A 72,089-nucleotide genomic window follows, 5' to 3' on the forward strand; every position below is an offset into this window, starting at 1 on the left:
GGCTTGGGTCTCTATCCTGAAAGCAGCCGGGTATCATAGATTTTGGTCTTTATCCTAAGAGAGATGACGTGTTATAAGGTTTGTGTCTTTATTATAACAGGAGGGAGGATCATAGTATTGGGGTCTGTACCATAAAAACAGTAGAGAATAATAAAGTTTAAGTCCCTATCCTAAGAGCAATGGGGCTTCATAGGGTTTTGGTCTTTATCTCAAGAGCAATAGGAAATCATTAAGGATTTCTATTAGTAGAATACATTATCCTATCTGTCACTCTGGGTGATATATGGACAAAATTGGAGGGATAAGAAGATGCTTGATGTGGTGAAAACGATGAGAAAAACACATGGTATTGGTTTAGTCTAGGTGATATGGTCCAGATGAAATGGTGATGGTGGTGTTATGGTATGGATGGACATGGTTAACTTAGAAGCAGATATAGGTAAGAGATATTTAGAAAGTAAAATCAACAGAGATTGGTAATAAACATGTAATGGCAGGTGAAAGTGTAGGGAGATAAAGTATCATGTATTAGTCTTAGATTTCTGGTGTAAATAATTCAACAGAAAGTGGGATCATTGCCAGAAGTAGTGAACACCCCAAGAGAAGGAAAGAGGTTTGGAAAAGAAAATCATGAATTCCTTTTTGGACACAGTGAATTGAGAGGCCTTTAAGACATCCAGATGAAATGTCAAATAGCAATTTTTGATAGGGTTAGTGTCAGTGGGGAGTTCTAGGTTGAAAAAAACCAGATTTCCGAGAACTGATTTCAACATCTTACTGGTTCTCTCATTAAACTGATGAGTTAAATGACATTTGACATATGTTTATTTGATATTTCCATGAGAACTGTGATTTTACCTGTTTGAATGTTACATGTTAATGGGTTTAGAGGTATATAATCTGCCAAAATGTCCAGTTCATCAACTTAGAGCCAGGTAAACTGTGGGGCTGAAGAAATGGACCTGAATTGCTTAAGCCCATGAACAATTTTCCTGTCTCCCAGAGAGGGTATCAAATGGCAATAGATATTTAACCTTGTTCACTCTGTTTCTTTAACTGTGTTTCCTACTAACTTTATGTTTTGTTTTGTTGCTGGGTAAGACATAGCTGATGGCTTATTTTCCACTGGAGGAAGCAATTAAGAATTTGCCTTTATGATCTGCCAGTTCGATGATCGCTGTAGGTCTACTGTCTGTTGAATAAAAGAAGACATAATCTGGCTTATTATTCTCATTGCCTATTTTGTTTTACTTGTGAGCTCAAATCAATTAAGAATTTTATGCACTTGGGAAACTGAACTTCTCTTTGAGATCTCAGCCATCAAACTTTTGCATCTTTGTGTGTATTATTGACTTGTGGTGAAGTGGTAGGTGTCATACTGTGAGCTCTCTAACACGTTTGTGGCTCTGTAATTGTGAAAGATCTTGACCTCAGTTAGTGGATATAAATGTTCCTATCTCTTTAAATTAAAGAGGCACTATTCTGATTTGCTTTTTAAAGATAAATACACATATAAATCCAATTTTTCCAAATTCAAAAAAATAGAAAAATAAACTAACATTTTAAATACACTAGATTAAAATTTATCATCTTTAATAGTGTATTGTATACTTAAAATTTGCTAAGAGGATAGATATTAAGAGTTTTCACCACAAACACACAAAGATAACCATGATATGTGACAGATACATTCACTAAGTTGTTTGTGTTTATCACATCACAATGCATGCTTGTCTCAACATCAAGTTGTACATTAAATATTTGGTTTGTGTAAAAGTAATTGCTGTTTTGCATCAACCCAATACACACATTTTTTGCATGTTAATTATAAACCAATAAAGTTAGAAAACATTAAAATGTTTTTATAAAATTTTTAGTTCAGAAGCATGTTTAAATTCCAAGTGTATCTAATTCCATTATTAGGCAAATTATATAAATAATTTCATTTATTAAAAAGTCTATGTTTTTTCTGCTATAGCCACACTAAATATAATTTGACCTACAATTCACTTTATTTTGGTTGCTTTTCTCATGATGATAAGAGTCAAACTGCAATTTCTGGGTTTATACTGGTCTATCGATCATAAAAACGAACATTATTTCTGAACAATGCTTAAAATATGAAAAATTGCATTAAATTATTATTATGATAAACCTTTTCTATCAATAGTAATTATGTGTTGTAGCGTGACAGCTTTAACTTAGTTTCTAACTTCTTTAGGTTACTTAAGATCTTGACTAATGTTAAATACCCTTAAAATTGGAGGATTCTTAGAAAACAAAATAATTTCTAATGAATGTATAACAGTTGAGTCCTTGACTGCTAAATATAAATTTAAGTTTACATACTTGTGCTTATTATTTTTATATGCTGTCCAGAAGACTATCTGTTGGGCTACATCCATATCAATAAGTATATTTATTTTTGCCATGGCAAGCAGATGTAGAGGATGGATGACATGGCCACCAGGTATGTTTCCTGAGACCTTTGGTAATACAGCAAACACCATATAACATCAGTTCTTAATTATTCCCCCATTAACCCAGTTTTTTCTGTGAAATAAGCTTAATCAAATGGGCGATCGAGACTCTACTAAGGATAATAGAGTCAGGGAAACACAAGTGCATATATTTTTGTCTTTCAAGGAAAAGAATTAGTTTTGTCTTTTAGGAAAGTGACAGATCTTTCCAGAATATGAAAGAGCATAGTGGAAAACAAAACTTAGAAATTGAATTTTGTCTTTGTTAATAACATATGAATCTAAAACAAAACTAAAATGTTTTGTATTTTGACAAATTTCACTCGGTTTCTGATGTGCTTGTTACCTTGGATTATTGATGTGTGACTTGCCTACAATGTAAAAAGTCATTTTTTAATCTTTTGTGTAATCAAAATTCTGATAATAGGTAATAGAGATTCTGTATCCCACTTGAATAATTTTCTGTGTTTACTTTAATATATCTTTGATTACTAAAAATAAAACATTTTCTTGCTTTGGAAAGAGCTAAGAATATAACTGTGAAAACTTCTAAGTTTACTTTAAAATATTTTGATGTTATTTTGATGAATTAACCAACCATTGTTTTTTAGGTATTCATGATCTTATCCTAAACAAATGCCCAAATCTCCACTAACAATTATTTAGATTTTGGCTGTCTAAGATTATATCCTAAATTAATAAAAACAAATAAAGTGTCTACATCTCTTGAGATTTCATAAAAATGTCTTCTGTCACGTTATGAAAAGAGCAATGCTACAAATAATTATGTTTTGTGAGGTGGCCTATATTTCTTAAATTACCTCAACACTATGGTGAGAGCTGCATAGCAAGCATTATTCAATTCGGAAAGATCCTCAGGCATTGCTAGATAAAATTTAAATAGAAAAATATAATTGTATTAGTCTCTTTGGCTGCCATAATAGAATAGTACTGTCTGGGAGGCTTGAGGAACAGAAACCTATTTTCTTACAGTTCTAGGGGCTGGAAATCCAAGACCATGGTGCTGGCAAGGTGGGTTTCTGTTGAGGTCTCTCTCCTTGATTTTCAGACGGCCGCCTTCTCACTGTGTCCTCACATTGCCTTTTCTTTTTTTGTGGGGGGGAAGGGGTGTAAAATATTTTTATTTCCTTCTTTTTTATTTATTTATTTATTTATTTATTTTATACTTGAAGTTCTAGGGTACATGTGCACAATGTGCAGGTTTGTTACATATGTATACATGTGACATGTTGGTGTGCTGCACCCATTAACTCGTCATTTACATTAGGTATATCTCCTAATGCTATCCCTCCCCCCTCCCCCCACCCCATGACAGGCCCCGATGTGTGATGTTCCTCACCATGTGTCCAAGTGTTCTCATTGTTCAGTTCCCACCTATGAGTGAGAATATGCAGTGTTTGGTTTTCTGTTCTTGCGATCGTTTGCTCAGAATGATGGTTTCCAACTTCATCCATGTCCCTACAAAGGACATGAACTCATCCTTTTTTATGGCTGCATAGTATTCCATGGTGTATATCACATTGCCTTTTCTTGTTTAATAAATGAAATTGTGTCCTTGAAGTTCATGCATTGAATTCCTAACCATGAATAGGGCTCTATTTGGAGACAAGGGCTTTGTGGAGGTAATGAAGTTTGAATGAGATAGATAATTCCTCTCTTCTCCATTCTGATATCATTGGTTATTACAATAAATTGGCCAAAGCCATTCCGTCTTCGTCATCTACAGGTAGTTTCTCTTTACTCTCTTGTTGGATACTGATGTAAGATTTGTGTGTCTTCAGTAAAAGTGGGCTCTTAGAGCCTTGTGGAAATGTTTGTACCAGCAACTTTAACTTTTTATACTTCCAGAATTGTCTCTTGTGTACAAGCTACTGAGCTGATGTTACTTAACCAACTCTCAGATGGCAACCATCCACTTAGTCAGGCTTTCCAGGACACTTTATGATCCAGAAAGAGACCTTCCTCCTTTTCATCTTTTTCTTTTTTCTTTTTTCTTTTTTTTTTGAGATGGAGTCACTCTATTGCTCAGGCTGGAGTACAGTGGTGTGATCTTGGCTCACTGAAGCCTCTGCCTCCTGGGTTCAAGCAATTCTCCTGTTTCAGCCTCCCCAGTAGCTGGGACTATAAGCACCTACCACCATGCCTGGCTAATGTTTGTATTTTTAGTAGAGACGGGCTTTCACCATATTGGTCAGGCTAGTTTTGAACTCCCGAACTTAGGTGATCTGCCTGCCTCAGCCTCTCAGAGTGCTGGGATTACAGGCGTGAGCCACTGTACCCAGCCTAGACCTTCCTCTTAAAAGCAGGGTTCCTGAGAACAGGAACTAATTACATAGGTAAGAGGAAAATGCAAGTATTGTAGAATACCATAAACGTAGTTTTTAGTTTGAACAGATAAATATCAAAGTGCTTTCTTCTTAAGATTTGAAGCAAATCTTAACCTCAATTTCATAAACTCTGCTCTTCATGATGAAATGAAACATTTAAGAAATGTATCTGATTCTCACTGACTCCCCAGAAGTCAACAGGTTTACTAAATTTCCTAATGTTTTATGAAACTGCTGTATAGATAGTTGAATAGGTACACTGGGTATCTGTCTTGCTTTTTATTAGGATATAATTGGGCAATTTGATTCTACACTCAAGACCTTACTTGGTATCATATTTGAAAATAATTGTCATTTAATCAGGTCTGACAAGCCCACTTTTAAAAAACAAGTTTGACATTCTGTGTGGAGTAAAACTCAAAGCCTCCCCAGGTAAAGCCCCCAAGCACCTGGCTCAGAAGGTCTCAGGATCAAAGGCAGTGACAAAGGTCTCTTCTTGGTACCTGATGTGCCTCAGCCAATTTAAAGGATTCACCTGAATGTAGGAAATGCAGGTGAAATCCGTTGGAGAAAGTTTCTTGTGGTCAGTGTCCTGGTCTTAGAACATGTTATGGTTTGGCTCTGTGTCCCCACTCAAATCTCATCTCGAATTGTAATCCCCATGTGTCGGGAAAGGGGCCTGGTGGGAGGTGATTGAATCATGTAGGCAGACTTCTCCCTTGTTATTCTTGTGATAGTGAGTTCTCAAGAGATCCGGTTGTTTGAAAATGTGTGGCACTTGCCCCTTTGTTCACTCGCTCTGTCTCCTGCTCCACCATGGTAAGATGTGCTTGCTTCCCCTTGGCCTTCCCACATGATTGTAAGTTTCCTGAGACCCCCCAAGTCATGCTTCCTGTTAAGCCCGAAGAACTGTGAGTCAATTAAACCTCTATTCTTCATAAATTACCCAGTCTCAGGTAGTTCTTTATAGCAGTGTGAAAACGAACTAATACAGAGTAGCAAATAATAAGGATTTTTAGAAGACCAATCTAAGATTCCTTGTGAAAACTCCTAGTCATAAGTTTACTCTCCAGCCGTAGTAGTTGCTTAATAATTCATTGATTTAGAACTACAGAATAAACTCAAAGATGCCCATATGGCTAATTTAAATTCTTCTGCACCTATGTAAATATCAGGTCAAACCTTATGGGCATCCTTGGCCTGTTTGAGATTAAGAATTTTCTTTCAAGATTACTTTTATTTCTAGTGGAGAAACTGTCAGGAAATGGGCAAAAGAAATTACTAGGTGTCCTTTCAGTGAAATGCTGGAAATTATTTTAGCAGGAGATCTGGGTGATTATCTGATTTGATAGGAACGTACATTTTGGGTTATTTATTATGTTATTTTACAATTCTGTAGAGTTAGAGCTTAAATTGTAAAAAATAAAATAAAATAAATTAAAAAAAAACACACAGTAATACCAATGTTTCCTTCCACAGGCATGCAAATAATTACTGTTATTTGAAAGTAAATGGAGGCACAATTTAAAAAAAAAAAGTGTTTATTTGAGCAAGCGATTCATGAATTGGGCACCTCCAAAGTAGAACTGGTTCAGGAGCTTCACTGAGGAAAGAGAAAGAGGAGGTTTTTATAGAACAACACAGAAGTAAATCAGAGAAAGCATTTGGTTGGTTTCAGTTATACAGCTGCCTTATTTGATCTATCCCATTGGAAAGTCCCCAGTTATAGGATTATAAGTGAGTAGACTGCTTCTGACCGGTTAAGCTTAAGTTGTGTTTTGAATACAGGCATTTACAAGAAATAGCTCAAGCTGAGCTTCACCTATGTTTGCAAATCAAGTAAAGTCGAGGTCACTTATGAGGCCTGACTAGTGTTGTCTGCTCAGGGGTTCTTCAGGCCTGGTCTCCTCTTTTTAGCACATTTCATAGCAATATAAATGCAGCCTGTGCCCTGGAGAATGCACATATCTGTATATCAAATTCTCATTTAAACCAGTTGCAACATTTTACTTCTCTCGTTAATATACCTCCAAGGAGACAAAGCAGGAAGAGTCAGAAGCGTGGAAGGAAAACAAGCAGGTTGTGGTATTAAAGTCTCCAAAGTGAGGGGTGCTTCAAGAACGATACAGGATTCACTGCTTAACTAGTTCTTGTGCTCATGAAAAGGAAAGTAGGATGAGGAGAGAAAATCACCAAGAGAACTGTTCAGGGAAGTGACGGGGCAGCGGAGAGTAGTGTCATTTGAGGAGAGACCAAAGAAAATGCTAACAACCAGTATGGACAGCAGTGGAGTAATAAAAATTGTACTTCATCTTTTTCCCCTGTTCTTGGCACAGAGCTACCAAAACCCTTGGGACTGGCAGAAACGGAAGTGCCTTCCGTAATTTATAACAAGCCCCTTTCTACTACACCTGTGTTTATGCCAGTGAGGTAACCTAGGGTGGGGCCCTTACACAGCTTCACGATAGGGCTGGTCACCCCAAAGACAAAATGATGATTAGGGGCTGGAAATCTTCAGCTATAACCCCCAACCCCCAGGGAAAGGAGAGTGTTAGAGATTGGGTTATAAAAACTCGTGAGCAAAGAGATTCAAGGAGCTTCCAAGCTGGCAAACACACAGATGTGCCAGGAGGGTGGTGCGCCCAGAGAAGGTGTGGACGCTCTCAGTCATTACCTCACCCCATACCCAGCCCGTCCTGTGCATCACTTCCATCTCACTGGTCCTGAATTGTCCTTTATCATAAACCAAAAATCAGTAAGTGTAGTGTTCTCCTGAGTTCTGAGTTGTTCTAAAAAGTTGTCACATTTGGAGGGGTGGGAATGGTGGGAATCCTGTGTTTGTAGTGGGCCTGGCAGGAGACCAGGAAGACTGGCACTCTTTTTGTGGCTGGCATGTAATATGGGGGCAATCTTGTGGCACTGGGCCCTGATCCCATGGGGTTTTCTCTAACTCTGGTTAGTTAGAATCGAATTGAACTGTTGTCCACACAGATAGTGTCAGAGTATTGGTTGGTGTTCGGAAAAAAAAAAAAAAAGAAAAAAATACAAGAGCTTTTTGAGAAGTCTGGTTTTCACAAAGAGACAATGATATGGAAAGAGTGGAATCAGGATACACATATAAACCAATGACATCTTGTGTTTTCTATCGTTTTTAAAAGACTTTTATGGGTATTCTTTACTAGATCCTCATAAGAGTCCTGTAAGGCAGGGGGAGATGGCATTCCTATTCCCATATTCCAGCAGAGAGCTGTCCCAGGAAGCCAATAGAGTTGTTCAAGCCCACATAACTATTTGGCAGTCGATCGGGAACATTAACCCTAATCTCCAGTTGATTTGAATGTTCTCTTTTGGCTCTAAAAGCATAAGACCTGAAAGCTCTCAATTTAAATTCAAAAATCAATTTAAAATATAGAATCAGAGAGATCCGCCTCAGCAGCTAGGGCTGTGTTTGAAAGAGAAATAGTGGAATCTCCTTTTTATGACACTGAGATCATCACCAAGTCCATATAAAATGACTCATTAGCTCCAGCGTGCACTGGTCTCAGCAGACCTCCCAGGGGGATCTCTGCCCAGGGCCTCTGCAAAGGGACATGGACAAAGTTGTCTGAAAGAGAGGAGAGGGTTGGAAGGGCAGGTCACCTGGACACACTGGCCCGGGGGAAGGACCACAGAATAAAAGAAAGCTCAGGGGATTCTAGTAATTGTATTTAAAAATGAAAAGGACTTGAAAAAGAGTATATTTGGTTTCTGTTGTTCTAGTGGGCAAAACATGGATCAATTGATTCAAATCAATATCAAAAAATATTTTCTGACAACCACAGATGTGCATTAAAGAAATGGACTACCTAAGAGTTATTGAGGTCTTCATCCTGAGGATGCCTGTCAAGGTGACTTTAGTTGATAAAGTACAAGAAATATCACAGCAGCTACTTCTGCATCTCTCGGGAATGGATATTAAAATCATTCCTAACTTTGGCAGCTCTGATTTTTAAAAAAGTTATTTGGGACTTTAAGCATTGAAAACTAAGAAGTTTGGTGAATCATTCAACTTTGAATTCAGTAAACCAAATCCAGAAATATACCTCAGGAAGGTAAGGCACAGTTACGCTAAACAACTTCCATTTCTTGGTGAATGACAAAGGTACTTGCTGCAGTGAGTTTGATGGTTTGTGCTACAATACAAGGTGGAACAGATTATGACACGTTTTGTTCTGCTTTCACACAGGTAGTTTTGCGGTGCTTCAGTTTGCACAGGTTTGGCTGTGTTTGTGGGCGTGAGCTGGAGTTTCAGTGGGGAAGGCAAGAGAGACAGAGGCAGCGGCCCAAGGCCTGTTTGACTTCAATAAACTTACTAAAATAGAAAAATATAATAGTCCTCTGGGATAGTGGCAAGCTAATGCTTTATTCAAACATTGCCAATGCAATGCTTTGTAAAGTGATTTCAATTTTTTAAAATCATACTTTAAGAAGTTTGAAGATAAGCTAATGATTGATTAAAATGCGAATGAAATTAAACTAAAAGAAAAAACTTTCAGGTACAGAGAAATAGGGCTGTTGTCTTCCACCAGGGATTGCAGATTCAAGGCCCCAGAAACCAGGCAGGGCCCATATCAGAAAATAATAAGAGTTATACCCACTAAATTGCTTTATAGACTCATCATTGCCAACATGTTTTTAAACATTTCGATGTAGCTTCAAGTATATTATTTGATTAATAAACAGTTCAAACTGAATATGGATTCAGAAAATGGCATTATATAAATTCTTTTATCATTGTGTCCCAATAATCTCAGATTTAAATATGAATATACAGTATTTAAGTTTAAAATGCACTGTGTAGTAAGACAACCTTTCTCAAGAAATTAGAGATCAGTAGGTATGAAAATAATAAAATCAAATTTGTAAAAAATTACAAAGTACTTAATTAGTGTTGATACTAAAAAAATGAACTAACTACATGTTTATTACTAAAAGTTAAGTCGATAATGGCAGAGAAATCACATCCTTCTATTATTTTTATGTGCTGTTTTCCTGTCACCACTCAGGGTTTATCCATTTTTAACATGTTTATGGTCATTTAAAAAAAAATACTTTGCAAGTCAATTGTCTAAAGCTAATACCTGTCAAAGAGAATTGTGAATAACAAAATTATCTAAGAGAAAAGGGCTAACCTGACTGATTATTAACATAGTTTCTCAGTTCACTGGCAACATTGAAGACCAACATTTCATGCAATTGTCAGGAGTTAGGCTCTCCCCTTTACTATCATTGAGTCACACTTGAAAGCTTAGCCAAATAAAATGATATTTATGAAAAACTGTTTGGGAGATATAAAATTTACCCAGTCCTAGCTGTTTCCACATGATTCTTGGATGAAATCAGATCATCAGAGAGCTACATACCTGGACATCATTCAATGTCCTTCCACTTTCCTTTTTCCAAAAAGCATTTTGCTAAGTTTGAGTTTGTAATGATGTCATTGCTTTGTCTGGAAGGATATTTTAAGAAATAGTTACAAGAAGATGTTTCTAAAGATGATATTCATTATGTCCCACAGTGTTCTCCTTAGGAGAGTAGATTTGAAAATTATTTTCTGTAGTATTTATAGCAGGACTCTTTCACCTCCTATTAAATGGCTTGCTTTCCACCCAGGGACTCTGATTTTGGTCACTGCATTTTCCAGTCTGCACTGCTAAATGTTTGGAGTTGAACTGGAAGCTCCTTGTTTGGAAGGACAGTGATGTCACAGACAAACTTTGTGGATTGAATTTGCTCCTGGATTCTTTTTTTTTTTGTTTTTAATTCATTTTCACTTGCCTCATTTTTGTACTTCTTAAAGCATATTTTATCTTACTTTGTAAACTGTAACGCAAACTGTTTTTTTTAGGAAAAGGCTAAATTAAAAGGCAGAAATACATCAAAGTAAGAATATGAAGGAGGACGAAAATTGTAAAGCCTAAATATGTGTGGTTTTGTTCTGCATTTTGGAATAGTGCTGTTTTTCCTGTGCTTGTTTTCTCTGTGAGTACTTTCCAATCAATCACAACTTCAGTCACACCTAAGACTGCATTTGTGAAGCACTGGCAATTTACCTGATTTAATTGCATCAATGGAAACAGTCAATCTTGATAATTCAGCCTCCTAATTTAACTTCGTCTACATTGATGAAATTAACTGACACATTGCCAAATTCATCCCCTCCTTTTTCTTCCTTTGTTTTAGGAAATTCAAAAGAAAAGAGAAGGAAAGAACAGAGAGATAGAGAGGAAAAACTTAGCTTTTCTCTTTAGGCTACAGATATCACTGAAGCACTTGGCAAATAGGACGCAGAGAATCTGTAAGTTTACCGGCGTTTTTGCTACGGATTGTGGACACAGGCCACCTAGTTGAATTGTCACCATAATATGGCACAGTAGAAAAGAGTATAGACTCTGGGAACAAAACTCAGAGGGTCCCATTCCCATCTCTGTGTGTGTTCCATTAACTGTTCACAACTATTTGCTCTAAAGTGAAGAACACGTATAAAGTCATATAACATGGATACCATTAATCCAGTTTGAAGGGAGGTAAAACGCATGTTGAGGTAGGCATGTGGGGTTGTTTGAGACAGACAAAGACACAGAAAGCTGATATGCCATGAGATGTGGCACAAATTGATTTATCACTATCAAGAAGGTTACTGTCAAATATTGTAAAATTTTTTTAAAAAGACAAAAATAAGCAAATTCAAAAATAACTGAGCATCTCATTCAGTGCAGGAGAACCTTTCAGGTTAACTGTTTTCATCTTTTTTAAAGTGGTTACAATTCCATAAATTGTAGATAACTGATTGCAGTTTAAATGGCACTTGCTCATAGAAATGCAAATGAATTCTGTCCCCGAAAATAACTACTAATTCCTGGACAACGACCCCAACCTCCATGGAAAAAGCCAGTTTTTCATCATTTTGTAAATTCATTTCAACATTCCTGATTTACCTACGTATGTGTTTATTTTGAATTTTGAATTCTACCTTGAGTTGGGTGTAGCATCATACTAATTTCTTCATTAAAGAGTTAAATAAAATATTTGACATGCATTCATTTGAAATTCATATGAGCATCATGATATTACCTTTTTAAAATAGTTACTCTTTAGTATCAATACATTTTGTTTTCAATAATGCTTCTCTTCATAATTCTTAAATATGTTTTAGGGATATGTAATGGCATTACAGCAGAAATTCATTTCAACCATCACTTTGTAAGTAACTATGTTTTCTATGTAAGAGCATCTAGTTGTGAAGAGTCAACGGATTTCATGACAGATGTATGTTATAAACTTATATCTTAAAACATAGCACTCAATGCTTCAATGGAATGTTGAATGGGCCTTTTTGTCAATCCTATTTTATAGTCAGTGGCATTAAAGAAATTTTAAGGACTGAAGTCACGATGATTAGTGGCACATAAGTGCTCAAGAGAAGGCTTAAGGGAGAGTACACCTGGGCCGGAGAGCATGGACATATGAACTCAGAGCTTCAGTGAAACAATTAATGTTTTCTTTAAAGGTGTTAGAGTGCACGGTCGGACACGGTGGCTCACGCCTGTAATCCCAGCACTTTGGGAGACTGAGACGGGTGGATCACGAAGTCAGGAGATCGAGACCATCCTGGCTAACATGGTGAAACCCCGTCTCTATTAAAAATACAAAAAATTAGCCTGGTGTTATGGCAGGCGCCTGTAGTCCCAGCTACTCGGGAGGCTGAGGCAGGAGAATGCCCTGAACCCGGGAGACAGAGCTTGCAGTGAGCCGAGATCGTGCCACTGCACTCCAGCCTGGGCGACAGTGTGAGACTCTGTCTCAAAAAAAAAAAAAAAAAAAGTGTTAGAGTGCAAAAACCAGACTTCAGAAAAGATATATAAATTGACATTCTGACCAAAAATGGACTTTATTTACCTTCTTGCCAATACTGGCTATAGCCCATTTTCTGAATCATTATGAAGTTGTAAGGTGAAACATGTATCATTGCTCATCGTAGCCTTCTTTTGGTTACCAGGGATGGCCATAATTTCATATGTTTTGATTATTTGTACATATTCTGTATTTTCTCTTCATATCTTTGTTCATTTTAAAAATCAAGACTTAACTCTGTGTTATTCCTTGAGTACCTATCAAAAATCTAAGGCTTTATAACAGTGCGTATATATATTGCCCTCACATCAACAGTCTCTTGGTGATATTATTAGTTCTCTGTTGTAACTGCTGGAGATAGAGCACAGCTAATTTTCATTAAAAGAGTTTGGCAATCTCAATTGATTAGCTCCACATCTTCTTTTTAATAAATCCAAACTCTTTATTCCTCCTATCATCAAACTTGTCAAATAACCATCCTTCATTTCTTCACTTGCATTGATGCCCCAGCCCCTGCCATCTGATTTTTGTTAGCGCACCACTAAAATTTCTCTCGGGAAAAAGCCTTTCATGACCTTTCAAATACAACAGCTATTTTTCTGTTCTTACGTTTAAACTCTACATGTTCAGATTCCATTGCCACAACTTTCCCTGGGTCCCTCGTTACATCTTCTAAAAGTCATTTTCTCCCTTGGTTCCATCTTCAGACCACAACTCTTCTTATGTTACTGCGGCAGGCTGGGGCTTGGCATAGAATATTCAGCACAACGTCACTGCTTTTTAACCAATGAGGAATATTTAATGAAGGTACTGTCTACAAAGGGACTGACAGGGTTTAGGGGAATCAACTGAGGATGGCTCAGAACTATAGAGCTAGCCTCATCATCCCTTGACCTGTAGCAGCTAAGCAGACTCTAGAAGCAGCTGTGTGAAGAGGTGCACCTGCTGCAGCTGTGGCCTTTGACTGAGAATGGCCCTCAACCTGCGGTCACCTCTTGACCCAGCAGAAAGGAAGCTGGGAAAAAAAAAAACCAAAAACCTGTTTTCACCTTCCTAGGTCTCTGATTTTTCTCTCTATGCCTCCTCTAGATGGTGCTTACCAAAAACCTGAGGATGGAAGAGTCTACTGGTGCAGTCCACCGGGCTCAGAGTGCTCTGGTGCCCAGTCTACATGAAAGCGCAGATCTGAAGGGAAAATAGAAGACGAGAAGAGGAACAACCTGTACTCACTAGATGTTCTCATTCATCCTTATTCTCATCCACCCAACGACAACCCACGCAATGATGATATTGACACTAATTGTAGGCCAGCAGTTTCCAAAGCTGGGAGTTTCTTATAATTGCCTGGGGAGTCTTTTTATATGAAAAAAAAAAAAAAATCAGGCACACATCCCCATAAATTTGAACTTAATCAATCTGCAGTTGGACCTGATATTTAGTCATTTTAAACAGTAAGTTTCCTAATGTGCAGTCAGAATTGAGAACCAATTTTAGATCACATATCTGCATTACATTTCAAACTCGCATATGCTATTGCCTACTAAAAATCTCCACCTACATTTCCCATATGCATTTCAAGCTATATATGTACAAAATAAATGTTTTACTTTTCTCAAATGCATTTCCCCTGATATTCTTACATTTTAATCTTAGCCAGTGACAGTCCTATCCAGCTAGGTTCTCAAGATCAAAGCCGAAGATTCACAATGCTCTAACCATTGTTTGCTGTTCTCCGCATCCACTAAATTCTTTCTTAACTCTTTCAGCTGTATTTCCCTCTTTTTTGGATAAATGAACTCCTACTCTGCCATTAAAATGCATCTGTCATTTTGAAACTTTCACAACTACTCTTTTCGTAACGACTCATAGGACATCTTCAAACTTTTATTTCAAGGTATTTCATACACAAGCAATACTTTTAAAAGTGTAACTAAATATCTCATTTACCCCACAGTAAGTTACAAAACAAATTTCAGCAGGTTAAAAATCACTGGCATTTAAAAAACTGACATTAATGCCTATTGATATTAATGTTGAAATAAGGAAAATTGCTAAGTTTGAATTTATAAAAGTACTAAAAACTACTACTTTTACCTACTTTGTAGTATGTCATAATGTGATTATACATACATCTTTTGTTATAGGTAAAAACACTTCTGCTGCTATACTTTTTGAAATGTCACTCTTCTACACTGTGAGACAAGGAAAGAGAAGGGAAAAGGCTGCTGTGGGAGCAAAGGAGCTGGGGAAGGGTCCATGGGCTCCCCGTCTCCCAGTGAGTCCACCCCACACCCTTCACAGTTCACAATTACGCACTGGCCTGTGGGACATTAGCTCTTTCCTTTGCTTTCATTGCCACTATGAAAAAGAAAATGAAAATATAAACACCATTATAAAAAATGTATCAAGCCCCTTATGCATGTTCTACACACTGGTTTTCTGAAACAGGTGGGAGAGAGCATGGCATCCTTCCTCTTTCACACTGAAATCCTGGCCAGTTTCCCAGATCTCCAGTATAGGACTAGAAGCCTTACATATATGTAGCATTTTTTGAAACTAATACTTCAAAGACACAAATTTCATGTATATTTATAAATATATTTATATATAATGTTATCGATAATGCATTATAATATAATTAAATATGTTAACATGTAAACAATATTAATGGAAGGTTGTTCAGTGGGTGTAGAGTCTCAGTTTTGCAAGATAAAAATGTTCTAGAGATGTGTTCCACAGCAATATAAATATAGTGAACACGACTGAACTGTATACTTAAAAGTACTTAAGATAATAAATTTTATATTATGTATTTTATCATAATTAAAAATTAATTATCTAAATAATAAATTTTGAACACAAGACATATTAGCATACATTTTTTCAAAACATTTCTAAACCTGTTAATTATCAAATTCATTGCTCCAAGCATTTCTGTGTTTATCTTATATGTTTTGTTGTGTATATTCTAATATATTGTGTTATACTATGTTTTTATGTGTCTCTCTGTGTTCTCTCTTTTAGGACCTCACATCGATTTGTTGTGTCAGTAACTGTTTCTTGATTTTAGTAATCCCAACACTTAGTGCAGAGCATGCTATGAAACTGACCCTCAAAAAATTCCTGGATTAAATGAAGAAATGAATGAATGAATCTGGTTAAAAATATCAATCAATCTACCTTACAGACTTCTAGAAACACAGTTCCTAAAATAACTATGTGAGGTAATGCATATGTTAATTAACTCAATTTAGCCATTCCACAATGTATGTACCTTTTAAAACATCATGTTGTGCAAGATAAATACATGCAATTTTATTTGTCAATTAAAAACAAATAAAACAAATAAGTTGGCAAAAAGAAGAAGCATAGCTCTTAACTGTAGGTTAATTTGACACAGTATCATTGTGATTTCAGCCATTATAAAGGTGTTATTAATAAAAATTACTATCCACAAACCCCAGGTGGGCCTAAAAAGACTGTTCGGTAATTAACAGATGTTCCCACAATGTCCTGTTGTTTATGAAGGTAACTGTTTCTACAATTAAATACTGAACACACATTCCAGGCATTATTCCAGGTGATTTTACACATACTCTACTTGCTAATCGCTAATCTATTTTTTTCTTTTTTTTTTTTTCTTTTTTTTCTTTTTTTTAGATGGAGTCTCGCTCTGTCACTCAGGCTGGAGTGCAGTAGCATGATCTTGGCTCACTGCAACCTCAGCCTCCCAGGTTCAAGTCGTTCTCCTACCTCAGCCTCCCACGTAGCTGGGATTATAGGCGCACGCCACCATGCCTGGCTAATTTTTTTTGTATTTTTTTTGGTAGAGACGGGGTTTTATCATCTTGCCCAGGCTGGTTTCAAACTCCTGATCTTGTGATCCACCTGCAATTGCTCCCCAAAGTGCTGGTATTAAAGGTGTGAGCCACCATGCTCGGCCGCTAATCTTTGTGTCAATCCTTAGAGGTAAGCATTCTCTTCCTCACTTTTCAATTGAGGAAATGTAGGCACAGAAAAGAAAAGTAACGTCCAAAGTCATACAATCAAGTGTGTCCTTGAAATTTTCATGTAAACATACAGAAAGTGCATAGTCACCTTGATGAATTTTTCAAAGTAAACCCATCAGTATAGCTAGAATTAGATCAGGAATTAAAACATCTTCGTTACCTAGAAACTTCCCTCCTGCACCAGCCTGGGTACACTAACCACTAAAGGTAACCACTGTCTTTTCTCACTGTAGAATAGTTTTGCTTGTATTTGAAATTTGAATAAAAGTTCTTATAGAGAATGTAATCATATACAGTCTGGCTTTATCCACTCAAGGAGTTTGGAGCTTCATCCATGTTGCTGGGTGTAGCAATAATCTACTCATTTCAATTGTGGTCTAGAATTCCATTCTATGGGTATAACAATATTCAGCAATTCTACTGTTGATTGACATTTGGGCTTTTCCCGTTTGGAGCTATTCCAAATAATGCCACCATTAACATTTTGTACAAATCTAGGGTACACATATTTACAAATTTCTGCTAGAATGAAATCATAGGTCGTAAGAGATCTTGGAATTTAGTTCATTCATTTTTACTCAATTTCAGGGCTCTTTGACAATTCTGTAGCATATCATTATGTTTTACTAAATCCATTTAGTCATTTTGCCATTCAACCATTTATTTATTGTATATATGTGTATGTGTATATATATGAATGTACATGTGTATATATACATGTGTATACATGTATGTGTCCATACACACATATATATGTGTATGTACATACATGTATGTGTGTGCAAGTGTATGTATACACATGGTTGGGGGAAGAAAGAGAGAAGAGATAAATAATAAAGTTTGTTATGCACCAGGCACTCACACTGTGCAGGTCCTGGTGATAGGATGAAAACCATCTGGAGCTTTTTCTTATCTTCATGGAATTATAATCCAATAGTTTCATTCACTGCAGTTAACCTAGAGGAAAAAAATAAAAACAGATTAATATTTCTAAATTTCCTATGTACATTCACAGAGCCAACTGAACTAGCGTCAATGAAGTGAAATAACCAACAAAATTGGTCACATTATAATGCCTTGCATTCATATAAGTTGGACTGTTTATTCTATTTACTCCTTGTTACTACACCCAAGGTTAGTGTTCATGTCAGCAAGGCTCCCAGGGGTAAATAATCTCTCAAAACCGAGAATCTGAGTACTGCAGATTGCCAATGATTCCGTTTTCCTTTAATATCTATGGAGGCCGCAAAACATACGTGGTAGAAAACCGATGCTGGCCAGAAGACTCACTATGACCGGATTTGATCACGGTTCTGGTCACAGCCATTGTGCACCGTCTTTCATTATCGGCTGGAACTTTCTGTAGCTGTTTCCAGTGTAAAAAGGGACTGATCCACATGAACACTAAGAGCTTTTCAAGCTCATGTACTTCACATTTTGGTTTATAGCTGGCAGTTCTGGCATTATTTGAATTGTGGTGCAAAAAAATCCACTTTTAGGAAAACTATTTACAATACCCTAATATAGTCCTTTAAGAGAACATGCAATTGGGTTTATTTTACAATACGCTGCATGATATATTTAAAGTGCAATAAATTCTAGTCGTTTTCTTTAGTGGGTAAAAATCTGTATTTACCTTTTAGTTCATCTATTTAATATAGACAGTAAAGGTCTAGTGAACCATTTTCTAGGTTTTCTTACTAATCTGCTTCATTATTTTGTCATCATTTAGTAAAAATCCCTCAACAAATGCTATAAACATTAAATGAACAAGGAAGACCAACCAAAAATTATAATATTAGCTATGGCATACACATATACACACACTCACAAACAGTGTATCTAATTCTGTATCTTCAGCTCTCATAAAACAGGATTTTTCCTGCATATTTTTTATTCCATCTTCACTCAATTAAAAAGCACATTTCTGAAGCATTTAGTGTGAGTTGCTATTTATGCCCGTCAATAATTCACATCATCTGCAAAAAATATGTTTGTATCCTTTCTACCCCCACCAGAGATGAAAGGAAGGAACTGATGTGCTAAAATGGCTTCATGTGCCCAAATCATGCAAATTCTCTAAGCCATTTCCTAAGATTTGCAGATGTGTAAATTGCATCTTTTTTTTAAAGAGTAGGTATACAACGGTATGAATCTCAAATCAGTTTTTGTTCCACCTCATAGTTCTTCAAATGATGAGAACTGATTTATTATTGAGGCATTGTCAAAACTCTGAATGGAGTATAATCTTCCTTTTTAATCTTTCATGAGGCAACTGGGTAAAAAAAAATTACAGATGCAAACGATGTGTGTCAGTGTACATATGCACACACACTTACATAATATCAGCATGTATGTCACACTAATGGGGATTAGATCTCATGGTGCACCAGAGTGACTTGAGAAAAACCTCCGAATGGTGACATTAAAAAGGAAAAGGACTGCATTTAATAAAATCTGGACAACATGGCAAAATGTACACAGTGTCTGACACATAGAAAACCCTCAATAAAGTGTTTGTCTACTCCCATAAAATAGTGGGATCATTTTCTCTCTGAGCTTGCAGCTATAGAATAAAGATGGGATGTTTCAAGTGGTTAGATTCTTTGTGCCTATTTTATTGTATTCATTTTTATACAGAGTTAGTATAACCACTTTACCCATTTGAGAGGAAATTGCCTTTCCAAGACACCAGAGATGCATTTAAGTCTATGGAAGAAACGTTATTCCAACTGATGTCCTCAAGTCTTGGAAACAAACTGTTAACTTTTTCTTTTCAGTGAGTTTATGATAGTCTTTTAAAATAACATTAGTGTTTCCACTAATGTGGGAATATGTATGTATATATACATTATATATAATATATTACATAGTATATATAAATTATATGTTATAAATTATATATTATATATGTTATAATATATAAAGTTTTTATATAATTATATACAATATAATTATAAGTATATATTAATTATATGTAATATATAATTTATAATATATAATTTTATACAACTATACATAATATATAATATATTCATTTATATGAATTTCTTTATAAATAAAGAATATGGTTTATTCTTTATTTATAAATAAATATAAATATAAATAAATATATAATATATAATATATAATATAATAAATATATAGTATATAATATAATAAATATATAATATATAATATAATATATAATATATATAAATATAAATATAAAGAAATGGTTGTAATAAATGTGCAGGTGGATATAGATAAACTCTGACTTCCCAGTGGCCACCCTGGCTGATGCAAAAGACCATAAATCCTTTGTATTTGTAAAGGAAGAATCAAAGTGCACTGGAATTTATTTGAACCCTTTTCAGATTTTCTGAGTAGTTCTTTTATTCTTCTCCCAAATAGTCATTTACACTGTTTAGCAACTTTCTGAAGCATGAATAAAACTCGCAAAGTTAATAAGAAGCACTGCAATTCTCTATCTGTAACTTGAAACAAGATTTGGGTTGAACCTATGACAGGGCACACTGAATGGCTTATATTTGGTGGGTCTTCTCTGCATTGTTTTCTGAAGGGTTTCCTAAGTTTCTCCAGGTGTGCCCCTGGCAGGGATTAGGAAGCAGGAGCAATGGACAGGCAACAGACACAGCTGAGGTGCACTGAACCTTCTCCAGATGACTTCCCTCCTCTCCTCTGAGACACAGTGCAATAACACCTTATGGATAGAAAGTCTCTGAGGCAACATCATGGAGGCTGAGTCCTCAGCACTGGGGAAACCTGGGAAGAATGATGGAGAGAGAAGAGCAAGGAAAGAGAAAGGAGAAGGAAGGAACTGGAGAGTCCAAAGAAACGCTGAGGCTCTCCCTGTAACTTTTTGGCAATGGTTCTTGGGCAGCTCTCATTCCTAGAATTTGAACTGTAAAAACTTTGGCATTAGGTGTAGAATGTAATTATCTCTTATGGAATGTACATCAGAATATCAGTAATAAACTGAGTAATTTTAAAATCACTCATTTTCTGCTTATTTCTGCTGCTATCTTGATATGGTTTGGCTGTGTCCCCACCCAAATCTCATCTTGAACTCTAACTCCCCCAGTTCCCACGTTTTGTGGAAGGAACCTGGTAAGAGGTAACTGAATCATGGGGTGGGTCTTTCCTGTGCTGTTCTTATGATAGTGACTATGTCTCATGAGATCTGATGGTTTTAACAAACAGGAGTTTCCCTGCACAAGTTCTCTCTCTTTGCCTGCTGCCATCCATGTAAGACGTGACTTACTCATCCTTGCCTTCCACCATGATTGTGAGGCCTCCCCAGTCACGTGGAACTGTGAGTCTCTTAAACCTCTTTCTTTTTGTAAATTGCCCAGTCTCGGGTGTGGCTTTATTAGCACCATGAAAACAGACTAATACATATCTACACCATTCCTCAGTATCTATCTCATAGCAGAGACTCAAAATATTTTTCTTTGAAAGATGTGAGTTTGAATTGAAAATCTAATATCCTTCCTAATAGTACCACCCATGTTGATCTAATTTGTGCTTTGATTAAAACTATCAATAATATTCCAATGACACACAATTTAGCTCTAAGAATACAGTAGTCCTCCCTTATCTGCACTTTCACTTTCTGTAGTTTCAATTACCTGTGGCACACTGTCTTTTCAAAATATTAAATGAAAAATTCTATAAATAAACAATTCCTAAGTTTTAAATTGTGTGCTGCTCTGAGTAACATGATGAAATCTCTGCTGTCCCATTCAATTCTTCCCTTGACGTGAATCATCCCTTTTCCAGCGTCTCCATGCTGCAGACACAACCTGCTTATTAGGTCAATAGTAGGCCACCCTGCAACATGATGTCTTTCTCATTCACCTCACTGCATCACATTACATAGGCATAGTATCTTCTCACATCATCAAAAAAGGGTGAGTACAGTACAATAAGATATTTTGAAAGAAAGACCCCATCAGACAACTTTTATTACAGTATATAGTTATAATTATTCTATTTTATTGTTAGCTATTATAGTTTATCTCTAACTACGCCTAATTTATAAATTAAACTTTATCACACATGTGTATGTATATGATGAAAACATAGTATGTGTAGGGCTTGGTACTATTCATGGTTTCAGGCATCTACTGGGAGCCTTAGAATGCATCCCACTAGGATAAGGGGGAACATATTCCCATGAGGGCAAGGGGGAGCATATTCCCACCAGGGCAAGGAGGATACTGTGTTGTGAACATCAACTATTGCAGGAAAGAAGAGAAAGCTTTAATACGTTGTTGCTTTCAAATTCAGCAGGAATTTGACAAACATTTTTTCTCCTAAATATAGCTGTTTAAGTTTTGGTCTTGAAAATGAAATCTTTCTTTGCCAAAAATGCCAAAAATGCCAACTATCTCATTTATTCATTTTAAAAAATCCATCTTTCTCTATAGCATGTCACATGCTTCTGACCTAACATGGAAATGTGGAGAAATCCCTTCCTGGAATTTCTCCTCAAAAGTGCAAACTTGCCTGCTCCTTCCCTTTTAGCCGTGGCATTCTTGGTTTCCAATTTATTCTCTCCTTCAACTGCCCTATATTTACTCTTTCCCCAATTTATTCTCTCCATCAATTGTTCCTAGAGGGTGAATGGTCTCTGAGCACCAAACCATGGCCCTGCTCTCAGCCATCACCGCTCTGGGCCATGGCTGAACACTGACTTCTTCATAGAAACAGTCTAGGATCCTATGGAAGCCAAAGAAGATCTTCTTGAATTCCCAAGTTAATCTCATTCGTTTTAACTTCCCTTTACTGCCTTCATTGAGTCTTACTATTTCCAGATATGAGAGCCCCTAGAGTAGAGTATAGTTTATCTGTGCTGGTTCACTCAATGAGTGCACCTGTGGTTTTATTATATGGTGGGTGTTTCTATCCTATTTGGTTATCTGTCTACATGATAGTCTGCATGGATGACGATTGTCACTTTGAATTCAACGTGTTCAAAATTGGATTCATTATCTTTCTCTAAAAGCTGGTTTCCTTTAAAATAATTCATTTCTATCTGAGGTATGCCATCATCACAGATTTTGCAATAAACCTTGGAAACACAATTTCTCATCCTCTTTTTTTCATAATCTCATTCTAAAGTTTCAATGCTTTTCCTTCTAAAAATGATCATGTTGAGCCATTTCTCTTTATTTCCATGTCACCACTTCATCACTAATTGCCATTGTTACAGGATTCCACATCTATATTATTTTCACAATTCTCACGGAGTGGTCATTTCGCCTCACAAAGCCCACCAGTCTTTTCCCAAACTTTGCCAATGCCTCCTATATTCACTGCCTCAAATCCAAATCTTTACTTACCTAAATCAAGCCTGCTCTCAGTTGAGGTTGTTTTGTTCTTTGTGGTTAAAATGTTTGAATCTGAAATAAACACAGTAGTTTCTTGATTACATTGTATATCTTCATATGTTTTTTAAAAACTCTCAATGCCAGTTTACTTAAAATTAATGAATAGTGATTTCAGTGTGGTAGCTAAGTAAATGTTGTTCTTGTAAAAGTCAAGAAGGAAATAATGGTTATATAGTGTTTTCATTTATACACAGCTTTTCTATTTTCTTGGAATTTCTCATTGAAATTTTTAGTATCATAGGACTTCTTTTTATTGTTTCTCTAAATTTTGTCTATATATTTTTCTATATCTCATACTATACCTTTTCTTAGTTTATCCCTCTGTTTGACTATAGCACATCCTGAAGTAATTTTCTAAAAAAATATGGGCATAAGGTAAATTTTCAGAATTATTTTTGTATTATAAAATATCATAATTTGAAGCTCATACTTGATTGATGTTATGATGATAGATTGAAAATAAGTTCTCTGTAGAATTTTTGAGGCATTCCTCCATTGTCTTCTAACATCCAGTGTTTCTGACACAATTTCTAATAATTTTATATTAAAATACTGATTTACAATAGTTTCTAAGATAATACAAAGTATTCCTGTATATCTTTCCCCCCACTTTTCCTAAAGTTTCCATCTTACATAATGATGTTTTATTTGCTACAACTAAGAAATTAACATTGGTACAACAATAATAACTAAAATAGACTTTATTTGTATTTCTTTAGTTGTTCAACTAATGTCTTGCTTTCTGTTCTAGAACTTTGAGTAGCATACCCTATTTCATCTAACTTTCATGTTTCCTCAGACCCCTCTAATCTGTGACAGTTCCTTAGTCTTACTTTGTTTCTCATGACTTTGGCTTTTTTGTTTTTGTTTTTGTTTTTTGAGATTGAGTTTTGCTCTGTCTCCCAGGCTGGAGTACAGTGGCAAGATCTTTGCTCACTGCAAACTCCACCTCCTGGGTTCAAGCAATTCTTCTGCCTCAGCCTCCAAGTAGCTGGGATTACAGGCCCACACCACCACACCTGGCTAATTTTGGTATTTTTTTAGTACAGTTGGGTTTTCTCCATGTTGGCCAGGCTGGTCTCAAACTCCTGACCTCAAATGAACCCCCCATCTCGGCCTCCCAAAGTGCTGGAATTAAAGGTGGGAGCCAGGGTGCCCAGCCAACTTTGACATTTTTAAAGAGCCTGAACAGGTAGGTTGTAAAATACATCTCAATTTTTCTTTGGCTGAGGCTTGCTCATGATGAAACTTGGGTTATGTATGTGTGGGAGCAATGCCATAAAAGTGAAGTGTCCTTGTCATCTAAGAAGAACATCCATGGACCCCTGACTCTTATCTCTTGTACGTGACCAGATTTTTCTGTTGGTATTTTCTGTGGTTCCAAGGGATGTTTAAAAACATGAATTGTCCCATTCATTGCATTAGGTTTCCACTGAACCTCTTTTGATGTGCCTGTTTGTATATTCAAGCTCTGAAAATTTCTCATTTATTTGTTTTTTGATATGTCCTACTTTCCTTAATCTTTGTCCTCCTTTAATCTTATTTACACCAGCATTTATTAGCCTTTTGTTTACACGGTATCATGAGTTATTTTCTTTTTATGAGTATATTGCTCTTGAAGATGATTTACTAAAACACTGGTTCTTACGGTCTTTTCTCAAAGTTTAAAAGGTGAAACTCATAATTTTTTTTTTTTAATTTCTGATCTCCACACATTCAAAACTAAAATGCGGGCAGGCATAATTTTGGCTTCTACTTCTTCTACTTTTAATAATTAACACAATTATTTTGAACTATTCTGGCCTCTGAACACTTCAAAGCAGTGACCCATAATGTACGGCATTCTTCATCTCGTCTGACTCGCAGCTGACCAGGCGGGCATGCTGGTTGTATGGCTTGACTCTCTGTCCACGATCCTGAAGGGATGGAAGCCAATCGTTTGGTCATTCTGACACCAGACACTGTATGCAAAGCTGACTGTGTTTTCTCTGGTGAATTGGGAAGAGGGACTACACTTGAAATTGACGAGATGAGTTTCAGTTACCAGCTGTTCCACTTGGGTCCTTTCCATTCCTGTAAGTCTCCCGGACACTGGCATGAGGTCATGTTTCCTTTATCTTCAGTAACACTTTTCATAATCAAGTTCTAGGCCACTAGATAAAGGCTACTCTTACGATTTCTATTTCCTTATTAAAGTAGGTTATACACAGAAAACATACATTGGAGCCTGCCTTCCTGATTTTCCTGCAGTGGTTTACTTACTCTGATTTCCCTGTTCGATATGGAGTTGCTTCAAAAACACATGTTCAACTGAAATTCTAGAATCCCTTTTAAAAATCGGGGTTGGGTGCAGTGGCTCATGCTTATAATTCCAGCACTTTGGGAGACCGAGGTGGGCAGATCACGAGGTCAGGAGTTCGAGACCAGCCTGGCCAACATAGTGAAACCCAGTCTCTACTGAAAAAAAAAAAAAAAAAATTAGCCATTAGCCAGGTGTGATGGTGGGCGCCTGTAATCCCAGCTACCTGGGAGGCTGAGGTGGGAGAATCACTTGAACCTGTGAGGTGGAGGTTGCAGTGAACTGAGATCGCACCACTCCACTCCAGCCTGGGCAACAGAGTGAGACTCCATCTCAAAACAAACAAACAAACAAAAAATCAGCGGTCCATCAAATACATACGACTTGCTAAGCAAATTAAGGATGTTTGTCCTTACATACAAACCTTAGTTCTTATAACTGGAGCCAACAACAGATTCATACAGCCAACTCTAGACAGTCGAGAGACTGTTTACCCAGGTTACACACCATCTCTACATCATCTCTTCCTCCCACAAGCTTCCTCCCTCTTCCCCCGTAATTTTAGTTACGTCAGTATTAGTGCCTTCATAATGATGGAGGAAAGGTATTAAATTTCTTTCTTCTGGAGGCCCTGTTTTTAATAAATCAATCACAAATGAGATTTATTAAAAACAAATGGTTGAAATGATTTTTAGATTATTCATATTTCATAGTAACTGCCTATCAAAACAGTAATGAATACACATGAAGTTGTTCTATATTTATTTTGTCCAGTAAATTTTCTTCTGGATAAACATATGGAAAGAAAATGGCTTTCTTAGTTAAAATGATATTTGACATAATTTCAAAGCTATGACAATTTCCTTATATTTGAAACACTTTCTGCTGATGCAGCATTCTTTAAAGCATAGTTTATTCCATAACTTGAAGATAGAAAACCTCCTGAGTATGAAACACTGGGTACCCAAATGTCCAGAGAAAGTCTCCCTCCTTTTTTATACCTCGGAAGCCAAATATGTTATTTACTCTTGAACGTGTTCCTACATCTTGCTCCATAGGTCATTTAATGATATCACCATTCATTCAATGTCCAAACTGCACTCATTGGATACACGAGGCTCTAGGGCAGTTTGAAGATTCCCTTAAGACCGAAACAAACAAGTAAACACCTCTGACTGTGTTTGGTCATTTAGTCTCTGATGGATCTGTAGAATGCATTTTCTAAAAACTGAAGTTTGGATGTTTTATTTATTTTAGAAATGTAAAAGGTTTCTGTGTCTGTGAACATGCAGTGTTGTATGGTAGAGGAAGATATAGGCTCTGAAGTAAGATAGATCTATAAGTGACTTTACTTCTTTCACAGATGTTGGAGGAACAATTTTAAAAGTTGCTTAAAATTTCAGATCTCTCTTCCCATATATAAGTGGAAATATTTATATATATTTAAATGTCTGTCATTAAGATACTTTATTTAAATTTATTTATTTATTGAAACAGGATCTCACTCTGGTACCCAGGCCAGAGTGAAGTGGCACGACATTGGCTCACTGCAACCTCTGCCTCCCAGGTTTGAGCGATTCTCCTGCCTTGGCCTCCCTAGTAACTGGGACTATGGGTGCACCCTACCACGCCCAGCTAATTATTGTATTTTTAGTAGAGATGGGGTTTTACCATGTTGACCAGGCTGATCTCAAACTCCTGATCTCAGATGATCTGCCCACCTCAACCTCCCAAAGTGCTTGGATTACAGGCGTGAGCCACTATGCCCAGCCGTGAAGATACTTATTAACAATATATAAAATTACAGAATCTGGCATTTAGAGGTGCTCAATTATTTATATAAACATGTGAATAGAAAAGAATATAAATCTCCATTCTTGATGACATAAATGATCATATAAAATGTTACATATTCCAGAAGGTTCAGAAAAAATTAAGACTAGATTTGAAATAAAATTATCTAATAAAGAAATATGAATGGGATGTAAAATCATGTCAACTACTCACCCTTTGAATAAGCAGGCTTATAAGAAGCTAGGGAAGAATTCTTATGCTTCTCAAATAATTAATTTTCTGCAGGAATCAAGGTGCTCAGTACTTCCTCTTGTCTCCTTTAGTCTATGCAGATACACTTGGTAAATAGTCCCATTTCCCCTTCATGTCTTCCTTTCTTCCCTTCATTGTAATAATGACCTGTAAGTACAAGAAGAATTACTGTCAGGTAAAAGCCTTTTTAATAGATCCTGCAATGAAAATTATAATTACTTTAAAGCAGTAAAATTGTAATTCTAGTAGGTAATACTCAGGCATGTTCTTCCCAAACATTCCTTTAAGTCTTCCGTGATATTTTCTGAAGCTCCGAAAGAATTTCCCTTTTTAAAGAACTGACATATAAAATATATGCACTCTCCCACTAGAGATAAGAGCTACTTTACTCCCGTATTTTATTATTGTAGGGATAGATAAGTGGATAGATTATGTCAAGCACTCAAATGATCAGACCTATAAAGGGCTAGACATAGAAAGACATAATTTCCCTGACCTCTCCAACGTGCAGTCTATTCTCACTCTAGAGGATGAAATGCAATGATCCAACTCTAAGAATGAAGGTACACAATGTATTTCAGCGGAGTGGACGCATAGCTATGGCCTTACAGTTGGCACTTACTCTATGCTCTGGTGACACTGAATTTGGATATGATACACAACAATATTCAGCTTTTGGAGGGCTGGGGAAGGGTCCATTGCAAAACTGTGTGGAGTTGACCCTTGGTAACAAAGCAGAATTTACATTTCTGTTTTAAATATTATAAGGTACAGTACTGTTCTAATTGCTCTACATAAATAATTTAATTTACTCAAATGCTTAGTGTTTTATGTATTATTATTCGTCTCACTTTATAGTTGTGGAATCTGTCTAGGTAACTCATCTGAAGGCAATGCTTAGCACTGCTTAGCAGCCCAATAGTGGTACCAGCTCAGGATCATAGTTTCATTTATACTTTGTCTCTGTAGACCTTGCTTTATTCTGGGCTTGAGAAGGAGTTCTCCAAGGATTTGGAAGTAACTCCTTTTCCATTGAAGTTGTTTAAAGAACACTTACCTTTTGAGTAAGCCAGAAGTTTTTTTTGAAAATATGTGGAATATTATGTTTTTTATTTTATAATGCCTACTTGAGCTGCATACCCAAGGCTACCTGTCAATAATCAGTCACTTTTCACAGGTTATTTTTACTACAATCTATGACAAAGATGATCACAATGAGCTATTTAGTCTCTTAAACCTCTGCTTTGTACTTGATTACCTAAAACACTATTTATTTCACTTCAGTCCTATAAATACTTACTGAGTGCCTGTTATGTGCCAGGCACAGATGCCAAGATATAACCTGTGATTTAACAGAGTAACATAATATCATGCATTGCTTTAGGAGTGTGTACACTGGGCAAAGGGAGCAAAGAGGCACTTGGCTCACCCTAGAGCAAGAGCAGAAGCTCTCCAGATTTGCTGACCTAGAAGGACAAGTCTTGAAGTAGGAGGGTGGGGGAACCAGATTAACAAGGGAGGTAAAAACGTGATCTAGGGAGGCATCTGAGGGAGCAAAGGCACGAGTGAGCCTGGTACACTTTTGGGCAGGCAGAAGGAAGGCAGTTAGGCCGTTAGGAAAGCAGTATGGCTGCAGTGAATTCTACAAAGAAGGCTATGGGAAAGACGCCTGGAAAGGTAGCGAGGTAAGGATACGGACAAGCTATGCCAAAGAGCTGGACTTTGTCATGGAGAGTGACTAGGTGCTTTTACATAGGAAAGTCACCTGATAATATTAAAACCTGTGAAACATCACTTTGGTGAAAGTGTGAATGAATTTGAAAGGAGTGTAACATTGTTCTACTTTGGTTTACTCCTCAGTACCCTTGGCTGTGTACATTTGACTAAAGAGAGGACTATAAAATCAAAAACCAATGAAATAGTTTCCAGAACACAAAACTATTAAGCTTAAGAAAAGGACAGAAGGAACTGAAAAGAGAGGAAATGTGTTTTGGAGCATCACATTTCCACCTCAGAAGAAATAAGGAAGGAAGGAGGAGGGTGTTCCCACAGCTCTTCAACCAGGCCAGCTCCTCAGCCTACATCCCTATCTCATCAAGTACGAGGGATTTTTTAACTGGACCAACCAGATGGTTTAACAGTGCACTCCCACACCATTCAACTACGCAAGGGAGATTCACTTAACATATGCAGTCATATAACACCTACTAACATTTTCAAACATTAAACCTTTAAAAAAGAGTCCTAAGAAATAGAAGCATGAAGAATCATCTCTCAAGTATATAGACACTACTTCATGGTGTGGTAATATATGCATATGGAAGCTAGTAAACACCTCTAGGAGATGCAAAAGGAATTAGAACCTCCACAAGGTGCAAGCAAAACCTTGAAGTAAGCCTGCTCTTTACTCAGTACTTTTTTCCTCTTCGACATTGTAGGTGTGTTATCTCCATCATCTGTATTTGTCTATTGCAGTCTCCATTGATGGTGAAAGTGTTTTCAGTCTTTGGCATTTCTCATCTAGTGCTAGAACAATGCGTTGCATGGAGTAGCAGGTTTATAAACATTTGCGAGTAAAAAAATCCAACCTAAAACCCAAGGTAAACTCCTGAACCAAATACCCAGAGTAATGTGAATCTTTTTCTATACTCTAGAGTTTATGGCTAGAAACCGCACTGAATGCACTGTATCCTAAACTGGGGTCAGGACGGTGGAAAAATGAGTCCAGTGATGAAAGGAAGAAGCTGTGCAAGCTATGAAAAAACCTGGTATGGGAAACTTTTTATGTGATGGCTGTATACTTTTTTCTTATTTTTTAAGAGCAGGTAGCTATCTTCTCATATACAATTAATATACAAACCTCCATTTTTTGATGTATGCCATAGAACTGTCATTTTAATTATTTATTTTCAATTTATTTTCTGTTCTACTAATGAAGATTACAATGAAGAGGAAGGTGAAATCAATTTTTTTTTAAAAAAGGAAAAATATAAAATTCAGACCTAAATCTGTTTTTCTTCTTCTGATCCATTTACCCAGCTTCATCTTCATATTACCTGTATTCCTGTGCTGTAGGGCAGTATTTAATTGGTTCTCAAAGTCATCCAATTCAGGAAGCTTTCTAGACACTCAGTACTTCCCCTCAAACATACCCTTTCTGCCCACACGCGCGCGCGCACACACACACACACACACACACACAGACACACAGATCTTCCTTCTCTAAACGCCCCACGATACTGGATCTATCCTTTGATCACTCTTGTTTACGATGTGGTATTGTTGTTGAGTATATCCTGTGTATCAAGCTCTCTGTTATGTATTTTAAGGATTTAAAATGACTTCGTTGTTTGTACATACTTTGTGTAACATCTTTTCTATGAGAGCATAAAGATAAAATTTGCATCTGATTTTTTAGAACATGATATACATACACTTTTCAGAGAGCATGCCTCTAATTAAATATTTGATGAGTGCAAAAGAATGAGTGAGAGTATGAATGTCTTTAAAAGATCATTTGGTTATTACATTAAACCAGATAGTCTCTTGGTAAACTTTAAGTTACATTATGTGGAAAGAATTACAAATTCTCCACTGGCACACATGTTGCAGCATTTACTATCTTCTTTCATCTGATCACATGTCAAAAGGAGATTTTTGAGCCATCATTCAGGTAATCGTTCATGAAGCCCAGACCAAAATATTGTTATAAATGTAGTTAAAATTATCATGTTGTTAACTGCTATATTAAGAAAAAATGGATACAAAATAAATTTTACATGTATAAAATGTACCACTGAATAGGTTTTGGCATATGGTCACCCCTTAAAACTGATACTGGCTACCCCTTCCCAAAGCAACCACTGACCTACTTTCTGGCCTTATCTATTACCTTATATTTCCTAGAATTTTGTGTAAAAGGAACTATACAGTGTACCTTTTGTTGTTGTTGTTGTTTGACTTATTTCATTCAGAATGATTTTTTTTTTGAGATTCATTCACATTGTTGAGTGTATCAATACTTCCTTCATTTTTGCTGCTTGGTAGTATTTCATCGCATGGGTGTGCTACAGTTTTTATATTCAATCATCTGTTAATGAACATTTGCATTGTTTCCTAATTTGCAGTGTTACAAATAAAACTGGTATGAATTTGTATGTACAAATATTTGCATGGACATATGCTTTCATTTCCGGTGGGGAAACACCTAGAATGGGAATCAATAAATCCTACAGTAGGTATGTATTTAAAATGTTAAGCAACCATCAAACTATTTTCTGAAGTAACTCCATGGCTTTATCTTCTCACCGGTAGTGTGAAAATTTCAGTTCTCTCAGGATTCTTGACCAAATTTAGTGTGGACAGTGTCTTGAAATTGATTCAAATAGGTGTATAGTGCTGTCATATTGTGCACTTCATTTGGACTTTTTCTAAAAACTAAGTACATTGAACATCTTTTAATGTGCCTATTGCTATCCACGTCTTCTTTGATGAAGTGTCTATTCAAATCAGTTACCCATCTTTTAATAGGGTTGTTTGTTATTTTAAGTTTTGAGAATATTTTTAAAAATATTTTGAATGCAAGTTCTTTATTAGACGTTACACATATAGCTTGATGAATAGTTTTTCCCAGTCTGTGGCTTGTCTTTACATTAATGGTACCTTTGGAAGGGCAGTTCAATTTTGATGAATTAGATGAATTACAACATATCAATTTATTCTATTATTTATCTGAGTCTTATCTAAAGTCACAAATAATTTGTTTCTTTTTTCTAGAATTTTTGTAATTTTAGACTTAACTCTTAAATCTTATTTGAGTTCATATTTTATATAAGGCATGGTATGAATTAGAGATGCATTATTTACATATGGACATCCAATTAGTCGAGCACCATTTATTTAAAGGCTATCCTTTTTCCATTTAATCTTCTGTAAAACTTTGTCAAAAATTAATTGTCCATAAGTGTATAGATCTACTTCTGGAATATCTATTTATTCTCTTGGTCTCATATTTGTCATCATATGATAAGTCTTCAAATCTAATAATGTTAGGTCTACAACTTTGTCTTTTTTATTGAACATATTCTACTTTAGATGCTTTGCATTTCTGTATTTATTTTGGAAACAGTTCACTAATTTCCAAAAAAGACAGCCTAGAGTTTTAATGAGTACATATAGTAGTATTTCTTCCTTTCCAATCTTGGTGATTTTTTTTCTTTTTCTTTCCTGATTTCATTGACTAAAAATTCCAGTAAAATGTTAAATAAAACTGGTGAGAGTTGAATCTGTTTTGCTCCTCACCTTAGTGAAAAAAGTTTCAATCTTTCGCTATTAAGTTTGATGTTAGCTCTAGGCATTTCTCATGCCATTTTTCAGATTGAGATGTGTCTATCTTAACTCTTCTAAGAACACTTATCAGGAAATTCAGTTTATAAATGTGTGTAATTTCAGATTAATTTTCAAACATAAAACCAAACCTTAATTCTTAGAATATCTCCTACTTTTTATATGTCATTATTTTTGTATATTGTTGAATTTGATTTGTTATAATTCTGTTAGAACTTCTGCATTTTTGCTCATGATGAATATTAGTCTACGCTTTGTTTTCTATGAATATAATTGTCTGGTTATGATATCAGAGTAAATCCAGGCCACAAAATGTGTTGGGACGTGATTCCCCCTTTTAAATTTTCTGGGAAAACTTGGGTAGAGTTGGCATTTTTCCGTAAATACTTGATATAATTCATCAGCGAAACCATCTGGGTCTGAAATTTTAGTGGGGGCAGGTCTTTAATTACAGTGTAGAGTACTTCAAGTAATCTAACTCTTCTTGAGTGACTATTGTATTTTCTCAGTAAATGTGTTCATTTTTTGAAGTTGTCATATTTCGTGGCATACAGTTGTTTGCAACCTTCTTTTTTATTACCTAGTATCTATGGATCTTTAGTAATGCCATTTCCATTCTTTGGAAATTTGGTGCCTTTTTTCACATAATTCTGGCTAGAGATTTATTAATTATTGATTGACTCAAAGATTTATCTTTACTTTTTTGAATTTCTCTATTGTTTGTATTTTTATGTTGTTGATTACTATCGGATTTTTACTGTTTTATTTATTCTATATATTTTGTGATTAATTTGGTGATTCTTTTCTAGTTTCTTAAGTTGGAAAGTGAAGTAAATAATTTGGAGCCCTTTTTCTAATATAGATGTTTAGTACTATACATTCAGCTAAGCACTGCTTCAGTGGTATCCTACTTATTTTGACATGATGCATTTTTATTTTCATTCAGTTCATATATTTTAATATTTCCATATTTTGCTTTGTTATTTGACACATGGACTGTTTTTAAGTATGTTATGTAATACCCAAATAATTCAGGAATCTCCATATATCTTTCTGTTATTTATTTCTTATTTAATTTTACTTTCACCACAGAACATATCTTATATGGTATGAATCATGTTAAATAAATTAAGACCTGTTTTATTGTCCACAATATGGTCTATTTTGGTAAATGTAACATGTGAACTTGAGAATAATGTGAAATCTTATGTTGTTACAAGGAATATTCTTGGTGTCAAGTAGATTAACTTGATTGATACAGTTGTTCAAGTCTTCTATATTCTTAGTAACTTTCTATTTCTTTCATCAGTTAATAAGGCTGAATGTTAAAATATCAGCACATATTTGAAGAATTGTCTAGTTCTTTTTTTCAGTTCTATCAGTTTTTATTTAATATATTTCTATTTCTTTATTGTGGCATAAAACACATAAAATTTACCATCTTAACCATTTTCCAAGTGTACAGTTAAGTAATGTTAAGTATATTCTCATTGTGGTGAGACACATCTCCATACATTTTCATCTTGCAAATTTCAGTATATACCTATTAAGCAGCTCCTCTTCCTACTCTGCCTACAGCCTCTGGTAACCACCATTCCACATTCTGTTTCTATAACTTGGACTTTTTTAATACTATGTACATTGGATCATACAATATTTGTCATCTTGTGACTAGCATATTTCACTTTACATAATGTCTCGATGGTTTCTCAATGTTGTAGCAAAGGATTTTTGTCCTTTTTAAGGCTGAATGATATTCTGCTTTATGTATCCATCACAGACTTTGTGGTTATTACACATCTTGGCTATTTCAAATAGTGCTGCTAAGAACATGAATGTAAAAATATCTCTTCAGGTCCCTGTTCTCAATCATTTTGGATAAGTACCCAAAGATGAGATTGCTGGATCATACGCTAGTTCTCTTTTTAATTATTTAAGGAAACTCCATGCTGTTTTTTCATGATGATTGCATCATCACACAATTCTGCCAGGAGTGCAAGAGAATTCCAATTTCTCCACATCCTCACCAAGATTCATTTTCTGTGATTTTTGTTGTGGTTGGTTGGTTGTTTTGTTGTTGATGTTGTTTTACATAGTAGCCATCCTAATGGGCATGTCGTGATATCTTGTTGATATCTTGTTGATTTACTTTTCTCAGTGATTAGTGATGTTGAGTACTTTTTATATGTTTGCTGGCTATTAATATATCATCTTTGTAGCAATGTCTATTCAAGTTCTTTGGCAATTTGTAACTAGTTTTTATTATTTTCTGTTGTTGCATTGTATTTATTTATATATTCCAGACATTAACTTTTCATCAAATATATGACTTGCAAATATTTTCCCCCATTCCGTAGACTGTCTTTTCATTCTGTTTATTGAGTCCTTTAATTACAAAAGCTTTCAGTTTGATGTCATCCCATTTGTTTATTTTTAATTTTTGTCATATGTACTTTAGTGTCATAGACATGAAATTATTGCCAAGTCCAACGTCATGAAGGTTTTCCCTTATATTTTCATCTAGAAATTTTATAGATTTAGGTCTTATACTTAGGCCTTTAATCCACTTTGAGCTTATTTTGGTGTATGGTGAAAGATAAAGTTCCAACTTCACTCTTTTCCATGTGAATATCTAGTTTTCCAACATCACTTGTTGAAGACACTACCCTTTCCACATGCAGTAGTCTTGGCAATTTTATCAAATATAATTTAATTATATAAGTGAAGGTATATTCCTAGGCTCTCTCATCTTTTCCATTGCTTTATTTGTTTGTCTTTGTGCCAGTAACACACTACTTTAATTGCTGTAGCTAAGTAATAGGCATTGAAATAAGGAGATGTGATTCTTTTGAATTCCTCCATACTCAAAATTGTTTGACTATTCAGGGTCCCTGAGCTTCCATATGAATTTCTGGATGCATTTTTCTTTTTCTGCAAGGAAATAAAAGCCACTGAGATTTCTATAGGGATTGCATTGAGTTCATAAAGTTCTTTGGGTGATATGGACATCTTACCAATATTATTAAGTCTTCTAATTCATGAACACGGAATGTCTTTCCATTTATTTGTACCTTTGTCACTGTATTTCAGAACTGCTTTGTAGTTTTCACTGTATAGTCTTTCACCTCCATGGGTAGATTTATTTCTATGTTTTTTATTCTTTTTGATGCTAACATAAATGTAATTTTTCTCTTAATTTCTCTTTTAGAATGTTCATTGTTACTGTAAAGAAACATAACTAATTTTTGTTTGTTAATTTTTGTATACTGCAGCTATGTTGAATTCTCTTATTAATTCTAACAGGTTTGTATGTGGGTGTAAAACTTTAATAAGTTTCTATATTATAAGATCATGATATTTGTGAACAAAGATAATGTTCTTTCTTCCTAATTTAGGTTCCCTTTATTTCTTGATTTTGCTTAATTGCTCTGGATAGGATTTCTAATATTATGTTGAATGGAAGTGGCAAGAGCAGTATCCTTATCTTATTTCTGGTTGCAAAGAAAAATATTTCAGAATTTTACCACTGAGAATGATTTTTAACTGTGGGCTTTTCCTAAATGGTTTCTGGAGTATTATTAATTTCTTTCATCAAACCATGTTTTCCTGTTTCTTTGTTAATTTTTTTAAAATTTAAATTTATAGTTTCCAAGTAGGTGTATATATTTATGGGATACGTTTCCTGTTTTTATGTATGCTGTGTAATTCTTTTTTGGAATTTGGACATTTGGGGAAAAAAAAACTCTCTTTTAGTCTTTGCACACTGGTTTCATTCAGGGAAAGACCTCCTCCCTAAGACTGGATGGAGGTCTAGGACTTCTCAAATCTTTCCTCATCATTTGCACCCCCATTCCCCAATGTCTGGCAGCAGAATGGAAGCTCCAATTTACTGCTTGCCTACTTTCAAGAGTTTCTAAATTCTGCCAACCATTTCATCAATGCTCCAATTCAAGCTCGATAGAAATGAAGTCCTCAAGCCGTTGTAGACAAGCCAGAATGTTGGATATATGAAACATTCATTTGTTTAGTCCCTGACAGAGAAACGCCAGTGTGAGAGGATGTCTCCTAGTTGTAACATGCTATGCTGTGGGAGGGAAGGGACGTGAACAGTGTCAAACATCACATTATTTTCTACTTTTTTTTACTGGAATCTTCTCTGCATTTTACAATGGCCTGGATTTTATAGCCTGTCAAATGGTCTCTAGAGTTCTCACAGAGGTATTCCAGTCCACATAATGCTGCTAACTCAGTGTCATTTTGGGGGAAAAAGGACCTGTAGCTTCTTAGTCTGTCATAATGCTGATGTCATTCACAACTTAAAGTATTTTGACGCTCTGTTAGGTGCGTAAGAATTTTAAATGTTATGTCCTTTTGATGAATTCAGTCATTTTATCATTATGAAACAAACTTTTAAAAATAGGTGATCAAGCCGGGCGCAGTGGCTCACCCCTGTAATGCCAGCACTTTGGGAGGCCGAGGCGGGTGGATCACGAGGTCAGGAGATCAAGACCATCCTGGCTAACACGGTGAAACCCCGTCTCTACTAAAAATACAAAAAAATTAGCCAGGCGTGGTGGTGGCGCCTGTAGTCCCAGCTACCTGGGAGGCTGAGGCAGGAGAATGGCGGGAACCCGGGAGGCGGAGCTTGCAGTGAGCTGAGATGGCACCACCACACTCCAGCCTGGGCGACAGAGCCAGACTCTGCCTCAAAAAAAAAAAAGATGATCATATTTTTTCCTCTGAAATCTGCTGTTTTTAAATTAATATGCCAATTCAGATTTATTTTTATTAACGTTAATGTAAAATTTGGTATATTTTCCACATCTTTATTTTTATTACTCATATATATATACACACACATACAAATATAAATCCAGTTCCTTCCATGTTGCTGCAAGTGGTGGAATTTGATTCTTTTTTTATATCTAGAGGTTATTATGTTGAGTCAAATAAGCCAGGCACAGAAAGACAAATATTACATGCTCTTACTCATATGTGAGAGCAAAAAAAAGTGGATCTCATGGAGGTAGAGACTAGAATGGTGGTAATCAGAAGGTATTAATAGAATGGGAAGTGAGGAAAAGGAATAAAAAGAAGTTGGCTTGTACAAAATGACATTTAGATAAACAGAATAAATGTTAGTATTTGATAGTACAGTAGAAAAATTATAGTTAAAAATAATTTATTGTATATTTCAAAATAGCTAGAAGAGAAAAATTGTAATGTTCCCAACATAGAACAAATATAAATATTTGAGGTGATAGATATCAATTATCCTGATTTGATCATTACACATTGCATACATATATCAGAATATCCCAGTTACCCCCAAATATTTACAACTAGGATATATCAATTAAAAATGTAAAAGGGCATATCTTGTAAACAAGGTGTATTTGGGTTTTTTTTTTTAAATTTAGTATTATAATCTTTTCCTTTTGATTGGAGACTTTTCTTTAGACTATTTTCATATGGCGGCATTACTCATGTGCTTCTGTTTAGCTCTGTTACCTGACTCTGGTTTCTATTTGTCTTATGTGTGTTCCTTTTTTCACCTTTTCCTCCTTTTTTTGCTTTCTTTTAGATTAGTTGTAAAACACTACCAATATTAGTTGTAAAACTTTAAAAAAAAGCAAAAAAGAGGAAAAGGTGAAGAAAGACATTTTTATAATTATATATTTTCTCATTTTTTGGCTTAATAAATATAACACTTTGTTATATGATTTCAGTTGGTTGATTTAGAGTTTATAATATGCATATTTAACTTATAACAGCCTAATTTCAAGTAATATTATGTTAACTATAATACTAAAACTCAAAGTAGTGGGCTTCCTTTCCTCTCCTCCAAAACTTTGTGCTGATCTCATTGTGTTTATCATTTCTAGTGTTCTCAATATGTTTGTGTAGATCCAGGCTTCCAATGATTTCATTTTTCTTCTACCTGAAAGAATTCTTCTAATACTTCTGGCAGTGTGGGTCTGCTGGTGATAAATTCTATCAGGTTTGGGGCTTTGTATCTCTGAAGAAGGCTTTATTTCACTTCTAGTTTTGAAAGACACATATTGCAGGATATGGAATTCTCATTTGACAGGAGTTTTTCTTCCAGTACACTAAAGAGGTCTCTTTTGACTTGCGTTGATTCTAATGATAAATCTACTCTCTGTCATTCTTATTTTTCGCTCTTTTTTTAATGTAATAGGTCTCTCTTCTCTGGTTTCATTTAAGATTTTCTCTTCATTATATTTTTAGCAAACTGATTATAGTGTATCTTTTTTATGTTTGAGGTTCTTGACTTCTTGAGTCTGTAGGTTTATTGCTTTTGTCAAGTTTGGAAAATGTTTGACCATTATTTTTTTCAAATTATTTTCCTGCACCCCCATTTTTCATCTTCTTCAGGAGCTCCAGAGGTACATATAAGACCACTTGAAGATGATTTACAATTCATTGATGTTTTTCACTTTTTAAATGTTTTTTCTTAGTTTTATTTTGAATTGTTTCTATTGCTTTGTCTTCAAGTTCACTTTTTTTTTTTTTTTTTCCTGCAGTGGCTAATTTTCTATTAATCCCATCCTGTAAATTTCTCATCAGAATGAACGTTGTTTTTATTTCTAGAAGTTGATTTAGATATTTTATACACCTTCCATATCTCTATCTAATTTGATAAAACACAGAATGTTATCATAATGATTGTTTTGGGCCGCAAGCTCCGCCTCCCTGGTTCACGCCATTCTACTGCCTCAGCCTCCTGAGTAACTGGGACTACAGGTACCTGCCACCATGCCCAGCTAATTTTTTGTATTTTTAGTAGAGACAGGGTTTCACCATGTTAGCCAGGATGGTCTCAATCTCCTGACCTCGTGATCCACCCACCACGGCCTCCCAAAGTGCTGGGATTACAGGTGTGAGCCACCGTGCCTGGCCTATTATTGCTTATTCTATATAACAATTCTAGTTATTATTTCTTATGGTCTAACATGAAAGCAGCATAAACACAAGACAAAAATCCCATGTTTACAAACCAAATACATTTAAAAGATTGTTGTTACATATCAGCAGAGGAAAAATGCCCAATGGCAGATGGGGAGAAAAGCTAATGAGATTCCATGAGCTAAACCCACCATGACAAATGTAAATGAATAGTACTAAGTGATTCACGTGTTTATTTCACCAATTTCATTTGCAGGAGAATAAGTAGAAAAGTAAGATCGAATTGTTGTCTTCCACAAAAAGAAAGAGCCTTGATGCTTATTTCCCAAACTTATTCAACAGAATGTTACTGTTCAAAGTCATTACAGAAAGTGCCCTTTTTCACACTTCTCAGGCCACTTTTATACTTTTCAGCAACACCTAAAGCAATTGGCAGGCACTTGCTTGTACAATGTTCAAACTCCACTAGTACAGTAAGCAAAAGCTCTGCATATGTATTTCATTTGCTTTACAAGTGACGTCAGGAAACAAACACATGGCTTATCTAGGCTGGATGGTTGGGGGAAATGACAATTTGATCTTGGTTCAAGGTTGCATTTACTTAGGTTTACTACTGAACTACAACTAAAAGAAGCAAAGGATATGTTAGGTGAGCACAAAGAACAGATGTGGCATCCTAGTTCACTTACTGCTGGAGGAGTGCCTGAGGCTCCCAGTCAATGCACCCTGTAGGGAAAGAAGAATATATTAAGTGAGGATCAGAGCTGCGCACCTATTTGGCTTCTGTGTATCAGCTCTACATTCCCATCCGCACCATATATACAAACTCTTGACTTTCCAATTATATACTTCATTTGTCTGTAAAGAAATACTGAATAAATATTCAGTTTTTTCTACAAGTGTAGACCAGAAGAGGTGTTCTGTTTCCGATTACAAGTTGTAATTCCGCAAAGAATTTCAAATATATGAAGAGGAAGTCAGCTAGCATTCCATGCAATATCTTCATTAAAACGCATCACAGTTTAGCTCCTATGACAGCCTTTGTGCAACATCTTGCATTGAAACATAGTATTGTTAAAGAAACAGAATGTTTAACGTACTATGACTTAATACAGCTCAGCATTCTGTTTTCATCTTTATTTATTTGCTTCAATTTGTTCTTTTTCCTACTTAAACGACTAAAATTTAGTAATTATACTTTTTTTGAGAATTAAGTACCTAAACTTACATTCTGGACTTCAAGATTCATTGTATCGTACAGTAGACTTAAAGTTATGTAATTAAATAACTGTTTTGATTTGTTTTGTTTTTAGCACTTAAATCTTTTATGTGTATGTGTGGTAGGATGTGCACACAGTGTGAACATTTGTGTGTGTGCCTGTGTGTGTTGAGTTAGAAAGTAGTAAATATCTCTTTTTGCTAAAAGTGTGCTGTAAACACATTACTCCAATCACATTTGGTTTTAGTTACTTGGTCTCTAGCTAAGTACGGTTCCCTATTTAAGAAAGATACAAATCAAGTTAATTGTGATCGCTCTTATGCTCCATAAACAATCTGAGTGTTTGGAAGCATTGGAGGCACAGCCTTAACAGGCTACCACTAAAGATTAGCCAAAATAAACATTGTGCATGCAAAAAGTCCCATCAGGAGGACAAAGGAGGGAGGAAAGACTGCAGAACTCTTGTTTCACACGTTGCCTTTCACTGGATTGTTTCTGAGCAAGATACTTTCATGGTGGCCAGATACTAATTGGGTAGAAAAACAGAATTGTAATATATTTTATCAAAAAAAAAATGTAGAATATTTTTCACGTTTTTACATGCAACATAACTTCCTAACTGCAGGATTTTTTTTTTCTGAAAAGAATTTCACATTAATTAACAAGCCAGCAGTCTCTACGGGGTCATAGATGGCCAAACCAAATCATAACCAAATCACAACCCCCAGCCACTCCTAGCTCCTACTCCCAACTCCAGACCATGGAACTGTGGGTGACAGCATGACAGGGGAGTCATTCATTACAAGCTGACATGACGAGATTCAAAACAAATGTTTGGACAATCACATTTCATTTCTTAGGAACTTGGATGGGGGGTTGTAGAGGAAATGGAGCACTTGGCAAAGGAAGGAAGCTGGATGTCTGCTTCCATGGTGGGGCTGCTTCTGTTTCACACGTTTCTACTAAACCTAGAGAGAAGGTGCATGATTCCCTACTTCTCATTCCCGCTTTCTGACACTGTCTCCTCCATGAAAATCCTGCTGTGAATATCACACATCTTCTTCCTCCTGCTCCTTGTTGCTGTTCATTTACCAGCTATCAGATCCCATTCTGTGTTGCTATTATTCTTAGTAATCTGAATTCTTGTGTAGGTGATCCTTTCAACAGCTGGGCCTCTCAGTTCCTGGGAATCCCCTCCTTTCATAAGCTTGTCCTCACTCAACTCAGCCGCGGCTCCCACGGTCATTTCCTAGTTGTGGTCATGACCAAGGACCAGGTATCCTTGTCTCTAAACACCATCTTCCTAGTTCACTCCCTCTAGAACCCTTTGACCTTACAGGAACCCACTCTCTCTTTTGCCAATTCACTTTTCCCTTCATGCAGAATAATTTCCATGGCCCCTAGGCACAGTTACTACCTGGTGTATACCCCAAATGTATATCCTCCCCTCGCTTCATCATGGTTGCTTGGAAAAAAAATACATTACGGGCTGAGTATAACCAACTTTCTGCCTCTTCCATACCTACATTTGTACAACCTTTTATGGAACTAATCAGGGCTGGAGAAATACGCACATCCATGCTGGCAGGTCCAACTTTAAGTTCATGATCACTAACCCCAAAAGGGCTCCTAATACCTCCTGGCAACTACACTCATATTTCCTGTTCACTCTCCTCTTTTACATTTCTCTTTCACACCTTTCCTCTCCTCAAACTTCCAACACCTCCTCCTCCATTCTCACACCAAACTGGTTTCTTGATTTTTGATTTAGATAGAAAATAGAAGCCAGTCAGAAAATTCCTACAGGCTCCCTCAGCAGACCGAATATGGGTCTGTGCATTCCGTCTTCTCTTCTTTTGCTGTGGGTGGCTCGGCCATGCTCCTCCCTGGGGCCCAGCCCGTAAAGTGCATTAGACTGTCTTATTCAATCACTTACGAATATCATTCAATTAAGTTTCCCATTTTCCTCTGCATTCACACATTTTTCTTCACTAATAAGTCATTCCCTTCAGTGTATAAACATGCTCTTGTTTCTTTCATCTTGAAAAAATAATGTTAACCCACATCCTTCTCCAGCTGATGTCCTCCCTCATTCTCAAACAGAATACTTCCCAAGAAATAGTTACTTGTACTTGTTTTTTTCCCTGCAACTCTTCTTTTAGATTTATTCTAATAAAATCAACCTCTACTCTGGGATCAAATCTATTACTATGAATGCACTCAACAACCCCTACATTTCTAACACCTAAAATCGAAATCCACATCCATGTCTCATCTTTCTGTGCTGTAGAAGTATTGTACATAGATGCAAGTTTTTATGGAAGATGAATGGTCTGGAGGTAGCAACGAGGAAGAAGAATAGAATACCAACCCCATTTCTTTCTCCTTCCAATACATTTTTCACTTGCTACTCAAGACACCAGCTTTCCTGGATTGTCCTCATACTTTCTGGCTGATCCCTCTCAGTTTATTTCCCTCTTTTTGTCTTTATCCTTATAACATGGGGCCACCAAAGGCTCAGTTCTTGAGCCTCTTCTTGTTTCTGCCTGCACTCATTCTAATGCTAATTCCATTCTGTCTTGTAGCTTTCAATGACTTTCATATTTACATTCTGAAATGTATGTTTCCATCCCCACCTGTTCGCTTGAATTTCAGACTCATATGTTATGTATCAACATTCCATTTACTCAAAGGTTTATTCTCAAGGCTAGCTAGTTCTTCAGTCAGATCCTCAGATTTTGAGATTTCACCTCTTCTTTCGCCTCTGTAGTTTGGCATTTGCGTGTGTGTCTTGTACATCACAACGGTAACAGGGTTTGATTCAATGTGTAAAATGACCTCAGATTTCTGCTAAAGTGTAACTGGTCTATGCTGCCTTGGACAGGTGGTCTCTAGTATGTGTTTGGTATGATAGAAAACGGGCATTGAGGGTGAGTGTGGTATTCCTGTGATACAAGCACATTTTTTTCTGTTTCTACCTGTTGTTTTTAAAACAGATTTCTGATGGTTCTATCATTTTTTTTTTAATTCACTGGCGACAAGACACCCTGTTATCAACTATTTTACTACTATTATCACCCAGTTAAAATAGATACTGACAATAGCCTCTTCCCTATCGAGAGTCACAGGTGTTGTGCATAGGGCCATTCAGAGTGGACAGCCCAGGAAAGGGGAGAGACCAGATGAGAAGGCTCCCCACTGGCCTCTGCAACTCGTCCTAGATGCCTCTTCCACGATTCTTCAAGGCCTTCAGCATTTCTCACTCCCTGTCCTTCCCTCGTTCGTAGTGCCCCCACCTCTGCCAGTGGCCCCTTCCCACACTAATCTCACCTATGGCTATACTCACAGTTGCCTTGACCCTTCTCTCTCTCTAGTGGATGAGCTTGGCCAAACACCACCTTGGCTAGACCAGAGCAGGTAAATATGGCTACAAGAAAATACTCAATCATTCTGACAAATTACCTTTGAGATTTCTGGTTGGACAAATAGAAGTGCACCTTTGGCTCTGTCCAGCAATCTTACCTTTAATTTGGTCTTTCTCTCACTAACAAACAATAAATTTCTCAACTCTGTCTCTCTTCTCCAGTCTCTATCATCTTTTCTTTCTCTCACTCTCAGCTGATGGCTTAGGTTCTCATTTGACTGAGAAAGTGGAAGCATTCAGGAGAAATCTAGGGAATTACCTTCCATCAAGGCTGCCAAGCTCCTTGTGTTTGAACCTATCTTCCTATCCAATACTGTATGAGAAATGGCTTTCATCTTCTTGTGCCTATTCAAGGCCTTTGCATTTGACATTTTGACTTACTCCACTAATTCATCAAGTATTATTTCTCTTTGGTATGATTTTTATATCCTCATAAATATGTTGTAATACCTTTCATCGTAAGAACTATAACATCAACAAAACCTTCCCTGATTATAAACCCTCTCCTACAATTTCACAACACACTTTAAAAGAGTTGTCTATACCTACTGTTGCACTTCAGTCTGCTCTCTCATGGTGATAATGCCTGCATTTGCCTCTATTGAAACATACCTGCCCCAGAACAACACGCAGCTCATTCTGTCACTACTTCATCCAGCTCTCTGCTCAAATGCTATTTTTTAAGAGGAACGTCTTTAGTTGGCTTTTTAATTAGAGGGTTACCTTCCGTCAGGGAACTCTCTATCTACTTATCTTGTTTTATTTTTCTTCTGACAACTTCTACTTCCTAAAGTCACACACACATACACACATACACACACACATACACACACAATCACATTATATGCTGGCTATTACCTATCTCCCCAGTAGAACAGAAACATCTTGAGGGCCAGCAACCTTATCACGTCCAAGCTTAGCTTCCTAGATGTGCCTGTCAGAACTGTCCCTCAATGAATATGTTAAGTGAATGAATGAATCAGAAATCACTTTTACTTATTTGATACACTGGGAATATGCCAACAATTCCATTTAAAATAAAATTAGGATGTTGGAAGCCAAAATTTGAAAAAATTTATACCACTTGGTCAATCCCATTTCCACTCTCTTTACACTAATATCCTTTGGTCTTAGCTATGAGGAGTTCCAGTTTTTTGGCTTTAATTCTATATAAAATTTAGCACTATATAAACAAGTTCAGTACAAGAAAAAGAAAGCTGAACTGAAAATTCTATCTAAAACTTAGCCGTATATAACCAAGTTCATTACAGGAAAAAGAAAGCTGAACTGAAAAGCTGAGTGTTTCCAGGACACTGCTAGTGCAGCACCAATAATCTATATTTGGAAGAACTCTGGAAAGTGAAGAATTAATTGTTCAGGAATCTGGGAGGACATTAACCATTTTCCATGAGTCATGACTCAAGGTTGTCTTCTACGCCCTGCACTGGAGGAGCAGTGGTCGAGAGAGACCCAGAGCCAGTGTTTAAAGATGGGTTTGTCTTCCACCATGGGAATTCTGGCAAGCCATCATTTCAGACACTGTTTCTGTAAAATGGGATCGTAGATCGTGTGGTGAATAGAAGCCTGGGGGCCTTCGTGCTTACGTGCTTTCCTCTTGGACGCAAGCGTGACCGCTGACTTCCTCCTTCTTCAGGGAAGTCGCTCCAGTGATGAGGCTTTGCGTTGTACTGTGTACCGCTCCATCTTGGTAGGCGGAAGAGAGACCCTCCTCGCTGGCCTCATGACGTGAGCAGCCATGTTGGGAGCATCCCCACGCCAAGGCCCGTATCTCGTCAACAAACAGCAACAGCTGAGGCTCTGAGTCATGCAGCTGCAAGCTGATTCTGCCCCAAACCTGAATGAGATTGAAAGTGGATTCTTGCAGAGCTGAGAACACAGCCCAGCTGACACCTGATTAGCCCCCATAAGGAATCCGTGGGCTCCCGGCTCACAGAAACCATATCATGATGTGGAAAAAATAGTAACAAGGCCGTGTTCCATTTCTTGTTAAGATTTGATAGTTGTGTTTCACTACATTAAGAGAGGTCAATAAACAAAAAGTATTTTTTCTTCCCTGACTCCCAAAACTCATAGTATTGTTTGGTCCTAGAAGACTTTGTTTTAAACACTTCTTATATTGAAAATGAACTATTTGCCTATACATAAATGGCATGACCATCCTTCCTACTATATGGGGATTCAGACATTATCTGATTTTTCTGCAACTGCCTTGTACTTGTGCTCAGTGGTTTCTCAGTGGATGTCTGTAAATTGGAGGAAGGCAAGTCTTGAACCCTCTCAAATGCACATGGGGTGAACTCAATCTCCTTTCTAATTCTCTTCCCAATCCTCTGTAAATCCTATGGAGGAATTTTGTTAATCATCACTTCTATTTTTGGTCTATGAAAGTGTGCTCAGCACATGTACTGGTATACAGGATGGAAATGATTCACTTGGAATAAAGACCACCCTGTAGATAACACACATACAAAAGACTGGAAGCTATGGCTGTGCTCATGTCCCGGAGCCTCTCAATCTGTGGCTGTTCCTCGGGAAGCTCTAAACACACAGTTACAGAATTATGCAAAGCTTCTTACTGGATAAGGTCTTCTGGAAATACTACATGGTCAAGAGCAGTCTACACACAGCTTTATACTTAAAGTCTGTTCCATCCCGCCACCACCAACGGGTGTCACCTTTGATGACTGTGACTTGCATATATTTGTATGTTGTTACAGAAAATCTAATTAACCCTAAAAACAGGGAAAGATACCAAGAGTTTATTTTATTCTCCTTAAGTGTCCAAATAAATAAGTGGACAAGGCATTGTCTGTGATGACCCTCCGTCAAGAAAATGTCGTGAGAGCCTTCTCAAAGCATCTTAGTCTCTGCTCTGTTTTGTTTTGTTTTTCTCACTTCACCCTCCTCCACCAAGGGGGAGAGTGGAACATTTATGCTTATCCCTTCCTTAACCTTTGTGATACAGAAATATTTTGGATGGATAGGCAGGAAATTTATTTCACTTTGTTAGCAAAAGTTATACACAAGGAATGATTTGTAAAATTGAATAAAGGAATCAATTAGTGTCCTTCGCTTTTTGGAAGGCTAACAACATACCATCTCAGAAATGGGGGGAAATGACTCTCCCACACGTTTTGAAGGAAGTCGAACCCTTTTGGTGGGAAGACTTAGGCTTGATGAACCGTTAGTGCTATCTACTTTCATGGATATTGGACGTATTGGCACATTTTTCCAGTTTATTAAAAGAATCCATTTAACCTTTCTGACAAAAGCAGGACTAAATCATCTGTGTTTTACGTGAGAGTACCCAATGATTGCCTCCATGTGAAGACTTCTGAACCCTGGTGTTGCCATGGTAATGACTGAGTCTCAGAATTAGTTCACTTCAAATCATCCAAATGTTCCTGTTTTAAAATGTCACCACTAGTAAACCCACTTTGCTTTTAAAATGTGTGTAGTGGAAATTCAGGGAAATAGCAAACCCTTCATTTGCCTCTGATATAGCAGTCCTAAAAGTACATATATATTTATGGATCTAATATATATATATAAAATATATTAGATATATGGATCTAATATATATATATAAAATGATTTCCCAAGTTCATTTACTCTGAAGGCAAAATGGGTCAATATACATTTGAAGTACAGTGAAGTTATACAATATTATTACATTTATTACTTTCTGTGTCTGCTCTTTTGTGCATTTTTATGATGCTTAATTACAAACACAAAAGAAAACTAAGGAAAATAAATTTAACTTCCATATCTACTGCTTATAAACCTCTTTAATAACACTAAACTCCCAGAAGAATGAGGATCATTTCATCTTCCTAAGGATATAATAGCTATATTCCCCAGAGTTGCTGAGAATAATTTTATAAAACATCATAATGTAGAAAGTATTTTAATGTATTGAAAATATGACACAGGAAGAACTTCAGCCATATGTGCAATTCATGCAAATAAATCATGTCATTTCTGGCTGTTTAAAAGCCTGTTTAAAAGCTTTTTTCTCTTACCTTATTGCATCTTTGGAAATAAAAAGAAAAATAACTCATTGGCCAAAATGTGCTAATATGCAATCAATTTAAAAAATGAAATATTTTTGCATCACTATATATCTAAAGTGGATTATTGATGGCAAAAAGATCTTTTTTCAGTTTGACAGATAGGACCAATTATAATCTTGTACTTTAAATAAAACTTCTTTAAAATATAAAGACTTCAAAGATATTTATCCAAATCAACCTGATCATTTTTTAAGAGTGAATATACTTTGGAAGACGCGTCCTTCCTTTAGTAGCTCGCAATGGATTACATCCTCTATAAAGCAGTCTGGGGTGAGTGAAAGACGGGGGTGGAAATTAGTAATTTCATTTGATTTAATTGTTGAATCATACTTAGGAACCTAATAAGGCTTTGTTATTTAGAAAAACCAGAAACAGTAACTCAGTGTGATTTCTGTTAAGCTCCTGATGCTTTTCCACGAAAGATTATTTTGAATTCTTAAGGTGGTAGAATAGGAAATTATCCTATTTGATGTATACAGACATTTTTGTCAGGACAAAAGGAAAACCCTGTGCTCACATAATGGCAGCTTATCAAGAATCCTGACAGAAGGCTGGGTTTCTCCCTTCAGTGGGCCACCCACTGCTGTGCGGGTAGGAAATTTCCTGGCATGGACAATCTGAAGGTGTCTGAAAGACTGTCTATACTCAGCTCAGTGAGTGAAAGGAGAAAACCTGGGATGAGCAAATACTCTGGATGATGATACCAAGGTTGATTTGTTCCATCCATCTGACCAGGAGGAGTGCATGTGTGCTATGTTGTCATAGACTCCAAACATCTAAATTGTCCAGACCAGACCAATCTGGATATTTGGTCAAAGGAAAGGTCATGGAAAAATTTTTCAGAGTTTTTCCTTTGTGCAATTTTATAATTTTATATTATCTAATGTTTTAGCTTGAAAATATGAAAGACAGGCATCCAATTGATGGAAGAAGAGAAGAGACTTTTCCTTTTAGATGAATGTGTTGAACTATTAGGCTTATTATGCTTGTAAATGCTTTAGATATTTTCGTGTATTTAATTCTTACAAGAATTTGACAGCTAAGGAAGTAGAGGAACTAGAGGTCAATAATCAGCCTGGGGACACATCTAAGTTGCACAGGCAGTATTTGAACACAGCATTCTAACTATGGTGATGATATTTTTAACAACTCCATTATATTTCCATTTCATGGTCAAATACCTTCATTGAATTATTTAAAATTTCATTTAATTAAGTAGGTCTGGCATTATTCAGATCCAAATTTAAACCAGTTCAGCAAGCCATCTCAAAATATAGTAATTGGGTATTAAGAAATTATCTAGGCATTCCCTAAATTTATTGATATATTCAACGAGCATTGAAAATTATATGTCAGATATTCTGCCCAATCAGAGGCTAACATCTGCCGCAAGACAAATGTGGCGCCTGCCCCTGTGGAGCTCATATTCAAATGGAGAAAATGTCAACAAGTATCCCACATAGGGTGAACACTTCAAAAAGTGAAGCACAGGTTTGTGTGATTAGAAATGGCAGGTGTTTATGGAGGAGGTGCCAGTGCAGCAAGAAAAGGCCTGTATCAAAGGACGGTGTTGATGCTGAGATTTGAAGGGCAGGCAGCAATTGAACAGTTGATGGTGTGGAGAGTGAGCCACACTCCAGGACAGGAAGACCAACGCGACTGAGTGAGCAGAGCAAAGAGGGACTCACTCTGTCCAGGAGGCACGGCTCAGTTACTCAGGGCCCCACAGTCAAGCTGAAGATTGGAGACTTCATTGGGTGGGCAATACGAAGCCGTTTAAGGCTTAAGTCTCTAAGGACCATGCCCCAAATACAGATTTTAAAAGATTTCTCAGGTTATGGTTTTAGGTGAGAAGATCGAATTTGGACACCATTGAGGAGACTACTGCAGTCCTCCAAGCTCAAGATGGTTGAGAATAACCAATGGGGACAGATTTAAGAGACACTTAGAGTCTGCAGCCAACAGGGCTGAATGGGCAGTAAGTAGGAGCACAGCTGGGTGACGTGGTGGAGGGAAAGAGAGGAGTCATTAACAGCTCCCCTGTTCCTGGCCTTAACATGTTACTAGGTACCTGTCGGACTTCTATATCTCAAAACATGATGCAGCCCATACTACTTTTAGAACTGCTTCCTTTGTTTCTGCATCTGATGGAATAAGAGAAATGTTTTCAATTTTTGCCAGAATACCTTCATAACACACACACATACAGTTAAAATAGCCTTTACAGTTTTCACATTCCTATATTTATATTTACACTTAACATTGAGAAGAGCCCACACCTAACGTACATTGTACCAATTGTACTGTTCTGCATGCCCCATCAGGAAAGCAACTCTGGAAAAAGTGTGGTTGTTTACAGTTTCCTGGTTATTTCAATTGACTGCAAAAGGTGATATGGTTCTGCAATATTATTGAATAGTGTTGCTGAGACTTTCTTGAATGTTACTGAACTTCCTTAATAACATCTCTCAACAACTGAGATTATGCTATCCTAAATAATGGTTGATGTGATGAAAACATCAGTCCATCAGTCACACAGACAAAACCCAAGATGATGTTTTGATTGCCATTGAGACAAAGTTATTCCTGCAATAATAAGAATGGCCAACGCTCACGGAGTGCCTTCTACCTGCCAGGCACCAACTGAGAGCTTCACACATATTAACTCACTCAATCCTGCAAACAATACTACCAAAGATGGTAATATTTATATCTTCACTTTGGGGATGAGCAAAGTGAAGACATAGAAATTGAGTATCCTGCCCAAAGTCAAATGCTAGAGAAGTGGTGGAGACAGAATTGAAAGCTGTTAGGCTGCCTGGAGTGAACGTCATCAGAAAAATGCAAGGACTCTTTTTATGGAGAGTTATTCTTCTGCCCCAAAGATGGAAAGCTATATTTCTGATTGTATATGTGAATAAGCAAATTTTAAAATAATCACATTTAATGCACATACACTGTGTCTTTTCCCTAGGAAAGTTATGATTCAGAAGATCGTATAAAATTGAACAGCTGCCACTACTGGCAGTAAGTCTACTGCCATTTGGTAGATAACCTTCTTATCACACAGAAAAATATCAGTACTGACAAATAGACCGCAAAGAAAATGAGACCATCAGCAAAGAAGATAAAGTTAAGTTTGTACAAAGCACCTTTTTATAAACGGATGGCTGTCCGGCAAAAATAAATTTCCTGTGGACAAGACCAAGAGCAAGGCAAGAGGAAAATAAACATGTTTAAACTATTGGAGAGTCCATAATTTAAATATAAACTCTTCTGTTGAGTGGTAGTGTGCACCAAATCAGTTCCAGGGATGGCGATAAATGTTACGCTGCATTTTAGGAGGTATGGGAGAGGAAGCTGGGGCAAGAGGAACGAATGCATGATTAATGCTGGATATTTGGGATTGCCTAGAGCAAAGGAGGTTGGGGGCTGCAGAACACTAGATCTTTGAAGATTTAATAGATTCCTCATTCTCTGTCAGTCAGCCCTCTTAGATTTGTCCTGTGTTAGCTCTGTTTTTCTATAGGTTTAATATTTTTAGTAATGGCTTTTACATTTTAAAAAATCAGGTTGGACTTAAGCTAATGGACAATAAAACTTCGGGGTTAGAGATACTGTTTTTAGTCAGCAACTAGATGAAGATCTGCAATGAATGAGAATTTTGGAAATTGATGTTTTTATAGTGACACAAGCTGCATCACTATGAGATGTTCTTAGAGAGGAAATATTTGAAATTGTTAACATTTGCATTTAAAATTGGAATTGAGAAATGGGCAAATGAAAACATAGCTCAATGGTCAAATTAAATGTTACTTGGTTTTCTAAATGCAAGATTCTAGTTAAATTAGAAGGGTGGAAAAGTGTTATTAATTATTTTTTCTTCATAGGAATGTAAAATCAACTGTAAAAAATTAATGAATGAGACCCAGGGATTAGCATTACAGCAAATTCAATGATTTTTGCAATCCATGCCTTTACAAAGAATGTGTGATTACTCTGTCTAGACTTCATAGCACATTATAATAAGTAGAGACTGGCAACATCAATATATTTCATAAATACATGACTGGAATTTACATTATTTCTGATGATTAATATTTCCTCAACTACCCTAGGTAAAGCAATGTGTACATCTTATAAAGTCAAATCTATTGATAATGCCATTTGCTAGCAGACAAAAAAATAGCAATGGCATTTATTTCTCGGAATATATTCATCTTCTCAAGTAAACCTAGGAAATCTGAACTGAAATCCATAGATAATTCATTAGCTTCAGTTCATGGGCTTGTGTTCTTAGAGTCTTCTCATACATATAATATCCTAGCAGAGTTTTTGTAAGATTACTTCATGGAATGATTTCTTTTTCCTGAAAGGGCTGAGCTCATATAAAATCAACTATGACGGGTTACTTGTAAAGCTATCGATTGACATGGAGCTGAAATGGCTTCTTTCTAAAAAATTTCTTCTAGAGATACACACGTTTTTGTAATGAAACCACTAACAACAGATGGGAGTTCATTGATACTTGTGCCAACAGGCTTCCATTTGTTCAGTTTCTTAGAGCTGTGGATACAGAGAAGGCAACTAAAAATATAATTTTGGAGAACAATTAGTCACTCTCAGGAAATCTATAAATATTCTGGAAAAGCAACATGGCATACACATTCTGCTCCACAAAAAAAAGATGACTGCATTATATTATATTATGTCATGATTTGCAATGTTATGTGATGCATACATGCTTCACAATTCTTTTTTGCTTATATATTTAGAACATTCTAAAAAAAGGAATAGTTCCTTTGCCTGCAAAATTTGCAGAGAATGTCTGAATGCACCCTCTTCCCACCTCCTGCCACTGTGCGGCTGCCTCTCTGCATAGTTCTTTCATCACCCTCCCTAAATGAAGAAAGCTTTTGCTTGCCTCATACCTGTGAAGTTCTTCCACAAATACACATTCCTATAAAAACAAACCAAAAAAAAAAAAAAAAAAAAAAAGAGCTAGAGAAGCTGAACATGTGGAGAGTGCTTGTTTTTCTATAAGACAATCTTGATTTCTCTTAGGGATTTGGGGATATTGGCCAGCTCTGAAGTTCTTGGATGCGGTAAAATCATGGACACACCTACGCATGAGTGTGGGCATAGTCAGAAATCAGTTGACCAATCTTAGAAGTCAGCATTGGTCTAGGTACTCACATACAGGAACTATAATATAAATTGTCGATATATAACTATTTGTAATAGGTGGCATTGTAGCACACTGCCAATATTTCTTTAAAGGATAGCAATTTTATGTAGCTCTTCTTAATATTATTTAGAAGTATAGTGGTTAAAATAACTTATATTCTCTGTTTATCTTTTCAAATCATGCTTATCTATGCTATTTTTCATCATTAAGAATTAACTTTCAGAATACCCTTTCCAGACCCTGTGAATGATTTGACAAATGTTTATGCTTTGAGTTTCAAATCTACCCAACTCAGCTTTTAAAATTGAAAACCATAGCCTAGAACTCTGAATGAATATGCATAGCAAGATGGGAGCATGAGAAGAACATTTTTATTGATTTTTAAAATATAAACCAATGGCTCTGACTATTGATTTTAGACTCGTGAATTAAAACAGGGGTCCATGAACTATGCACAGAGGGTCAGATCTGGCCCACTACCTGGTTATATAAATAAAGTGTTATTGAAACACAGTCATACCATTGCAGCTATGTAACTAGGGGGATATCAGCTCTACCCCTATGTCTGTGGTAAATTAGCAGGTCCTGCTATAATCCCTTGTCTTGTTAAGGTTTTGCTCCAGAATGGACATGAGAATTAATGGTAAAAGAAGCATAAAGATAGGTCTTCTCAGAAGCTTCTGAGAAATGTCCTGGTTCTTAAGAAAGAACCATAGGAACGTAATTTTCCTTTTTTGCCAAAATCCACTGCTGTTCAACAGAGCTCCTTGAAAATATGTAAATCCTCTACATCTGTGCAGTCCAATATGATGGCCACTAGCTACATGTGGTTGTTTAGCTTTAAAATGTGACTAATTCCACTGGATACCTGAACTTTGATTTTGTTAATTTTGATTAATTTAATGTAAATAGCCATGTGTGGCTAGTGATGATGACTCTGAAGAGCATATTTCTAGATAGCATCATGCTTGGATATAAGGTCACTGTTGTGTTACAAGCAGGCAGAAGAAACCAAAAATAAAGACTGCATAGGAGCAATGGAAAAATCCCACATCCTTGGTGCATCATTGAACCTCTAAACAAACCAGCCCAGATGGTTACTCTAACCTTGTTAAGTGTTTATAAAAAGTTCCTTATTAGTTAGGTTTGGATTTCTGTTTCATTTATTTAAAACATCTTAACACTAGCCCTTTATTTTATGCTGCCTACATGCTTCACCTTTACTCTGAGTGAAATGTAAGCTTTGACATTGTGAGAGGCATGCCTAAGCCTTTTTGTTTGTTTGTTTGTTTGTTTTGTTCTTTGAGACAGTCTCGCTGTGTCTCCCAGGCTGGAGTGCAGTGGTGTGATCTCCACTCAGTGTAACCTCTGCCTCTCAGGTTCAAGTAATTCTCTTGTGTAAGCCTCCCAAATAGCTGGGATTACAGGTGTATGCCACCATGCCCAGCTAATTTTTGTATTTTTAGTAGGGATGGTTTTTCACTATGTTGGCCAGGCTGGTCTCAAACTCCTGACCCCAAGTGATCCGCCCACCTAGGCCTCCCAAAGCGTTGGGATTACAGGCATGAGCCACCACTCCCGGCCGCCTTAGTCTTTTTTTTGTGCAGCCCTTAATGCTTGCGATGCTGAACACTGCATGTGTTAATTTAAAAAGAGCCCAGAATCAGGTGTAGACCGTTTCCTCACATTTTGAGCTCTGCCATCAGGCTTCCATTTTTTCAGTTTCTTAGAGCTGTGGATACAGAGCAGAGCTCAAAATGTGAGGAAATGGTCTACACCTGCTTCTGGGAGGGAGCTGGCAGACTGCCACCAGGGAGACTGCCTTGTGACAGTCACTAGTGCACCCAGTAACTAGGGGAGGAGGTGTGACTTGTACACAAACAAACAGAGGAGCAGGCTGCAGACCAGTCCAGATGTAAAGAACCACAGCATTCCCTCAAATTCCTCTCAGCAGTTACTCTGCAAGATAGAAATCTGATCGCTGGATAGTCATTCCATCATTTAAAACACTGACTTTCTACATATTGAGATACAGCTTTTTCCTAAATGGAAAATTACACAGCAAACAAATGTAGAAGATAGCAGAGGAAAGTCCAGCTGCTCGGTGGAAAGTGGGTGGTTGGAGGCTCAAAGCCCTTTCCTCCCCTCTCCAGCTGGCCTGACTGATCCCCTCGTAAGGACACACAGGGACCTTCCAGCAAGCCCTAGGCTTCTACGAAGCTCACTTTCAAAACCTCAAATTTATATGTAACTTTGTTCCTTGCTAAAACACAAATCTATTCAAAAAGGGTAAGTTTTGTAAGATATTAAGCCTTTAGTTATCAAATAGTCTACCATTGTAATATGCAAGATACAAAAAAATTGACATTGTTGGTTCAATATTGAAGGAAATATGGGCCTTGTTTGTTATTTTTTATGCCAGAGGAATTGACAAGGCTAATTGTGAAACAGTTGCATATGAGCCCAGAATTGTAAAAGGCAGTATTCCTAAATTACACACTTGTTCCTTTTTAAATATTTTTTAAAATGTTCTAGCATAGCAATAATATACATTTAACAAAATGAGGAAAGGTAGGAAGAATTATCACTAATAATTTTACTGCTAACAAAGTTTCACTGTTAAAATATCTAAAAGTTATTTCCAATCTTATTGTGACTATATTTTTCTCTGTTGTAATAATATTCAACATGTAATATTCTTTCTTCACATATTAATTAAGAAGAATCCTTCCATATTATACTAGTTGAGAATATATTTATTTTAATGATGTCTGTGTGTATTGTGTGTGTTATGTGGGTGTGTATTTTTTAATGGTTATTTTTCAGAGAATACAGTTTAAATCAGAAAAAAAAAACCAGAAAATAAAAGTAAGACAAAATCTCTAATTCATCTTGAATTAATTTTCGTATAAGGAGTAAGGAAAGGATCCAGTTTCAGCTTTCTACTTATGGCTAGCCAATTTTCCCAGCACCATTTATTAAATAGGGAATCCTTTCCCCATTTCTTGTTTCTCTCAGGTTTGTCAAAGATCAGATAGCTGTAGATGTGTGGTATTATTTCTGAGGACTCTGTTCTGTTCCATTGGTCTATATCTCTGTTTTGGTACCAGTACCATGCTGTTTTGGTTACTGTAGCCTTGTAGTATAGCTTGAAGTCAGGTAGTGTGATGCCTCCAGCTTTGTTCTTTTGACTTAGGATTGTCTTGGAGATGCGGGCTTAGAGACTTAAATGTTAGACCTAATACCATAAAAACCCTAGAGGAAAACCTACGTAGTACCATTCAGGACATAGGCATGGGCAAAGACTTCATGTCTAAAACACCAAAAGCAACGGCAGCAAAAGCCAAAATTGACAAATGGGATCTCATTAAACTAAAGAGCTTCTGCACAGCAAAAGAAACTACCATCAGAGTGAACAGGCAACCTACAGAATGGGAGAAAAGTTTTGCAATCTACTCATCTGACAAAGGGCTAATATCCAGAACCTACAAAGAACTCAAACAAATTTACAAGAAAAAAACAAACAACCCCATCGAAAAGTGGGCAAAGGATATGAACAGTCATTTCTCAAAAGAAGACATTCATACAGCCAACAGACACATGAAAAAATGCTCATCATCACTGGCCATCAGAGAAATGCAAATCAAAACCACAATGAGATACCATCTCACACCGGTTAGAATGGCGATCATTAAAAAGTCAGGAAACAACAGGTGCTGGAGAGGATGTGGAGAAATAGGAACACTTTTACACTGTTGGTGGGACTGTAAACTAGTTCAACCATTATGGAAAACAGTATGGCGATTCCTCAAGGATCTAGAACTAGATGTACCATATGACCCAGCCATCCCATTACTGGGTATATACCCAAAGGATTATTTTAAATCATGCTGCTCTAAAGACACATGCACACGTATGTTTATTGCAGCACTATTCACAATAGCAAAGACTTGGAATCAACCCAAATGTCCATCAGTGACAGACTGGATTAAGAAAATGTGGCACATATACACCATGGAATACTATGCAGCCATAAAAAAGGATGAGTTTGTGTCCTTTGTAGGGACATGGATGCAGCTGGAAACCATCATTCTTAGCAAACTATCACAAGAACACAAAACCAAACACCGCATGTTCTCACTCATAGGTGGGAACTGAACAATGAGATCACTTGGACTCGCGAAGGGGAACATCACACACCGGGGCCTATCATGGGGAGGGGGGAGGGGGGAGGGATTGCATTGGGAGTTATACCTGATGTAAATGACAAGTTGATGGGTGCTGACGAGTTGATGGGTGCAGCACACCAACATGGCACAAGTATACATATGTAACAAACCTGCACATTATGCACATGTACCCTAGAACTTAAAGTATAATAATAATAAATAAATAAATAAATGTATGTATCTATGTAAAAAAAAAGTAAGACAAAAAATAATTATAATTTTATCACTCAGCAATATATAGATTGAACTTTGAATTTTATTTGGTTTTGTTTAATTTGCATGTAAATAGCCTCATAGCTAGTGGCCATTGTGTTGATGAGCATAGCCCTAAATAGTGTCTTTCCTCCATACAAGGTCACCCTTCTGCTCCAGGTCTTCAGAAAGATCAACACTAAGGATAGAAAAGAGAAGCCATTGAGAGAACTCCAGGCCTTCGTGCACCTTGACCTCCATATAAACCAGCCCTGATGGCCACCCTAACTCCAGGTTTCCTGTCATGAATGTATAAAGTTCTTCATTGTTTAGTTGGAATTTCAGTTGCATGGATCTGAAAACATCCTACCTAGCACAAATTTTCCCTTCATTGTATTAATTGTGTCCTATCTTTACCAAGATATTGCTCTGTGCTTATTAGCATTAAATATTATCCTTAAAAAAATCTGCAATCGTTTTCTAACAAAAAACAAGAAAACTAAACTTTCTTGCTTGTTGCCTGTGACACGATATTGAATTCTTACTTAAATTCTCAACAACTGAAGGGGTTATCCCTGAGGTGCAAATAAGGAAATTATAACACAGTATGCAATGAGGTGCCTACCCCAACACAGTCAGATTCTAAGCTCAGAGTCCATTGTGTGTTTCAGCAACATTATACAACAAAACAGTTTCAGGTCTTTCAACATATGTCATCTTCTCCTGGAAGCCTTCTCCTTTCATCCTACTTAGAACTGCTACACCTGCCATTCACAGGTGTAACGGCCCTTCCCCGCACACCTGCCCTGTTCCCTTTTCCTCTCTTGCATTTCATACCATCTAACATCAAATAATATATTATTTGCTTGTGTAATTTTTATTGTATCCTATAATAACATGGGCTTTACGATGGTAGAGGTGTCTGTTGATTTTATTCATTGCTGTATTCCCAGTATGTGCACATAAAAGATATTCAAAAGTCATGTCTGGAATGAATGAATGGATGATGAATGAGATTCTAGTTGGTTTTCCTTTTGTTATTAGTGCCATTAAGCATTTATTCATAATGATTTGTCAATTACATCCTGTTTCTGAATTATGCCTATTTCTCCTCTGTGCCATTAATTGAATCTGGACCCTTCACACAACACAATGCCCTGTTGTAGAAGCCTAGGTGTGGAAAATGGTCTTTGCTAGTGTCTTGTTCCTATGTCCAGCTGAACGGTTTCTTGCAGTTATTTTTCTGGATAGCAATTTCATGGCTCATGATCCAGCAGTTGAGTCTTGGGGAGTTCTGCCTTTCCAGAGACTGAAAGCACTTTTGCCAGACTGTGGTATGTTATCTGCAAAGTCTTTTTAGGGTTTCACATGCTACACAGCTGGAGTTTACCTGGGAAACTCCTTCCAGCTAGGCCAACCTGCCCAGCACCAGCAGATAGGGCATTAGACAACTATTATTTTGAGTTTATTGATTTGCATTCTATATCTTTCCTAGTACATTATCAGTTTATCTAGCTGTATTTGCTGTATTCGTAACAAAACAGTAACTTTTCATTATCTTTGTTGAAAAAAAATTATCTTTGTTGGAAAAAATTTTTCTCAGTTTGAATATTTATTGTATAGTTACGAGCATAAACTTATTTCTGAGACATTTTTCTTCTTTCATAAACTTGTTGTTTTTTCCTCTAACAAATTATTAATCCTTCATAACTCACCCAGAATTTTAACTTATTGAAAAAATGTACAATTTGCTTTGTGTTGTTCTTGACTAAAGTCTTAATTATCTTGAATAAGAAGTATATTCTCAGATTTCTGAGTTAATCACACAAAAAGGCTATTAGTTACTTGTCTGAACTCTCCAATATAAAATAAAATTTACTGTATCTGTTCTAGCACCTTGCTCAACTTTTCACATCTGACAGAGTTCTATTTCAGGTTTTTAAAAAAATCTATGAATTAAAGAATTTTTAAAATATATTTTTATTTTGAACTCGGGAGGCAGAGCTTGCAGTGAGCCGAGATTGCGCCACTGCACTTCAGGCTGGGTGACAGAGGGAGACTCCATCTCAAATAAAAATAAAAATAAAATTAAATTAAAAATATATATATTTTTATTTTTGTGAATACACGCCAGACTGTATGTTAGGTATTAGGAAAAGATCAGTCAATGAGACCAACATACAATTCTTGGTCTCATGAAGTCTTTTCTCTCCAGCCGCTGAACATTTGTTGTGTTTATGTATATAAACTTATATTCAGTGCTGCTGAAAGGTGGCTAAGGCATAATAAACCTTGCAGTAAAAGTCAGTTTCTCTGTTTACGTTCTCTGGTCCTAGTCTTAGCTTTGCTATTTACAAACCTAGGTGACCTTGCAGGAATTTCCTTTGCTTCTCAAGTGTGCCATGTCTCCAACTTTTGCTCAAAACCAAACTCTTCATCTACCTCCCTAAAACTGATCTTCTCCTCAATTCTCCTCTGTTGGTAAATGGCATCTCAAGTCTTTAAGACTCTCAGACCAACAACCTTGAAGCCAGTCCCAACACCTTACTTTCTCTTGTACAATTCATTCAACCTATTAAAAAATATATACCATCAGTTCTATTTTCAAAATAGGTCCAGAATCTAACACTACATAAAACCTTCATACCTGTTATCTTATAGAAGACAACATTATTTCTCACCTAGACAATTATCATAATCTCTTAAATTGTCTTTCTGATTCTATTTTTCCCCCATGGCTTAATGTCTATAAGACTTCCAGTTATTATTCTTTTAAATAGACTTTATATTTAAAGTAGTTTTAAGTTTATAGAAAATTTCTAGAGAAAGAACAGAGAGTTCGCATATATTCCCTGTCCCCACGTGTACAACCTCCCCAACAATCAACATCTCAGGCCGAAGTGCTCCATTGGTTACAGTCACTGATACATCGTTATCACCCAGAGCCCAGGTTTAGATTAAGGTTCACTCTTGGTGCTGGACATCCAACAGGTTTTAGCAAATGGATAACAACATGTGCCCACCATTACAATGTCATACCCAACCTGTTATTATTTTAATGTTGGTTTCAGTCTCTATTTTGCCCCAAAGCCTTCAATGGCTCATCATCTTATCCAAAATAAAATTCCCCGTCCTTCAACGAATTTAAGACTCTGCCTGGTGAGGCTTCTTGTTTTGTTTTCTTTTGTTTTGTTTCTCATCTGATCTCAGTCTTTGCTACAAACTCTCACTCACTCTGCTCCAGCCACATGAACTTCTTGCCCTCTGCAGACAGATGCCGCCTTGAGGTCACTGCACGTGCACTTCTCTTTGCCCACAAGGCTCTTCATTATGGCATCTGCCCAGTTTGTCCCCTCATATGATTCTGGCTTTTATTCAAGTTTCGCCTTAGTAGTAGGGCAGCATTGATTGGCCAGCCTTGATGCTGTGGCAGCCTCATCACCCTCTGAGTCCTCATTCTGCTTTCTTTCTCCTCCATAAACTTACCTCCTCCAGACATTATATATATATGTATTTTCTTGTTGCTGCTTCTGTGTTTATTGTCTTTATGTCAAGATATGGTGTAAGTTTCATGCGAATAGGAATCTTGCTGTTATTTCCACCATTATGCATGAATAAATGAACTTCTTGGTGCCTCATTTTTATTTCAGCTGTAGAATAGGTATAATAATATAAATCACAACATAAGATTGCTGGGATGATTAAATAAATTAATATCACAAAGCAGTTAGAATTCTGCCTCATGTAAAATGATTAAAGATTTGTTAGTTGTTATTATTTTATCATTCTTAAGATGATAGAAGGAGCTCACAATCCTTTCAGCTAGTTTCTTTACCTCCTTCAGTTTAGTCCTTTTGGACTCCTTCCATCTAGTGTCTGAACCTAATGAACCTCTGCTCTTCTATGTGTGTACATATATACATATTTGAGACAGAGCCTCGTGGTCCATGCTGGAGTGCAGTGGCATGATCTCGGCTCACGGAAACCTCTGCCTCCCAGGTTCAAGGGATTCTCCTACCTCAGCCTCCTGAGTAGCTGGGACTACAGGCATGTGCCACCACACCCAGCTAATTTTTGTATTTTTAGTAGAGACAGGGTTTCACCATGTTGGCCAGGATGGTCTCGAACTCTCGACCTCGGCCTCCCAAAGTACTGGGATTACAGGCGTGAGCAAGCGCACCTGGCCTCTGAGTATATTAATAGCCATACTTGGCCATAAGTTCTTAGCAACTGACTTTTTTAAATGCATTAATATAATGTTTAAAATGACAGTATTTGTCCAATAGAAGAATTAAATGTGGCTTCATGTACTCTTACATATTATAGCAACAATGATACAATAATAGGTTCAATCGAGCAGCTACAATACAACAGAGACTTTATATGTAGTTTTTTAACACTTAGAACAACCTTACAAGGTGGGAATTATGAGCCAGTTTCCTAGATCGGGAAACTTGGTGTCAGAGTGTGTAAACTCCTCACCTCTGCAGACTGCGTACCCAGTAAGAGGTGGATTCAGAATGCAGTCTCGTGATGCTCTGATTTCAAAGCCTTGCTCATTTTCTGACAGAAAGATTGAAGGCTACAGGGCGAAGGGTACCATCAGGGGACATGACACAGCATAAGTAATTGCCTAGCAATGGTGGCATTGGCTCTGAAGCCAGGAACCCTGTGGGCCCCCAAGACAGCACCCCAATGCAGTTCTTTTGCTGGAGGCCTATCTGGAGAGCTGAGGTGTTTCCTAAGGACACTGAAGGAAACTTTTCGCTGTATCACAAGTTTTTGCAATTTCACAACTTCCACAAAAACGTAATAAGTGTGAATGAACAGGTGATATTTCTCGTGTGGAAAAGTCCGTATTCTCTTGTGGCTGAGGTAAAGTGATAGATCTTCTTACATAATATTTAAGCTCCCACCATTAGAATGTCACTGGATGTTTTAAAAATATCTGATTGATTAATTGCAGGTAGTCATTATGTTTTGTGCATTTGTTTCTGTTTTTGAGGCTGTGTGTGTTTGTGTGTAAATTATCCTTTGTTTTTCAAACTTTGTTCCGGATTTCTTGCAAAGAGCAATACTCACATTGTTTTTTTTGTTGTTGTCGTTCTTCTTCCCCTTCAGATGGATATTAGTGTTATTATGGAAAACAACATTCACAGGAAGACTTTTCTGGGTTAAAGCAATAGGTGGGAAGTAGTGTTAAGGGGTTATTTTTACATACAAAAATAATTACATTAATTTCTTAATTTGTATTTTAGTTTCACTGAGAAAAAAAGTCTATATTCAAAATTAGGTTATTCCCCTTATATTAAGAAGCCTCCAACCTTATTTTTTTTTTCTGTTTTTGATAACTCACTTGAATGTGAAAGTGTTTAAGGGGACCAGATTCTTTAATAAAGAAAGACTCTCTCACACCTCCAGAAAACTGACAAAGGCCATGGCTGCAGTTGTAAGCATTTTGAATGGTATATACTACATTGCTTTTTACCCACTATTAAATTAGGGTAACTTCCTAAAGAGCAAAGGATGATTGAAATGATTTACTAAAAAAGCCAATAAAAAGATTAGTAATATTTCCCAAGTCCGTAGTTATGTTAAGAAAAGAATTATGGAACTATTTAATCTTTAATGTAGACAAATCCTTCTTGAGTGTAGACACATATTTTGGTATTCATTGCCAGCTGAATGAAGAAACACATTTTAACAATCTTAATTTAAAATAGTCTCTTCTCATTCTTCACTTGCTTCTTGGCATCACCAAATAATGGTTGGTTTGAACATTCACAAAGCAAGAACTACATACAAAGCACTTGTAAATATCATGTTACATAATTCTTACTAATACACAAGGCATACCTTTTTAACTCAAATGAAGAAATTGAGTTATAGAAAGTTGGAGTAAATTGCCTAAGTCACAGAGATAGAGATGGTGCCTCACGCCCTAAATTACTTTTTCTCCTTATAACATGGGACTTTATGGGATTTTTTAATAGTATGAACACAGAAAATATACCATGTATGTATGTGCAGTGAAACAAGATCAAACAATACAGGAGTGTATTAATTACAATGTCATTTTGTCATCTGATTTCCAAACCTACTCTGCAGAACTTATCACTGTCATGGTTAGATGTATAACTTTCTACATTTTTTAATGTCTAGACAGCAGGGGTAACAAATCGTGGCCTGGCCAAGATTTGCCTACACACATGTTTTGCTTGGCTAACACTGTATCTGAAAGTATTTAAATGAAATGAAAACATTAAACACACACCCAAGAATATACATTAACACCTGAATCTAGTTCCCTTCTCTTGAAAAATCTAAATATCTGACAAAATAGGGCACTGCTACCTGCATGGCAACAATTAATGGGCGCTGGGAGGGCATTTTGCTCAGTGCACCTAGCCTTCTCCTTGTGCCAAGAAGAACACAGGACAATAATTGCCATGGGCCACATCTGTTCTGATGTTACCTGGCCGGGCCCCGGGAGAATTTTTAGTTTGTAACCTGTATGTTTTCTCATTAAGTTACTTTCTCTACTTAATGTTCTATAAAGACTGCCTTTCCCTATCTTTCCTGGACTCCCAAAATGCCTGCCTAGTAGTCCACTGTTTGGATACACCATCATTTATTTAACCCTCCTTCTACTGCCATAGAGTTGGCATGGTTCCCACTTTTGCCATTGAAATGCTTTAATGACCATCCTTACGGATATATCTCTGCCACTTATGTTTATGTTTCAGCAAGATAAATTCCTATAGGTAGAATTGCAGGGCAAAAAGGTATTCACATTGTATACTTTGATGAATTGGCCAGATTGCCCTCTGATGTTTGTCCTCCATATATTACACGTAAGAGTTCATCAGAGCTCCTACTCCCTGGAGCCCTTCGGTAGGACAAGTCACATATGAAGAGACAGACAGTCAAATTCTGGAAATACTTCGAGAAATGTGTATATTTTAGAACAATGAAAGAAAGAAAGTACTATAAACTTTAAAAAATGGTTTTAAAAGAGTTATGTCCACTTTGAACTTTATTCAAGAGGTCAGTGTAGACAACAGTACAATTGCTCTTAATTCTAATGTGAGGCGGTGAATGAAGAAGTCACAGGAAATGGTACTCCACTTTTCTTCCATCATCATTGGTAAACACGATGATAAAGATGTGGAAAGGGAAGCCTTGTTGCAGGAAATTATATCAAAAGGGGCTTTTTAATTGTTCCGAGCTTTTGACTTATTGTTTGAGTACATTTAGGGAAGAAAAAAAATCCCTCCTGGGTAGGAAATATAATAAATACCATTTAGGAACTACAGAGATATAAATATAATTATGAGAAGAATGTGTTATTTCTGCCAATTACTGCTGGAAATCTTAAAAGGAAATTAAGGCTCTTTACAACCCATCAAAAACTGTTCACTTTACAAAGAATGAATCCTGCTTAAACCTAACCTCAGGTGAGATTTGTGGAAGATTGGTTTGACATCCATCTCCTGCAAGAAAAATAATGAGAGAACCTGAGTATCGGAGTGTTTATGAATGTGCTCATTCAACAGAATGTGATCATCAATCTACTTATTTTTCTATATCAACAAAGATTACTTCTATTTTATACATTCCCGTTTAATGATTCATTTTTAAAAATGCGTGTATATCTCCCTCAGGTAAAATGTAAAGATTGGGCCTTACGTTCATTAAGGTTTAAATAGATTTTACTTCATTTTCAGAAAATAAATTGCTTGTCCAAGTGATCAACTCTACAAAAAACAAAATGCAATCTGTTCTGTATCATATAAGAACATTTCCACAACAAGCATTATAAGAGAGAGGCATAGAAGTTTTCTATACTGAAATGGAATCAACTATTACATATCTTCCAAATCATTAAATTTCTTAATATGCCCCATTTTCACCTTTTCAGTTCTCATTTTTCTATGAGTAGTTAATGATAGCGAATGTCTTTTGTCAGCTTTACTAGAAAGTTAATGAAAAAAATCAATATATCATTTAGGTCTATCCTTGCTCTGCCAAGATCGTATTTCATAGCCATTTTTCTCACCATATATTTTGCAAAATGAATAAGATTTCCAAAACTATGGAAATAAACACATCAATTAAGAAATGAGAACATGTGTTATGCTCATCAAAGTAGTCTATAGATCACATTTTGCTTCAGAGACCTTGAATTTGAGATCATCCAAATAGATTAAAACAATAGATATTAATCCTTTCCTCAAATATTTTCTGAAGGTCTAATTTGGGCTATGACCTCTATAAGGTGTTATAAATGATATTAGGAAGAATCTGGCAGTTTCTTCTTTACAATCTTAGTGATATGGTTATGGAGGTAACCATGGAAAAGCCCCCGAAATTACTGGTTTAAATGGAACAAAACAGAAAGGCCATTGATAAACATAAAGGTCTTCACTTAGTTTAAAAGTCATCTGTTTCATATGTTCAAGCTCACAAAGAACTGGGAACTCGCTACAAACTGAAGATGAGATGATAGTGTAGCCACTGCTAAAATCCCTCATACAAATCTTTTAATGTATCTGTCTTCATTCCAAACCAACACTCAGAGATGTTAACTATGTTCTCACAATTAGTAAGAAGCTAGCCAGAAAGTGGGCGAAGGATATGAACAGACATTTGTCTTCAAAAGAAGACATTTATGCGACCAACAAACATATGCAAAAAAGCTCATCATCACTAGTCATTAGAGAAATGCAAATCAAAGTCACAATGAGGTACCATCTCATGTCAGTTAGGATGGTGATCATTAAAAAGTCAGGAAACAACAGATGCTGGAGAGGATGTAGAGAAATAGGAACACTTTTACACTGTTGGTGGAAGTGTAAATTAGTTCAACCATTGTTGAAGACATTGTGGTGATTCCTCAAGGATCTAGAAGCAGAAATACCATTTGACCCAGCAATCCCATTACTGGGTTTATACCCAAAGGATTATAAATCATTCTACTATAAAGACACATGGACATGTATATTTATTGCATCACTGTTCACAATGGCAAAGACTTGGAACCAACACTAATGCCCATCAGTGATAGACTGGATAAAGAAAATGTGGCACATATACACCATGGAATACTATGCAGCCATAGAAATGGATGAATTTGGCGGGGCACAGTGGCTCATACCTATAATCCCAGCACTTTGGGAGGCCAAGGTGGGCAGATCATGAGGTCAGGAGAGTGAGGCCATCCTGACCAATATGGTGAAACCCTATCTCTACTAAAAATACAAAAATTAGCCAGGCATGGTGGCACACCCCTGTAGTCTCAGCTACTCAAGAGGCTGAGGCATGAGAATCTCTTGAACCCAAGAGGCAGAGGCTGTAGTGAGCCTAGATGGCACCACTGCACTCCAGCCTGGGCAACAGAGTGAGATTCTGTCTCAAAAAGAAAAAAAAAAGAAAGGGGAGGGATGAGTTGATGTCCTTTGCAGGGACATGGATGAAGTGCTGGAAACCGTCATTCTCAGCAAACTAACACAGGAAGACAAAACCAAATACCACACGTTCTCACTCATAAGTGCGAGTTGAACAATAAGAATACGTTGATACAGGGAGAGGAATATCACACACTGGGGCCTGTCCAGGGGTCGGGGGGCTAAGGGAGGGATGGCATTAGGAGAAATACCTAATGTAGATGACAGGTTGATGGGTGCAGCAAACCGCCGTCGCACGTGTATACCTATGTAACAAACCTGCATGTTCTGCACATGTATCTAAGAACTTAAAGTATAATAAGAAAAGGGGAAAAAAAGAAGCTAGCCAGAATCAGAGAGGGAGAAAAGATCTGTGTACCCAGCATACGGTTGATGTTCAATAAAGTGTTGAAGAATGAATGAGTAAATGAACTTTCTGTAGCATGTTTTTAATAAATATATGATTTTAAAAGTGAGTTTATTCCTTATTTTTATTCTATGGAGGAATAAAATATATGGGGAATAAGTTAGAATATAACAGTGTTCTCAGGATGTTGGTTGTCCAACTCTGGATAAGAGGTCCGCAAACTGCAGTCTAAAGACTGGTGGGTGGTACTGTAATAAAGTTTTATAAGCAAATAGTTACCTGTTCATTTACTTTTGTCTACAGTTTCTTGTAAAGCCTAAATTATTACAATCTGGCTCTTCACCCATACCCCTGCCACCAGCTATGTTTCAGCAGCATCCATGGTGATTTTTTTTCAATAGCACTGCTGATTTGTTTTAGATAAAAGGATGCAAAATAAAAGCAGTAAAAGTAGAAAACATCAGTAGTTCCTTGTATGTGTGAGTTTCTTCATTATAGTTGTGTCCTTTTCCAAACTTATACTCTTTTTCCCAAGCTTAGCTGGGGAAGTGATGCATATGCATACTAACCTCCTTCTGGAGATTTATTTATTTATTTATTATTTTTTATTTATTTAGAGACAGGGTCTCGCCCTGTCACCCACGCTGGAGTGCAGTGGCACGATCTCGGCTCACTGCAAGCTCTGCCTCCCAGATTCATGCCATTCTCTTGCCTCCCAAGTAGCTGGGACTACAGGTGCCCGCCACCTGCCCAGCTAATTTTTTTTTTGTTTGTTTGTTTGTTTTTTAGTAGAGACGGGATTTCACTGTGTTAGCCAAGATGGTCTCGATCTCCTGACCTTGTGATCCACCCACCTTGGCCTTCCAAAGTGCTGGGATTACAGGTATGAACCACTGTGCCCGGCCCCTACTGGAGATTCTTAATAAGCTTTAGGCAATTCGTATTCTTACTCTGAGGCAACCTACAAGCTGAGAGTCAGGTTCACTTGTTTAACTCCATTACGTTCCAGTCATCTTCAAGGATGGAACTCTAGTTTTCAGCAGAACACTCTAGAGTCATGGTTGCCAGAGTCTATGAAACACACATAGAAAATACAGCCTATTCTTCTATTTAAAAGAACTGGGAGAAACTGCCGCAAGTAGTGTTGACACATACAATTAAAGATAATGATGACAAGATTTCTTGCCAGACTTGAAGGTCAAGTATGCTAATAAAACATGTTACAACCAGGAATGAACATGGTGATTAGAAGTTTGTCCAATGTGTGGTGTTCATTCAAAGAGCCATACACCCTCAGTATTGGAATTAAAAGTACTGATTTGGGAGTTTCACCCAAAACATATTAGAATATTTGTGGTTGTGATGGGGATCTTGATGTTAACAAATGCCCAGGTAGTTTTTACATGCCTTATTATTAAATTTAAAAAGGATCAGGAAGATCAAAAATGTCCCAAGGGAGAGACTCCCAAGGCCACTTGCCCATGATATTCCCATGCCCCCATAGTTTTTCTAAGGTCAGATATCGTGTAAATGCTAAGGACAGCTGCCTTGGGATAATGGTAGCAAGGCTGTGCAAGAGGAGTACAGCAACTCTAGGAAAAACACAAAACAAAGATTTGCACCTATCATAGCAATCTCTCTACCAAATTACAAGATATCAAAAAAACTTGCAGAAGAGCCCTGGTTTTATTTCTCACTTGTCTGTATAGCTTTTCCTGAATCCTTCAGTCTTCCTAGATTGTCTTTTCCACTAAATTTGGTTGCAATTTTAGTTTATTGCCCATTATTTCATGAATATTTATATTTGTTAAATATTACAATACTCTGTTATTTTAGATTTGCTAATCCTTGTCTCCCTAGTGTACCGGGCAGGGAAAAGTGTTTTGTTTGACTGCAGATTGTGGGACAGAGTGAGTACAATTAAAGATATTTTAATAAATACATGTGACATGATTGATTTACTAGTAATGTCAAATAGATATTAACATGCATCTACTATATAAGTAGTCTTATTCATGGCTATGTGAAGAACAACAGGCGTAATATGAGTCATGACTGGGGCTAAGTTATTTCACCTTGTCTGTTTTGATTGCATATAATGGTGTCAGCAACTTAGAAATAATCTGCAGGCAGAATGGCAGCTTCAAGGTCAAATAATATGGAGAAATACAGGGCTAAACAAAGAAACTAAGAAAACAGTATAGAGTGTGCTTGTTTCACTAATCAAATAGTCTCTGGCAGGAATTTTATTGCAGCCCTGAGCTAAGAGTTAATATTTTGAACAACAACAACAAAAAGACCGGTGTAAACAAGAGAAAAATTTTCCTGAGTGAAAAAGGTGGTAAGAATAGCACATCCTCAAAGGCATAGAAGGAATCAGGTATCATAAGTCTTAAATTAGGAGAAGACAGCTTGAAGTGGGTTGTTCAAGGTGCTAATACAATGCATGTGTGCTCCAAAGGAAAGATGTATGATTAGTGACGAGGGCATGTGTGTTTCAGGTAGCTGAATGGCAGAATTGTAAATAATTGAGTGAATATTTAAGGATGTGTCGACTCCGAAAGAAAGCAGAATATATAAAGCTTGGTTGCAAAATCAGTAGTGCTAGGTCAACTTTTAATGAAAGACTGAGAACAAGAGAGTTCAAAAACAAGACCAATAGGGATCTCAGAATGTACGGTTTAGACATTAGATTCTCAGCCAAGGAAATGAGGGAAGGCCATATTCCTGAAGTCAAATAAAAGACTAGGCAGAAATTTCCTCAGCGGGACACCTGGGACCACCAGAAGGGACAGTGATTTATGTGGATATGACGAAAGGTGTTTCCTGCAGCCAACTTAGGCAGGCTGGTCCCCAGATGGGTGACATTCCACTTCTATGGGAACCTCTGTTGTTGCCATAAAGCTTTTCCCAGTTTTGAGGGTTAACTTTAGGTTGAATATGTGAGAATAGAAAGTAAAAGTGGAGAATATCTTTTTAAGGCTTACTGCAGTCTATCACAAAATGTAACTTCATCAGATTTGCAATTTCATCAAACCTGTCCTATGGCCATAGTAAGTGCGTAGTAATTACTTCTGCAGGAGAATATAATTATTATTCCAAACCTTCTCATAGGAACAAAAATTAGTTCTGTCTTTGCATATCTTCTGTGCTAAATTCATCATAGATAGCCTGAGGAGATGAGAAGTGCCACCTTTGTAAAGAGAAGCTAAAAAAATATATATGGCATTGATTAGATAGAAATATAGATAGAGATATAGCACATAATAGATTATATATTGATGACACATGTATATATATACTGGACATAAAGATATATGGGTTATATACAAAATATAGACAGATTATATATAATCATTGTTATGATCTGGCTCTGTGTTCTCACCCAAATCTCATCTTGAATTGTAGTTTGAATTATAACATCCACATGTTGTGGGAGGGACCTCATGGGAGGTGATTAGAGTAAGGAGATGGTCCCCCCATGCTGTTATCATGATAGTGAGTGAGTTCTCACAAGATCTGATGGTTTTATAAGGGGCTTTTTCCCCCTTCACTCTGCACTTCTCCTTCCTGCTGCCATATGAAGAAGGACATGTTTGCTTCCCCTTCTGCCATGATTGTAAGTTCCCTGAGGTCTCCCCAGCCCTGGAAAACTGTGAGTCAATTAAACCTCTTTTCTTTAACGACTGCCCAGTCTCAGGTATTTCTTCATAGCAGCGTGAGAACAGACTAATATAAAAATCTCCAAAGACACTTAAACATGGGAAGATTTCTATATTAAACATCAGAATCACCTGAAGATGTCTTAAAACTATGTTTCTGATTCCACCTAAACACACTTGATTTGAATATTTGGTTGTAGATCTATAATTTTCGCAGTTTCTAGGTATTTTCTTCATAGCCCGTTACTGGTTGCTGAAAACCTCAGGGTTCCTCCAATTCCAACCTTATGGAAGAAACCAGCCAGGTTTTGAGGAACTCTAAAGTCAAGAGCTCAGGCCATTAGGAGGCATCAGAATTGCTTAGTCTGTGTTCGAAACTGAAGTCTTCAGCTCGGGCCATTAGGAGGCATCAGAATTGCTTAGTCTGTGTTCGAAACTGAAGTCTTCAGCTCGGGCCATTAGGAGGCATCAGAATTGCTTAGTCTGTGTTCGAAACTGAAGTCTTCAAATTGACATTATGGTTC

General features: G+C 36.7%; 1 long non-coding RNA gene across 1 annotated transcript; it reads left to right on the forward strand.

Annotated features, from left to right (window-relative positions):
- The first annotated feature begins 29,059 nt into the window (after window positions 1-29,059).
- Window positions 29,060-51,725, forward strand: LOC106994387 (uncharacterized). Its single transcript, XR_001440951.3, has 4 exons — window positions 29,060-29,148; window positions 29,332-29,862; window positions 50,329-50,459; window positions 51,456-51,725. It is a non-coding gene; the product is annotated as an uncharacterized LOC106994387 (long non-coding RNA).
- The last annotated feature ends 20,364 nt before the right edge of the window (window positions 51,726-72,089 follow it).

This window comes from Macaca mulatta, chromosome 17 (genome assembly GCF_049350105.2).
Source record: "Macaca mulatta isolate MMU2019108-1 chromosome 17, T2T-MMU8v2.0, whole genome shotgun sequence".
NCBI lineage: Eukaryota > Metazoa > Chordata > Mammalia > Primates > Cercopithecidae > Macaca > Macaca mulatta.